The sequence below is a fragment of the Antennarius striatus genome, chromosome 8 (genome assembly GCF_040054535.1).
Source record: "Antennarius striatus isolate MH-2024 chromosome 8, ASM4005453v1, whole genome shotgun sequence".
NCBI lineage: Eukaryota > Metazoa > Chordata > Actinopteri > Lophiiformes > Antennariidae > Antennarius > Antennarius striatus.
The window spans coordinates 19937350-20007822 of NC_090783.1; the positions used below are offsets into that span (position 1 = coordinate 19937350).

Consider the following 70473-nt stretch of genomic DNA (forward strand, 5'->3'; position numbering starts at 1 on the left):
TATGTGACAGAGCTTAATTAGAGTGTTGCAGTCCCACCAGAACCACAGTGAGTTGCTATTTGCAGAGCCCCGTTGGTCAATGCAACTCTTGGCTAGATTCAGGCATGGCCACGGCTTACCAACATCAGCCAGTGGCCCAAGACTCTTCCTTGCTTGTTGTATTTCAGCATATAGTATAAAATCCAGCTAAATATAGATAAACCCCCATGTCTTGGATGCATGGCGTTGTGCATGTGGTTTTGGAAGCAGCTTTTTGTTTGTGCAAAAACAGTTTAAATGTGGCTTCAGCTGTGGTTTTAGTTTTAAAATACAGTATTTGGAGACATCAACCAGGTTGTAAGTTGAAAACTGGACATTTATCCAGACATATCAGCTCACATAAATATCTCTGAGGGCCCTGAACAGATTCATATAGCAAAAAAATTCGACGCACTGTAGAATGACCCTGGCTCTTTGTATTTCACTGTCTGGAGTTATTTCTGGTGTTTGGGTCTTGTCTTGGAAGATGTGCTATATAATTGTAATGTCTGCTCCCGCATTCACTGCTAAAGAAACAGATGGAGAAAGCAACAGAAATGTTCCTGAATGGGAAGGAAATATGTCTAGGGAAACTTGATCAGTTTTGATGTTTGTTGTTGCAGACTCTTTTTGGTTTCCAGTTGGTTTGACTTGACACGTCTGTCTGTGTAGCACAAACTGGAAGACTTTTAAGGAGGAGGAGGCCAGTTAAGGGTCACTTTGGATAATGAGTTCCATCAGCTGCACGGAACATTGCTGGGACAAAGGAATTTGTTCACTAGTAGGATGACCCTTCCTAAATACAGTAATGAGAGCCATAGGAAATATTTTCTGCCTGTGGCCATCAAACTGTACAAATCCTCACTCTGACAGTCATGCAGTGATGAAAAGGAATGAAGCGAACTCAAAAATCTGTTTATATGTATGTTAATATTTTTTTTATTTATTCCTTTATTTATTCTCAATTCTTTTAGTTCTTTATTCTAAATTCTAAATTGTGTTTAGTCTTATTCTCACTTTTTTGTGGCACTTTCTAGAGCTGTGCAAAACAAAAAAGCATTGATCCTTATCCTGATTTATTAGAATAAGAATGTTTTCATTGTGCAATAGCCTCAAACAAAAAATATTTCTGTAACACATTAAAATACATAAGAATCCATGGGTAAGTATGTGTATGCTTCAGTAAGTCTTGCATACATTACATTGAAGGAATGCTTGTACAGAACTTGAAGCTTAATTTCAGCTCTACTGATGTGCTTCTGGTGGGCTACTGCCGTATATACTGTAGTGAATAAAGTCATTGAAAGGTAATAAAACTGTAAAATGTGACAAATTCTTTGAATTCCTTCAGATGCCCATAGACTGATAGAACATGAAGCAGTAGCTATGACAGCACTCGAAGCATAAAGTATGGATGTTGATGCAAGGAAGCTCTAAAGAAATTCCAAAATGAAGGTACCCCGCTCACTCATACTTCATAATTAGAGTATGTATTCTTGATCTATGGCTCTTGCAATTAGGGAATTAACCATCATAATGAGGCCAGTCCATTCATGTATCAAAGGGGCCTTATGTCAGCATGTAATAAAAAAATGTGGATATACTGTAAAATGAAACTCCAATAAAAAGAACCACAGCATGAATGTGTCCTCATGTTTGGACAAAGCCTGCAGAATAGAGCTGCTGTGCTGTGTGAACTTAAAACGTTCCATATATAATGTATACAAAAATGACTTTGTGCTATAAAACTGCTGTTTAGTCAGTGCGTTGCACACCGATGGTACAGCAGGCACAAGCCAACCCACTCATTTTAATTCCCAGTTCTTACACCTAAAAAGGAACAGCATGGCAAACCACAGTGTTTCACATCTACTACACGGATCCACAGCAGAACTGCATGGTTTGCTTTTCAATCTGAAAACTTCAAAAAATAAACACATGAGAGAAAATAAAATGGTCACATCAAGCTGTTATAGAATATAGAATTTCTAGTCACATAAAATCCTTAGTGTTGGAATTTTTTCTGAAATACTTACTGAATAATATTTACAGTAAGTAAATTTAGAATCACTTTTTACATTTTTTTCCTCATAGGTTCTCAGAATTATAGGCCGGCCTTATTTTGGAAGTTGTTTAAGCTGTTTGTACTCACCCCTTCACTGCTCGCATTACCATCACATCAAGCTTAAAGCTATTCAGTCTTTGTAATTTTACAGACTTTGTCATTAAACATGAGCTGAAGGAAAACATGCGTATGTTGAAGTAATCAAAACATTATGTACAATGCTTCGTGATCAATTACGTTTTCAGTTAGAATGTTGATTCCTTTACATTCGATCATTACATTTCCGTGTCTCAGACCGAAGGTACACACAGTATATTTCCATCTGGTCTCTGACAGACACACCTGCCAGGCTTTCCCAATGCTGGCGGATCCCATCTGCTGAAGCGGTGTAGCACCACTATTTATACTGATCCCAAGCTGGGCTTAAATTCCTTTCTAGCTTGAGGAAATATATTTGGGGTAGACCCAAACTGTTTTGTGCTTGATATTTACAGACCATGTGTTATTTGAGAGCTTTATTTCCTTTATTGCTAAATGCCCTTTCTTAAATACATATTTTTAGCTCAATATATATATTTTTGTGGAACCCTTCGACTCCCAGGCCCTGCATTTTACTCTGTGTGATTGCTACATCAATTCATTTATGTGATTTTGTGTAGAGGATGTTTTTCACTTTATTTACAACACATGCGTATCCAGGGTGACTCATATGAGACTTTACTGCACCTCGATTGTCATTTCTTCTCTGTGGGATCTCTGTCACTCTCTCTGAGGTCGGTGTCTTGTGGTTATGGCAATAACTTTAGTGGACAGACTAACAAACTCTTGTAGCAATTTGTGGCCAGAGACCTGTGGTCTGCTAACCAGACCGCAGACGGGCTCACGTCGGAGTAAACAGACAAAACACAACACAGGACTGTAACGGACACATGAAAACTCTTCTGCATAAAGAAGAAACAGTTCAAGACGTGGCTAAACTGTTACGACAGACAAATTCACACAGGAGCTGTTGTTTTTCTCCCATTTTATTGAACATTTATTTATCATTTTATATTTCTATGAGTGCTACAGCTCTGTTTTGGCTTCTGCACCTGCCTGCTTCACTTCCTGAAAAAGATTTTTTTTTAAAAATGTGATGAGTGACATTCAGCAGACAATACAGCACAGTTGGAACAGCTGAAACTTCAATCAGGATTACCTCAAGATTATCAATGCAGTGGTTCACACGCACAGACATAAATTTTAGGATTGTACTGTAATTCCATAATATAAAAGTTCAAAATGGGTATTAAGTAACTTACATGTATGTCCTTATATAGCAATTTAAGACATTGTTTGATATTTGAGTTTGGCTTTGCTTCATTTCTAGTTTTATTTGGGAAACATTTTCAATCATTTTACCCTTAAAAGCAGAGAAATTCACACAGAAAGTTTAAGGAGTCACCAATAATTTGAGGGCCAGTGTTCCTTCAATGTTACACTTCTTTTCACAGAATGTCCATCTATGATAGAGTGCAGTGACTTATTTGTGCAATGATAACTGCTCACCTTCAGATCTCCTCGTAGGAAGGACTTGCAGAACTCTCGGACTTGTTCGGTAGAAATTTCTTGCTCAGGTAGGAGCCACTTCATGTCAGAGTCACCATCATAAATACCAACTCGTGGCAGGTCCTGAGACTTGAGTCCAAAGTAACCCAGTGACCGGGAGTTGGACTTCACCGCTCCATTAATCAGCACAAACAGGAACTGGAAAGCCGTTTTCACTTAAATTTAACCCATTGTAATGAACCACAAATGTAAACATGTAAATCACTTGGGTGCATTTCACTCCTCTTCTTTTCCTTTCAGCTTTTCCCTTCAGGGGTCACCACAGCAAATCGATTACCTCCATCTAACCCTGTCTTCTGCATCCTCTTCTCTCACACCAACTACCTTCATGTCCTCCTTCACTACATCCATAAACCTCCTCTTTGGTCTTCCTCTAGGCCTCCTGCCTGGCAGTTCAAAACTCAGCATCCTTCTACCAATATATTCACTATCTCTCCTCTGGACCTGTCCAAACCATCTCAGTCTGGCCTCTCTGACTTTATCTCCAAAACCTCTAACATGTGCTGTCCCTCTGATGTACTCATTCCTGATCCTATCAATCCTGGTCACTCCCAGAGAGAACCTCAGCATCTTCATCTCTGCTACCTCCAGCTCTGCCTCCTGTCTTTTCCTCAGTGACACTGTCTCTAGACCAAACAACATCGCTAAAATCTTTAAATCAAAATCGTTAAAATCCTCCACCTTCTTGATCTCTTCTCCCTCTAACCTCACTCTTCCACTTGGGTCTCTCTCATTCACACACATGTACTCTGTCTTACTGCGGCTAACCTTCATTCCTCTCCTTTCCAGGACAAACCTCCACCTTTCCACCTGTTCCCTGCTCTCACTACAGATCACAATGTCATCTGCAAACATCATAGTCCATGGAGATTCCTGTCTAACCTCGTCTGTCAGCCTGTCCATCACCATAGCAACAAGAAGGGGCTCGGAGCTGATCCCTGATGCAGTCCCACCTCCACCTTGAACTCCTCTGTCACACCTACAGCACACCTCACCACTGTCTTACAGTCCTCATACATGTCCTGCACCGTTCTAACATACTTCTCTGCCACTCCAGACTTCCTCATACAATACCACAGTTCCTCTCTGGGCACCCTGTCATAAGCTTTCTCCAGATCTACAAAAACACAATGCAGCTCCCTCTGGCCTTCTCTGTACTTCTCTATCAACATCCTCAAAGCAAATACTGCATCTGTAGTACTCTTTTTTGGAAACCATACTGCTGCTCACAAATGTTCACTTCTGCCCTTAGTCTAGCTTCCACTACTCTTTCCCATGACTTCATCGTATGACTCACAGCTATTCCTCTGTAGTTGCCACAACTTCTTGTTCTCACAACAGCACACTTCTTCAAATTATACTGCAATTTAGAATTAAAACCAATCATGGGTGAAGTCGTTTACTAAATTTGCTCACCTTGCCTATGAACTCGGGGGCCAGAGCTCCCAGTCGAGCCTTGAGCTCAGAATATTCTTCAGTGCCTTTGTTGACAAAGAGCAGGAGGTGTGACTTCACCTCCGAGTTGAACAGACCCACAGCTGTCTGAGAAGGAAGATCAAAACCAAAAGAAGAAAACAGCAAAAACCAAGAACAAGAGCACAGACGGGACACGCTACAATCCTACTGGTCACTCACAATGTCTTCGGTCAGAAGTCTCTCACTGCTTTCTAATCTATCCTCCTTTAAAATTTTGGAATTATTTTTTTTTTACTTTTTGTGCTTAAATTAATGTGTCTTCACACTTTTTGTCTATTGATACTTTACACAATTTTATCTGTTTTAAATTCATACTCTCAGAATTTTCTGAACATTTATTGTCCTCTGTTTAAATGGAATTAACAACATGATGACGAAATGACATAAAGCCAGAAAGCAAAAAAAATTCCAATAAAGTGCAAATCCAAAGTTAGAAATTTGTTCTTTTTATATTATTTTCTTATATTTATCAAAATTTATATTTGAATGGGATGCCATACAAATGGCATTTTGACAGACAGCTATAGTAAAACATTTAAATGATAGAATTGAAAACATGAGTTGAGCTCACCACTTGGTTGTATTCTGTGATATATCGGACCTCGTTGGTGGTGATGAAGTTTACAAGACCGTCAGCTTCTAGCTTCTTGAGCTTGGCAAGAACGAGGTCCTCTCGATGATCGTCAGCCTAAATGACATAAATACATAACATTTCACATTAAAAATTTAGTATTTGATTGTACACCGATGAAATAATGCGATCTCATGGTGTGTAGATTACCTTTCTGAAAAGGGAAATGGTGTCTGAGGAGAGGCCATAGTCGGCCCACACTTCTTTCACGGTGCAAATGGCTACAGGGACAGAGTCAACTCGCTTCGCTGCAGCAACAAGTTCCTGGTAGCCGCTGCTATCCTCTCCCTGAGACACAAAAGGAAGAGAATGACAGTGGGAGGTTGTTTGATCTATAAATTATCTGACTGTGTTCACACATTTTTTAAAAGTCTGTATTTCTGACACTTTTTACGCTATGAAATGTCTGTGATTTAATTGGAGGACAAGTATCAGTGATATGCATTGAGAAAGGTGAGAAGTGGAAGACCTCTAGGTAATTCAGATTTAATTTAAATTTGATGCTATGGCTACTCTATGCCACATTTCCGTATCACATCTCATAGCAGTTACATACATCTCAAAGCTTCAATTTGATGACAAAATTGGGATCTTATTTGTAAAATATAAAAAATCATAAACATCATGCATTGCTGTTTTTCAATAATTCTGTGTGCAGTAGTTTAGGACCTATGCTAAGAATATTATGAAACTAAATTGTTACCTGTAAAAAACATCACATTGTATTATACCTTATAAAATTATACCTTTTTTTTTTCAATTTACTCTTAACCTCTTCTTTTTCCTGTATTTTATTTTGGGCTTTACTTTATTTATTTTCTTTATTTACACAGCTTCATTTTGCAATGAATAAACGTTTGTTTTGTTCGACCTTATTTTCGCTTGACCGTGGAAGCAAAATTGCGCAAAAAAGATGACCCATATAAAACTTGGAATATTTATTTACTTTTCAAAATGATTTCTTCACTCTCCACCACTACCATCCACATCAGGGGCTGAACTGTCCTTTTACAATAATTTTTCCTTATGTTTTATAAAATAAGGTGAAGAGGGCAGAGAGAACCATAGAGTTCAGGAAGCAGAACTCAAGCCTGGCTCAAGAGAAAGTCTTTCATGTCTATTTGTGTCATAGCTTTGGCAATCGATTTGATTATTTTGAAGTCTGTAATATGTGTTCACCCCAGTGAGTCACAGCACCAATATTTTTGATCCCTTTCTCGGTTTAACAAAACAGTTCAACTAAACATTAACTTCATGTCTTTTCCTTTTCCAATTTTCCTCACTTGAACCTTCTCCTTGAATGAATTTGTTTACAGGAGGGTTGATGGAGCCAATCCCATAACTCTTCAGATACATGCATTTCCTGTCAGAAACCAGCATTCTTCCCCCTACACGAGTCTAGCCAAAAAGTTCGCCTTGGTGGCCCAGTCAGCCGCACTCTGTCCACACAGACAAGTACTGCCAAAGGTGTGGCCACAGGAAACACATTCCTCTGCAGAATCTGTTTGTGACAACATCACCAATGCCACGATGCAAGCAAATCTGTATTTTCTGAGGCTACGCAGTCTGACCCTCAGATCATTTGTCTGATCACGTCTGGTTCGCCGCATTTATGTGAGCAATGTGAACTGAGCCATAAAACAGGCCCTGTTTCCTTGTTTAAAAGATGTCTGCAGGCTTATTTGAGAAGATGGTTGAGAGTCTTTTTCTCTTTATGCTACGTGTTCTCGGACCTCCAGGAATCCAACGACCACCAGTTCAGCAGAGTCAATGAAGGCTTCGGCAGCTTTGGTGTCAATCAGCTTGAAAAGGCCAATGTCTACGAGAGAAAGACACAAGATGAACAAGTACACATGGTTTGCACTTTGCAGTCCTTTTATTGTGAATATTAATAGTTTAGGACCAGGCTATTTGTTCTGTTCCCCAATACAAAACTGAATGCTAATGTGAGCATGTCTGCATCCTCGCCGTGAAAGCAGTAACATCCTGCAAAGGAGTTTTCTTATGTCCATTGTCTTATTTGAGCACATTATCATGCTAACATTTGCTAGGAGATATCAGTTATCCAATGGCACTTTCAGCATTTCATTCATTTTGTTAGCATCACTTGAAATATTAGACCCCACCATGTCTAGACTCCACGATAAAATGTATCTTGCTGCTTCTCAGGGCAGATTATTATCAATCATCCAATCTCCCTGAAACGTGTAAGTACCAAAAGAACTTTATGCATGACTTAACTCAAAAATATCAGCTACTGCAATGAACAGTTGTCTTCTACTCGTGACTGAAATGCCAGCTAACTTTACAACTTTACATTCTCATGTCATGAGCACAAGTCTCTCATCCATCAACACATGAATGCTTCCATCTGTGCAGTTATGTGGGTGGTGGATGTAGTTGTAGGAAGAAAAAAAGTTAAAAATAAAACAGTTTACATCAAAGTCTATGGATTATTAAAAGAAACCAGGTTGTGATTTCTGGAGTCGTTTCAGATTTACTGTAGTGCTTTGGTACTTTGAGCATCATAAAACATGTACAACAATCTAAATGAATGTATAGCGTTGCAAAGAAGAGGAAAATGTATTTTTTCCAACGAACTAACAGCCTCTTGAGTAATACAATTATAAAACACTGTACACAATTTCATGGCAAGTGAAAATGGTGAAAGATGGACCAACTGACTAACAGAACAGACATGACTCAGGCTTCATTTTAGCAGAAGTGCGAGGCTTTGTTTAAATATTATTGCACAACCTATCATAGATTTTCCAAATTGGAAGCAAAGAGGAGAACAATGGAATTAAAGCACCATGACAAAATACTGAAATCAATTTACCTTCCTCTGTGGCAACGACTGAAAAAATCAGGATTGAGTAAAACACAGCGATCAGCATGTTTGAAAGAATTCAGTCGACACGCAGGGAGGTAAGAGAAACAAACTGGGAGAAGTCTGTATTTTGTAGCCGTCACCTTTGCTGTACCTTAGAGACCACAACGGTACAACATGGCAGATATCTGCCACATCTGCAACTTACTTGTATGTGATTGGAGGCTTCCTGGGAACCAGTCAGGTGCAATTGATAAGCAGGTTTGATGGGAGATTGAACTACGTGTCACTGCGCAACAGACATGTAGGAGTGTGTGTCTGAACTTCGGTGGCTGTCTGAGGCTGAATGTGAGCCCTCTGGTGTCGTAGCTCTGCACATCAGCAGCATTGTTGAAACACAACAAAATATCTGCTGTGTGTTACATATATTTGTAGTAGGTGGGAGACTGATAGTATTCGGAGTAATGCTCTAAGCAGGCTGTGAGTGCCCAATGAGAAGGCCTGTTCTGGTCTTTCTAACGATTAACTGGGCTGCATTTCTGTACATTCACCACAGGAGGGAAACAGCTTCCACCAAAATCATTTATGAATACACTTGTAAGTGTTGCCATCCAGAAGGCTTCCTTCAGTGTTTTTATGCATGTACGTACAGAAATATTCACAAATAGGATTAATTAAATTTCTAAGAATTTCAAAAGTGTGAGCCAAGAAAAGAAAAACAATCACAAGAAATACTTTCACAGACTTACAGCAGCTCCACCAACAACCACAGAAATGTATTTTTCAAGTTGTTGAAAGCACAGCTAAATTCTCCAGATTGATTTATATGAACTTGTACAGGCACCATAGCAAATATTACACTTTGTAAGAGGTTTGATGTTTTACTCAGTTAATATGAACATTTTTCCACTAAAACAAGGTCTCTTGAAAAAAAATGCAGGGAAGTCACATTATGGTCAGGCACATTGTGGTCAGCCACAGAACAGGAAAAAAAACATATGCAGGAGAATACAGTTTGAATCCTGTGAACATTTTTCATGCCTGAATGAACTCAAAAATCTTTCCTTTCTGTGTAGGAATGCGAGGGGATGAAGCATATTGGGTGAGAGGCCGGGTTCGCCCTGGACACGTCGTTAGTTTATTGCAGGGCCACACATAGATAAGAATACACTGAATCACACTCATATTCAAGTCTGTAGACAATGTTGGGTCGCATACCTTTTTGATTGCAAAAGGAAGCTGGAAAACCCACAGTTGACCAACACAAATGTGAGAACTTGCAAAGACCACAAGCAGCAATGTGGATTATTTTACAGGGCTCACTATTTACAATTGGCAGGTGTGTATTTCCAAAAAACAAAAAAAAACACAAAAAAAACAGGAAACAAATCTCTGCATAAAAACCTGTTTGGATGAAAAACAAATTATTAGAAATCTAGTCACAAAATCCATTTTGGATAAATGGTTGTGCGTCATGTGAATATCTCTTTTGTCTATGTCTCTATTAATGCATGACTTCTCCTCCCTTCTTTTCAGTCAATTCTCTCAAAACACTTTTTTCCTTATCAGGATCTGCTTACCAATTATTTCATCTTATCAAAATATATGGAAATAAATCCTTTACCTATTTCCTAAATTGGTTACTTGTGATTTCCTTGTGTGTGATTTTCAGATTTAACAATATTTTCTGCTCCCTAACTTGTCTCACATTCTGATATTCAAACTGCACACATTTTACAAACTCTTCCCACTACAAACTCCTTTAATCATCAGATAAGATTGTGCAGCACTGCTAAACACTAATCCACTATGCCAATCCAAGCTATTTTATGTAATTCTGAAAATATTAAATAGTTAAAAGTTTTTATACAATAAAACTATTTTGTTGCACCTTTATTCAGCCTCAGCTCCGCTTTTTGGTCCCCACCTCGAGCCTGATGACTACGTATGGTGTCACGTTGTGGTGACTTTTAATCTCTATTCAGGCTGAATTAAAATGGTATAGATTTTGTTGCAACTCTCCATCTCATCATGCTATGGAATACGTTGTTTGTCATATTCACCAGTGAGAGTTGGAGGATGTTATGTGATCCCTGAAGTTTATTTTATTTGTTTGTCCATAAATCTTGATAAAACCTTGTATACGGTTGGATTTGGTTGCAAGAAGGGTTATTTTTGGGGCTTATCTGGGTATGGATACAGCTTGTGGATCATGTTTTCCATCTTTTTTTTTAACATTATGAGAATAACTGGCAGAATAGTTATTCTGCCAATTTCTTGTGTCAGAAATATTTCTAATTGTTCAGGTTCGAGAGATATGTATGTACCGGTAGTTGGTTTTATTTTGGAACTTCAAAATTTTTTTTATTTACATCAAACATTAAATAGAAATGAAAGAACCTCATAAATTTAAATTTTGTCAAATTTCAGACAATTAGTGATAATCCTCATTCTATTGAGACAATGACTGTCATCTGTCCACTGTCTACTCTGAACCAGTTGAAAATGATTTCGGAGGTCACTTGGATAACAGAAGCATCCTGTACAGATGGTGTGTCTCATAGGATCACGTCAGCCTCATTCTGGACTTTTAAATAAATACAACAGAAATGTTTTATCACTCAATACACACATAGAATTATGTTAAAATTAAAATAAAAGAAATTGTTTTACCTGTTATGAGTAAAACTGACTGAACTTATTTACCAATTTCTTCTTGTGTTGTTTTAAAAATGTAATTTGACTTATCAGTTCAGGATTGTACCAGTCACTCACCTGAGTTCTACAGACACCGGTGATCCATCAATCACTTCTTGGTATCTTTTGAGCATGTACTAAACATGAAAAGAAAACGAATGGTGACTTTCAGTTTCACAAGGGACAAATGTACTGAACTGATGTCCTGAGAGGTTTTTAAAAAAAAAATTCTGCCAGATGTTAAATATATGTTATTTAATGGAAGAATACTATTGAGGACATTTTCTACTTGTCTGTTTTTGAGTTTGATAACATTAATAATACCAAGGGTTAGTTAAAGAAGGTTTTGTCTAACTTCACACGTTGAGAGAGAGAGTTTAGTTTATTCGTGAGAATAGCGATGTAACACGGGTAAACCCTAAGCTTATGGATTACTGGTGATGTGAACAGTTTAAAGCTGTCACATCAGTTACACAATGTTTAACCCTGTTAGGATTGGACAGACTGTGAAGGTCTCACATGTGATACAAATCCTCAAACCCTGAGCTAGTCCTGAAACTGCCAGCGGCCATTTCACAGAAGAAGAGAAGACGAGAAAAACAAACCAACAATCAAATTAGCCAGTGGTCACGCAAATGAATCCATATGATTAAAAAGTAAAGCAAATTATGTGTACACAGACTTCTTTTCCTTTTCCTCATTTATTTCACAGTGGACTATTTGTTCTGGTTTAATATTAGTACAGTATGATGACTTTATGACTAATATGATTAATGATGAACTAACGACAGAGCGAATCACAGCACAATAGGTAAAATGATAGGTTAGCAATGAATGTGTGTCACTGCGTGTCCAGGTGTGGATATCTGATATCTTAATAAACAGTCCCAGACAACGACGGCAGAACAGTTAAACTGAGAATGTGTGTGACTGGCAGGCGGTTATGACAATGAACGATGACCCAGGGTGAGCCTTCCCCTGGAGCTTTGTTGCTGAGTTGCATTATGAGTAAATGTAGGTGTCATGTGTCGACAGGTAAGAAAATGTGTGATTTGAAAAAGACTTGTCCGGTTGTACTGCATTGATTTAATTGTGTTAAACTTCTTGTTTTATCCATTATGACTCATAATGTAGGAAGAGTGCAATGCTAAATCTGTACAGCAATCTTTCGTTGACAAAAGAATAATGATATATCAGTTAAAATGATTTCCACGTACAGAGATTCGTTCACATGGTACATAAACAACACGTGGGAGCCAGCAAACTAGTCTGGGCTAATAAAACACACACAGTACTTACTGTATCTACCTACACTGACCTAGATGGACGGCTTACAGCCTGAAAGATGCTCACCTGTCAGTTCCCATGTGTACTGAAGTTCTACACTGAGCTTTCAATATATTCCTCACCCTCACATATTTTTTTGTTATTTCCTTTCAGCCTCGTGTTTGACGTTAGTGGGAATATTTGAAAAAAAATAATAATTCTGTAACATTAATCAATGATTGGTGACAAATCTGAAAAAACCCCCAAAACAAACTGTATGTCCCTGGAAGAAGTGACAATAACTGAAAGGAGTCATTATTTGTTTGATGTAAAAATTGACCAAGCTGCTGTTTTTTTGTTTTTATTTTTATTTTTTTTACGATAGTCCATTCAGTGTTCTCAACATGTGGCCTGCAAGTTGTTCAATTTTAAGTAAAGAGTACATGCATTGTTTACTGGTTTACTGGCACCGAAGCTGCTATAATTCTTTTTTTCTCATTTTCTCCAGATATTTGCTGCTCCATGTGAAGAAGCATGTCGGTTTACCATATGGCCATATTTCAAACATTTATTTTTTACAAATTGAGTGGATAATGCTATTTTTTTCTATGTACAATATATGTAAGTCTGTCGGCTACAGCAGCAGCAGCAGCAGCAGCAATTTTTTGTGTTCCTATGCATATTTTGCATTATATACTGTGTGTATTGTATGAGTCCAGGGGTTATAATTATTTTGCATTGAATATTAAATCATCAACATCAGTTGAACATTTGCGTAACATTTGGTGTTAATAACTGGAAAGACACAAAGATCTTACATGTAAAATAGTAGTCTTAGTTTATTGAATACTTTATCTCCGCTAACAAAAAAAAATAGAACTAAAGAAATGCATTCTCATAAAAATATATTTGAAATGTACACAAAGTGCATCTGTGGATGTATTGGTAGATTTGAGGAGAAGAGGAAGACAACCGAAATGTGTTGAGACAACCAGATATAACAGATATCAAAGCCTCCTTCACAGTAAAAAGTACTTCACACTTATTTCCTTTGTGGAAGTTGCAAGATCAGGCCCAGAGCTGCTGTTGCTTCTTCTCAACATGGACTGAGGAGAATCGATGAAAAGTCAGGGCCAAGTAAAGCGCACAACACAGGACCCTTAACCAGAATAAGCTGTCTCTTCTCACGTCTTCTTCTCTGATCATGAAATGTTTAGTGGGGAATTCAAGTACATGAGAGGAAATAGTGTCAATAGGGATAAATTGAGAGGAAAAGGAGTTAAACAATTCCATATTTTGCCAGGTCACTGAGCTCCATGTCACCGAAGGCTTCCCATGGGCAAATCACTGTGATGTCAGTGCCAAGACCTTCCATGCCAGGGATGTCGTCTCCAAATCTGAGTCCATAAGAAAATAAGAAAAAGAACTCATGAGTCCAAATTGAGACTTCCAGGGACATTTGTTTCAGGGACATGACTGCCTAAAATGGCAAATTAAATAAAAGACTTCTGTATGTCTCACCCCTTCTGGCCTGGCTTTGGCGCTTTGCTCTTGAATGTGCGGACGGTCCTCTGCTTGAATTTAGGAGGGACCTTCTTCTCAGCTGGAACTGCAACGGCTATGTCTGACATTTTTGAGTAGTAGCTGAAAGATAGAAGGAATTCAAATTTAATTTCTTTTTGCTACTTCTTTCTAGTAAATTCATTCACTTGTTGCTGTGTGCAACTTTATATTTACTTTTTTAACCTTTTGAAAACAAATTTATGTTTGTATTTTTATAATGTAATAGAATTACTGTACTGAAATGTTTATATTAATGCCTTTTAAAAATTCAATTTAAATTGCTTTAAATAGTTGGTCTATTGGAATTAACTGAAAACAAAAAGCATGCCGGATTACAAAATTCATTTAAAGAAGCGTACACATCTCTCTAAAAAATACTTGTAGTCCTCTTCAATAAAAATATGGATTTGTAAACCACTGATACAAAAAGTAAAACCATTGTTAAAGGCTTCACTCAAATTCTTTAAGTCAAAAGCCAGAGTTTGTGAGTTTTTTTTGAGTCTCGGATTTCATTTTTGGTCCATTCCGTAGGCACTGAAAGTAAAATTTTAATTCCCAAAGAAGTGGCGCACACTATCAAGACAGAATCATGCTGAGCTCCAGGTAACGGAGCTGAAATAATCACAGTTCAGTCTCACCTTTTGCTGTGTTTTTCCGATGCTGGTCTGATGAAACTTGGTTATTTTTCACATGTGGGGCTCCTTTGTCTGAGGGCTGTGCCCCTTTTAAAGTCCTCTGAGCTGATAATCCCTCCAAATGTTTATTCTCTCATTCTTTAATGTGCCAACTCTGCTCTGTCCAAATAGATAGGCTCAGACACAAATAGATATGAGATAGGATAAGGAGTTATATTTATACAATGCATATTTTAAGGTAGGTATTTCTCAACCTGGAAATTTGAAGTTACCTTTAATAATGTATTTTTTTGGTAGTAGTGAGTGACAGTAGTGACGTTCAGACCACAAAAAAAAATCGAAAGAAAAGATATCTTCTGTCTACCTACCCTCCACTTGCCTCAGTATTTAACTAACACATACTGCCCCCTTCTGCATCATGAGTTTCTTGATTTCATTTTTTTTTCAATCGAACTCTCTCTTTTAGTTTTGTTTTTTATCTGTTGTATCCCTTATCTACATTAAAATCAATATGACGAGTGGGACTGGTCGGGTTGGAACCCAGAATTGGGGCCTTTCTGTTCCGTTTGTTCTTCTGGTTTAAACATCGGTGCCCTCAGCCACCTTCTTCCATCCAGGGTGCAGACATAAACATCATAGTAAAATGATGACTCTAACTCACTTGTATGTCAGGTATGTTTGGTTTATGGTCCTGTGATGAGCAGGTGACGGTCCAGTATGTCTGTCACAGATCAACACGATTAGGTGCCGTTTGTATTAAAAATTTCAGATAGTCAGATTCTTAACTTTCAGTGCATATTCACTTTGTTTTTTCTTCTTCGTTTAATTTGTGTCAAAATAAATCAGTTCCTTTTATCTAAAAACTTGATTGGTAAAGATCCTGGTGTTTATCCTTTCGGTGAGAGACTGGAGGAGAGTCATTTGATAATGCGCTTTTAGCTTATTTGCAAGCAGACAATTCCTGACATATGTAGCAAGCATGAGGATCCGATGCACGTTGTTTAAGAACAGCAACACCCTGAGCCTCATGCAGGTGATCACTTACTGAGAAATAAGGAACGCTTAAGCATTCCAGCTTTTAATCCCTCACCTCACCACATGCATCCAGGGTGAAGAGGGAAAATACAGTGACAACAAGTGCTGCCTTAAATGAACAGCTCTTCATCTTCACTGTTGTTTGGGTTTTTTTTGGACTGAATTTTCACCCAGTTTTCACAGTCTATATTACATTATTTTATTAAGATGTAAGAGATAGAATATATTAAGATGTGGCTCAAAAACAATTAGTGGATACTTACTTTTATACCAAACTATCGTTTTCTTTAGCAAAAATAATTACAATCAACTGTTTGTTTTAGTCAAAGTCAACTTTATTGTCAAATGTACCATTTTTGCACGACATACAGCACAAATGAGATTGCAATCCTCTCAGACCCACGGTGCAAGGAAAAAGCATGCCGGATTACAAATTTCAATGGTCTAACATTTAAAGAATCTTACACATCTATCTTAAAAATTCTTTTAATCCTCTTCGATAAAAATATGGATTTGTAACCCACAGATACAAAAAGTAAAACCATTGTTAAAAAACTTAACTCAAATTCTTCATGTCAAATGCCAGAGTATGTGAGGTTTTTTTTTTGATAAAGCACAATTGTGACCTGATATTATTGTTAATATCATGATTATTGTTAAAATCATAATATAATATTTTACGATTATATTTAATGTTAAACAATCAAGACAATAATACTATATTAAAAATTCAAATACTATTTTAAAAAGGTTTAAAACCAATAAATGCATTTTAGGACATTCTAATTGTTTCTTTCACACAGATAAGTTGTTACGTAAGGCGGTAAACACCTTCACATGGCATGACACATTACTGGTGACTTTTGAGACCCCTACTTAATCTAATAGGTCTAGCTAGCCAATTGGAGGCAGGGGTGTAAAAATACAGGACTGAAAATTATGGATGAGCATGTCAAGGGATTAGTGAGGGGACTATATAAGAAGGAAGCAGGACCATGACAAGAAAGACACAAACTGACCAGAGAAATATCTGACTGAAGAAGCATCTGACTGCAAAAACCAGGTAAGATCTATCTCTTCACCTTGAGATGTGTTGAAAGAGTCCAGGTTAGAGTGTTTGTAGAGTAGAAATGAGATGATAGAACATGACTTCAGAGAGATGATGTGAGGTGAGGTGAGTTTGGACATAATGTTTAAATTTTAGAATCATAAAATATCTGTCCATTCATCCATTTTCCGTACTGCTTGTCTCCTTACGTGGGTCACGGGGGTTGCTGGAGTCTATCCCAGCGGACTTTAGGGCATTAGGTGGTGAGATGATCCGGACACATTGCCAGCGCATCATAGAAAGCCTAAAATATTTTAACAGAAAATACACTTTTGTTTATAACATTTTTATACCAATGTCAGAGTTCTCTCGAAAATCAATTACATGCATATTTTAGTAACTTTGACTTTCCTTTCAAATTCTAAATCTGATTTGTTTACTTGAATTTTATTCATTTTTATATTTTCCCCCAATCAGCAAAATACTTAATGAGACTGTTTTCAGTTCTTACAAGTGACATTTAGTCATTTTATTTTCTGTATTTTTACCTTATGAAGACAACAGGAGATAAAATCATTGATGAAGTTTGAAGTGGATGTATGTACTTTCAAAATGTCTACAACGTATTTTAACATGTTTTTTTAAGGAGACTGCTTTTCTTCATGATATTTTGCTGACATTATAGTTTTTCTTTAGTTTTCCTCAGGTTTTTTTTTTTTAAATCATATTTTCTAGATGTGAGCAAATTGCAGTAGTAATTATGGCCTAAGTGACTGCAATTAAGTAAATTAAATATTAATTTAAAAAACAAACAAACAACGCAACTAAAAAAGGAAAAAGGAGTCCAGGTTTATATTACTGCACCTTATTTTGACAGTCCATTTATAGTTTTGTTAATAATAAAACTCACTGACCATGTAAACCTTGTAAATTAGAATCACCTAGGTGCCATTTGTAGAATAAATTTATTTTCCTTATTTTCTTTGTGGATTTAACTCAATTTAATTCTGCAAGTTTGTTGCTTTATTTTCTGCTAGTAAATGCTCCCACACAAAACCTTTTAAAGATGTAGTTCTAGATAATCACCAAAATCTAATGGCTTATTCTTTGCTTTGTAACCTCCGTCTCCTTAAAACCTATAATCACCTCCTAATGTTATGGGTAACAAACAAAAACCCGAACTCCAGAAAAAAAAAAAAGAGGTAATAATTACTTAGACAATAGACTTTATCATACAATACATAAAATCCCATCGTTGATGTGCACTTTTTAAAATGTCATTAGTGAGGTCCAAGAATATTTTTGGTAAAATCCAGAGTTCTACTGGGCTTTCCAGTAAATAAGACCTTCAACAAAGGTCAGCTGAAAGATTGATTAAAGCGGATTGCAAATTAGTAATTCGGGGCAAAATCTCCTTAATCACTAAATGCAGTGCAGGTGTTAAACCAACTCCAGAATTAGGTGACTTAATGATATTCTGGTCTCACTGTGCACATTCTGTAACTTGGTCAAGAGTAATCTTTAAAGCCATGGTGTAAAAATAGGTAAAGCTGTTTGTGTAGCTGTGACATAAGGAGCTATAGAGCTCCTTAAGATGAGTTGACTTAACAGCAAGGAGGAGGAGGAGGAGGAAGGGTCTCAACTATGAAGATTCACTGAGTTTTATTTTCTCTTTCAGAAAATAAAAAATGGCAGACGCAGCTGTTGCAGTTCCCGCCGACAAGAAGGCACCCCCTAAATTCAAGCAGAGGACTGCTCGTACCTTCAAGAGCAAGGCCCCCAAACCAGGCCAGAAGGGGTAAGATGGTAGAAAAGAGCTCCACACAAGTTACACACATTAATACTCTATGTTGGAGTTTGTTTGTTTTTTCATTTTGTGCTAGTTTCAAATAATAATTTGATTTTCACTCAACATTAAAGGACATTTCATAATCTTTTAACATTATTTTGATATTATGGTCAGTTTTTATGGTTTTTATTGAAATAAGACATAAGAAGACACATGAAACGAAACAACCATTCCCTGAAAATTAAGACTTATTGTGATTTCTTTTCAGATTCGGAGACGACATCCCCGGCATGGAGGGTCTTGGCACTGACATCACAGTGGTTTGCCCATGGGAAGCCTTTGGTGACATGGAACTCAGTGACCTGGCAAAATACGGAATTGTCTAAAAGCCCTGCTGTGTCTTCTGTACAACTAATATACCTCCCTGCGTGGATTGTCCAGTGCCCAGTCCTCTTCCCTCTGCCTGTTCTCCTGCACCCACCACACCACCAACCAAATACCTGACATGATGTCTGCTGTCGTTAGGCCAATATGGGTCTTGGGAAAGGCACAGTGCACAAGAAATGATACCCCAAACTAATCCTAGTAATGGGAAAATGGCAAATGTAAATTTAATTTTACAACTGGAATTATATATTTATATAAAGCATGCTTTGCTGAGGTGTCCCTGCTTTCAGTAGTAACCTGATCTTTTGCACGTTGCTTCTGTATTTCTATGAAACAAAATCTGGATTAAATCCTTTTCTAAGCAGCTTCTGCTGCTCTTTTTACAGTTGGCTTCCAACCACTAATCCTCCAATCCTCTCTCCTGACTTTTCCTGTTCCGTGACCACCTCTTTTTCCTTATTATTGCACAGCTCTTTGAGATATTTTTATTTTTATGAACAATATATATGTAAATTTGTGCACGGTAGCCAAATGATTAGTGTTGAATAAATATTTTCCCCAAAGAAATGTCATCTCCTTTTTCCTCACGGCAGGTTCACGATGAAGATTAACTCTATTAACTAATACCAGTAGGCCACATCTGCATAAATAAAAAGGGAGCACCATAACCTTGTTAGAATTTTTTTGCATTTGATCACACTATAGAAAGTGACCATCACGGTTACTAAACATTGGGATAATTTTTATTTTAGCGAGCTAAAATTAACATGAAATTCTTAAATTATCCAAGTGTACCAAATTTGGCTGCCAGCATGACGGAAGTGTTCGATAAAGGTTTTAAAGTGTGGTTTTTAACCACAGCAGCTGTTAACATTAGTAACTACCAGCGAATAGAGTGAATAAAGGGCGCTTAGACGTTAAAGCAAATATATCTAGTTGAAGCTAATTTGTGAAAGAATTAAAAATTCATGGAAAAATGATGAGAAACTACAAAATAACATCCATTCATTTTACTATTTAAATAGAATACTATAAGAAAACAACATGAAAGCTTAATCACAACAAAACAATTTTATATAAAACAATTTATATGGACATTCAATAACAAAAAACAAACAAACAAACAAACATCATGGCAGTCAAGAGGAACATAGACATGATGGAGGGAAAAGCACTGGTCATTGAGAAACCATAGCAACTATGGAGAACGGCGAGAGTTAAATATAATACAGTGGAAAGAAAACCGTGACAGACGAACGAAGCTGCCACACGTTGTTTTGTGCAACAGCCTTTTTTGTTTGCCAGCAGGCCTCTTAACCAAACAGCACTGTGCTCTTGGTGTGTTCACCAGTTTCTCACTGAAAACTGCTTGATATTACACATAATTTAGTGGCAACAAAAAAAAAAAAAAAAAGCAACTGGGCTCGGCTGCTCGTGGGTCACATATTTAAGATAAGATTCATGCAAAACTTTTTTTTTTCTTTTTTTTTAAATTTCACAAGTATCACTCATGCTGGTTTTTAATCATATCTTCAGTAGCTCTGTTAAGTCCATTCTTGTGCCTATATATGTAGCACTTCTGAAATCGGGAGCCAGAACATGCTGGGACTCTTCGTTAGCGGCTTTGGCTCGGGTTTGTTATGACCCATTTTGTCCAGAGAACATTCTACAGTAAGCTATCATGGAGATATTTAAAAAGGAAATGTTAAATGCCAACAACAGTACATTAAATAAGAATGTGTGAAAATTGAATAAAACTGTTTGAAAGTAGACAACCAATATAAAAAATATATAATTGTCCCATTTGACACAGAACTTTTATCATATCCCACAATGACGTTTTATTTTTCACAATTTTGAAATATTTACCTGCTTGTGTACATGAGCTTTCAGAATTTTTTTTTTCTGGATTTCATCAAACAAAGCTGGAGTGACACTTACAGCCTGACTGATTTGTGATTTAGCCACTGAAATGCAATGATTATGCTTTGAAAATATACATATATATGTTCCAATGAACTCAAAAAAGAAGGAAAACAGTTGGTTTTAACCAAAGTGCTACAGACCTAAGTTCATTCATTCCAGAATACCTTATTAACCTGCAATATTTGGACAAAAAAATGCTGTTCCTGTATACTTCAAAATATTCTCAAATGTCTCGTTAACGGATCCTATGATGAAAACAATGAACAATAATATGAAAAGAAAAAACTAAAGAAAATATTTTTTTAAAATGTCATATGCATACTTTTATTATGTCACTAAGTAGGTGTGCTCTCAGCTGTGCTCTCAGCTCTTGCAATCTTTAAAGTAAAAAAAATAAAATAAAAAAAATCAATTAACTTGCACTTCAATGATGAGGGAGCAATAATGAAGGATATGCCAAAAGGACAAGTGGAAGATTAAAAGAAAATAAGAAATAGGATTATGATGACAACAACAGGCTAACAAAGATATATTTCCACATACGGCAGAAAATGTGCTTTCTACAAATCTTTGGAACAAAAACAAAAGTCAAAAAAGCCACATTTTGTAAATATAGAATACAGCAGTATAGAAATATGCACAATAGTAAGGTGTTTTGCATTTAAATATTTTCTTATTAACACAATGACAGAATCTCTCTCGTGTTCAGTCGTTGCTGATGGCAGCATCTTGAACACAATTACCAAGTTTGTTTCAGGAAGACTCAATTCAATGTTGGACTTTGCTCTATAAAAAGACGAAGCATGAGGGGAAAATCCAAATAATAATTCTCTACATTAGAAGATTAACAAATACTTGAACCCCAGAGTTGAGCTAAAACAATTTCAAGAGGCTAACAGTAAGTGTAGTGTTGAACTAATGTAGTGTTTAGTGGTGGTGAGTCCTGTGAGTGTGAAGGAAGATGTGTTACAAATCAAATGATGGAATATTCTCAATATAGATAATATTGGTGACCCTAAGGTTCTGTCTCATGACAACAGGGGCTGTTGAGGTAAACAGAAAATTATTTAATTAGAATAATAATGAAACTACTTACAATAATAATAATAATAATAATAATTTGGTAATTTTTCTCTAAACTACAGGTAATTTCTTTGCATATTATAATTTTAAGTTTTAAAGGTTCACCATTTCCACACACTAAGAAAACTTGAGGTAAGGAACGGCTCTAACAACCTTCCTTCCCTCGGCTTTCAGACAACATTTCTGTAGCATTATCACATCGTCTCTTCAAGCCATCATGTTCCTTGTATCAGAACAAATGCTCCCTCCTTAATATCTGTCCACATAATGGAGGAATTTCAAAAAAACCATCAGTGGGTGTTTTTTTTTTTGTTGTAATTATTATTTTATTTACTCATCATTCTGTTTCAAACTGTTTTTAGGTGCCCTTTTGAGGTACGTTCCAGCTTCCTAACATTCAATGTTGTTTTGGAAACTTCTGGTCGATTCCCTCGCTTCTTCCTTAAACAACGGGTGTGTGCGGGTCTCCCGGCACTCGACTCTTTCTCATACACAGTTGAAGGCTTTTTAAACATCAGTGATCATCATACAGCCTTTGGAAGAACATCAAGAACATCCATCCCAAGTCTTGTGCTGCTGAGTACCGAGGGAATAAGATGGGGGTGGGGTGGGCTTGTTACAGTTGTGCAACAAGGAAGGAGGCCGTTAAGTCTATTTTTTTCTTCTTCTTTTTTGTCAAGGCCATCCATCTGTCTTTAATACAGCATTCCTCTATTTCTGTAGTAGTGTATATAGGAAAATGTGGGACTGCTTGGGTGTGTGATCTGAAATATCTTGGGTGTGGTCTACTCCACACATTAAAACTGGGTGCAGTCCATCTCCACAACAATAGAGGGAGCTCATTTGGAGAAATTCAATGGAAGAGAGGAGCTCCTGGGAAATGTAGTGTTCTTAGTATGGGGCAAATCTACTGTAGCCTCCCCTGTACAGTGTGGCCTGTGGAACAACAAAACAGAAACATTTAATGAATTAAAGGAATTCTAAATGAGTTTATTTTAACTGAGCAGGCTGGACAACCACACACATGATACATATAAACTATACTTTCCTTATTGTCAATAACCCCCCCCCAAAAAAAACAACAACAACAACAAACAAAAAAACAAATGCATCAATAAGTTAAGTAGGTTTTTGAGCCAATCTGACATAAAGAAGCCAAATTAACCTGCTAGGACCCTGGTAAAAAAATCCAACCACCAGTTTTTCCCACAATATGTGTAAAACCAAGACTTCCAAATGACCCCACACAGTACCAATTTAATCAAAGCACATTAATTTAGTTGTATATGGACCCAATTAGAGTATTACAATAAATATACATAATGTCATAAAAATAAACAAATATACAATGAATTTACAACAAATTTATGATTGGCTAAAAGCCAACCCCAACCCAACCCGTTTCTGTGCCTTTAAAAAAAAATAAAAAATTATACATTTATTTAGTGAACCTGGAACTGAGAACAACAAACTTGGTGCAGTTGGATATTGATAACAGTAACAGAAAAATACAGACCCATCCTGTGGGTTAACCTTTGAATGCTTGACAATATACGACATTTAGAGGCTTACCATGGCTCCAACGCCGTATGCAGCTGGAGCGAGAGCAGCATGGTAGGGATCTGCAGTGTAAACTCGTCCATAGCTATCAGGTGGAAAAAAAAAATCTTTTAACTATCACATACCATGCTAAAGACAAAAGGACACTCACAGCTGGTTTGTAATCTTGCCTTAACGTGTGCAAAAAACATTTTTTGGTATTAATTCACTGGCTGCCAAGGTCATGTATACATGTAAATTATGATTTTCAACCGGGGACAGTCTGATGGAGGCTTTCAGTGAAATCAGACTTTCATTGATATAATTTAGCTTCATGACGACTGATCCAGTTACAGAACAGAGGATGGCGAATCAGAGGAAGACGGGGAAGTTTTGGCAGCTTACAATGCCACTAAATTTGCGTATGTTTGAGAGCACCCGCTAGCGAACACAGAGTTCCTCTGAAGGAAGCAACTTGTGATCGGTCATGAACAAAAAAGAAAACTCCGATGAATTTCCGGAGCGTGTCTGTCAAAGGAGATCAATTGCTACAAAAAGGCTGGCAGCCAATGAGTTAAACCTGCTATGACATCACAACAGTCATTTCAAGACACATCAGAGGAGGTTTAAAGAAGTGTTAAGCTGCGAGCTCACCTGTCACTGTAAGCCGCCGCTGCAGCCGCTGCTGCGGCGGGTGTCGCTACCGCAGTTGGCTGGGCGTAACGATACGCTGCATAGCCACCCTGTGATGTGGCGATGAAAAGGAGAGGAAAGATGGGGGACAGCAAGAATACAAGACAAAAGATGGAGGAGAAAGATACGACGGATGTGAGGGGGAGGGGGGGGTAAAACAAATAGGAATAAATTGTTGGTTGTATTTCATCTCCACAATAACGGACTACCAGTGACTCTAAAGGGTTACATTGTGAGAGAAACTGCTGAGAAGAGAGTGAAAGATTAACAAGCAGACAGTCAGCAAAACTGGCTAACGTGGTGCAGTACAGCATTCACAAGGATGTACAGTAGCTCAGGCTCTATGTGCGTCTCTCCCTCCATGACTAATGTGAAGAAAAAAAATAAATCTTTTTTAGTTTTCTAGTCATCTTCTTTTAGTGTTTGTGGATCTCAACATTTAAATGTGTTATCTTTCCCACTGGACATGGAGGCAGAGAGAGTTCATATCCATTAATGTGCCTTACCCCGGGTTCCCCTATCAAAAACACACAGTAAAAGAAAAGAGAAGGGGTGGGTGGCAAGATGATTGTGTCATTATTTGTTTAGATGAACAGCTGATGAACATAAAAAAAAAAAAAACTACACATGTAAGAAGACAGTCAGCCAGTTGGATTAAAGAAGGGCTCACACTCACAATCACTAGGTTCACACGGCGACCAATCGCTACGAGAGAGCATGCTTTTCCCAAATTCATAGCGTACAGATTAATAGACCAAACATCCCTGTATATATTAACGCACACCATTGCATTCTACCCTATAGGATCAGTCACAACCAAGTCCCTGCATTCAGGACCACACAGTTGCTGCTATGATAAGAAGGCTGGACTGGGTGGGAGGTGGGGAAAAAAGGGAGGAGGGCAAGGAGGGGTGACGGGATGAAGAGGAAAAGGAAGTAACATAGGAAATTAAGTGGAAGAATTCTTGGGAATGAAAATAAAGTAATAATAATAGAATAACAGCATCAGGCTCCATTCATGGCAACTTACTTTCTACATTAGAGCACTGCAACAGTCTTTTAATACTTGGACCCTAATAATGTGACTCCTAGACTAAGAAAACATACTGGAAATTTCAGTAGCTTTTGAAATATGACACATTAAATAAGCAGAATTTCAACTGTAATTTGATCATAGATCAAATAAGAACAGCTTCATTGTTATTAGTTACATTAAAGTGATTAATTAGATTTAAACGTTGTGGATCACTACATGCAAAAGATCACTGGGGTTGAGGTATTTGATTTAATGGGTGGTTAACTTTGTGGTGATGTCATTGTGCATCAAAGAGATTACTCATGAATTTAGAAGCAAAAATCTTGTAATTGTTCAAGTCCCACAAAGGAAATGAAAACACTTTAAAACAATTCAATGATCCAGATGTAATGGATTGATCCTTTGACCATACGCGACCTCCCCAAAAACAATTCATTAACTTATGTTCAGAAACTTTACATGATAAAAAGATAGTATAAGATAATGCAAGAACAGAAAAAAATGGTGTTTACAGGCGAAGACAAGGAGGGGAAGAAACACAGGGGGAGAGGGGAGGGAGCCAGCCTCTGTAAGTACGTCTGCATGCTGACACTGATTCAGTTAGCATGCCACAGGTGAAACAGATAGGAGATTCCTGGAAGGGGTCGGAATTAACTGCTGACAGAAACTGTCCTACATTCCTCAGATTACAGATGAGTCTCATGTTACGAAAGTCTCCATCATGTTTGGCTTGTAGATTTGCCGCGTGCTGACACATTATGTGTACGATAGAAGTTCATGTCCGATAAAGACAATATGGGGAAAGATCTAGGTATGAAAATGCATTTTCGCACCAATTATCTGATTTCTAATTTCGTTCACCTGTAAATAATTTTGGATATTTAAAAAGTGTGTGATGAAAATTTCAGAACAGAAAACAAAACCGAAATTTATTGCAGATTTTGTGGTGAATCGTTAGTTTCTTATTGGGACAGGAATAGTTCAAATGACTGCACGTGTTTTTAAAGAGGAGAAAAATAAGCTGGTTTACAATATATGGAAAGTTAGCTAGACCCATAATCGTGGAACAGAAGTGAAAGACGTAAAAAGTTTAGATTAAACACAAGTGCTAGGATACTGACCATCACTTTATCTAGCCTATAATGGACATCCATCTCTCCTGTAGGTACTTCGTGAATGAAAGATTTCTTCGTTAATTCAAATTTCATCTTCATGCTATTCTACCCCTTCCGCAACTCCACCCATGTCAGAATCCAGTGAGTTAGTAGAAGAAGACAGAGGAGGCATTTCAATCTCAGATGGTCAATAATGTCTAGCAGCACGCAGTCATTGGAGACGAGGAGGATGCACACTGGCTCTCACACAGAATGTGTAAACCCTACCTGGGGCAATCTGCCACTAATGTCCTGAAACACTAGTCTACAGAGAGAACAGAAACAGCTATTGTCAACCTGGTCACACACACACACACACACACACACACACACATACAAACACACACATATACACGCAGACACTCATTATCACATCAGTAAAAACTACCTCACCAATGAACAGAGACAAACCCTAGAGGAGTCTACCCATGAATGAACACTGTGATGAAAGTGTACGCATTGGGCTGCTGAGCGTTATCATTGGGATTGCATTTCTTACTAAAGGCACTTGTTAGGCATGATTGTACCTTGTGTGAATTAAGATATTATGATGAGTTTCCTTTATTTGTATTTTAAAAAGAAAATAAAAATCATTTAAGATAAATGTGGATAAAAATATACAGATGTACAGTACAGATAATACAGTACAGATGTACTGTACTCGACGCACCCAAGAGTACACCTCCCTATGGGTTTGGTCTTTGCCATTTCACACTTGAAAACCAACAGGCAAGAGGGAGAAAAATAGGTGAGAACTGAGACGGCAGAGGAGAGACGGCTATACTCACATAGAGATCCGCAGCACCGTAAAAGCCATCCTGATAGGCCATCACACTGAGGGAGGGGGAAGAGAGAGAGAGCGAGAGAGGGGGGGGGGAGAGTGCAGGACAGCCGCGGTGGAAAGCCAAAACCAACAAAAAAAAATAAAAATGGAGTGATGCGCCACCATGTGGGCATTGCAGAAAATAACAAGAGTGACAATTAAGGAAGATAGAGGCAAGAAAATGGTGCCAAAACAGATTGTGAAAGGGAGAAGAGAAAAGAGGGTGAAATTATTACACACCGTGCAACATGCAAGCAAAATACCACCTCTTTGTATAAAAATGCATTCATTTCAGTGTGATAGTAATGTTACCTCAACCACTGAAACAAACTGTGAAAATGAGAAACTGCTCAATTTGATCTTAAATGCACTGCAGTATAATATCAATCTCATTTTGATGTACAAGGAAATGGTATTTCAGTTATGCAAACTATCAATGTCAATATCTAAATCAAAGTAAATTCAAACATACAGCATGCACAATTATATAGTATTTTTTTTTCCCACTAAGTGAAGATGAAGATTTAAGAAGAGTAATACGCGTAACTGCTTTTATCATCAGTAGCAGATTACTGCTTATCTGTAATTGTTATTTATGAGTGTGTGTTTACCCGGGGTAAGTTGGGATGGCGGGCTGCGGCACAGCTGCCCGGACTGCACTGTACACGGGCCGGGCACGACCTCTGAGGTGAGCACCTCGAAAGGTGGCAGCAGTGGAGGCGGCGGCGGCGGCAGCTGCTGCTGGGTACGGAAACCCTGGTACTGAGAGAGCAAAGACAGAAGGAAAAGATTCTTTAGTACCATTAAAATAAAAAAAGTAATTGTGCTTTATGTCCTCAGAGGCCTGTAAGGCATCCTTGTTGTCATACCTGTGTAGAGTTCAGGACTGTACATTGCCCCAACCATAGGACTCAACTTCCATCCAGCTGTCAACAGAAAACAAGTAATATTTAAAGCTAAATTTGAAGGGAGATTTGAGTGTTTCTTCACGGTGATTCGATGCTGCTCTTATAGTTTCTAAACTGGACATTGAACACTTCTAGTACAGCACAACTCAATATTCTTTAGAAACGATGAATCACAGGATCACGACAAACAATTAGTTGTTAAATTAAAAATCTACTGCCAAAAAGTAATGATTTTAAGAAAAGTTTTTTTTTTAGCTTTTCTTTTGTAAAATATAATTTATAACAGTAACTAAAGAATGTGGCAATTTTTTTTTCCTGATACAGTTCTGCAAAAGAATTTTGTTAAATAAGGGAAAACAGACATTCATCTATTTGGTGTTAATAATCTTAGTAACAGTTTCCCAGCTCAAGTGACATAAATTAAATTACCATATGGCAAAGTTGTGAGAGCCTCTCCGTTAGCATAAGGAGTAGTCATCTTCTTGTTCGTCATTACTCTGGCTGTGGCGTTATTGACCTGGACACCGGAGACAGTGGTCAGCTGACACAGTTCAACGTGCTAACAAGTAGTGAGGAATTATCAAAGTGATGTTTCAGATTATCTTAAACTGATTGTGTTCTGTGACAAAGAAGGAAGGATGATCTTGCATACATAAAATAATTTTCATATTAAGCATTAATCATGAGGTTCCACTAGTAAAAAGTTTTATTTTTTAAATTTAGGACCGAGGTTAATCCTGTTGATGAACAGCGATGGTATTTGATGCATGCACTTCTTTTAAAAAGAGAAATACAATGAAAACAAGGGTCCTGGTGAGTAATCAGGCAGTTTTGCACACAAACAATGCAACCATTGGCACACAGAACAAAGAAAACAAGAAAATACTTCAGAACAAAGGCATTCAAAAAGAAATCCAAGACCATTATATTGATTGATATTAACCTTAAAAAAGGAGGGAAAAAAAGGTGAATTAAGCAGCAGATTCATCGGTTGAACACAATGCAAAAAACATCATTCGAAAGATTTCATACACAAATTACACAGAGCCAGTCAAGAGCGCATCACATCACCAGAGGTGAGCCAAACTAGCCAATCAGCAAGCATCAGATGCCGCAAGAGACCAATCAAAAAAGGCTGGCAGCCCTCTTTATAAAATACGCATACAGAGAAAGGAGGACGGGAAGGTGACAGAACAGACATGGCAGAAATACAGAGGGATGCAGGAAGAGGAGCCAGTCCACATGAAAAGACACAGAAAAACACGTACATGACGTGAAGAGAGAGGTGGAGAGAGTGAACAATCCATCCAAATGTGCAATTCCTCTAATGTACAAAAAGAAACAACAAGATGCGACACACATATACAAAATATATCTGACCATTTGCCTACATTGTATCTGACCGTACATGAGCAACAATGGAGAAATGGTGAATGAAGAATGAATACAGAGAGAAAGCTCTCGATACACAGGTAGAGGATGGGGGATGCAAATTTCATTCCTCGAAAATATAAACAAACAAATAAATGAATAAATAAATAAATCATAGTTGTGAAACAGTGCATTCTATATCAGTTTCGCACACCAGAGAGACCTCAAAAGCACACAATCACCAACACACGCCATCCAAACCCAAACTGATCAAAGACACATCTTTACAGAAACCAGGAAAAAGAAAAGCTGCCGTTACTTGGCACTATGGTTATTGATTAGCTTCGCCGGGATCTATAATTTAGAACATGACTCTTTTAGCTCCTAAAAAGGACAAAACTCTAAAATTGTATAATATTACAGAGTAGATTTATTTTCAAGTAGAAAATGTTTGCATCCTCTTTGGGGGTGCACTCCATTCGTCCACATACAGATATCTCTCACTTATAGCCATATGCCAAGTGGTACAGAATGTAATTATCCTGCATCACAGAAAACTATTATCCTGTCCTCCAGTACACTAACATAGCACTCATGCTTCAGCATGCTGCCCCACTAAGGTGCAAAAGTGCAGCTATCGGCTGACACATGACAAATAGAGATGGCATAGTGCTATATGATGTCATACGGATGATGAGAAAGAGTAAACCATGCAGGATACGGCTCTGAAAATAAATGCTGAATGCAGTTAGAGAGGTGATTGGAATGAATGCATGAGAAGTGGTAGTCATAGTTGTTGCACTTCCAGACAGATGCAGTACATTCACTTACATAAGTGGCCTTTAAAATGCCATGCGGTCAGTGGCTAATCTCATAATCCTTTCATTCACCACCTCCCCAATCGATCACAGGATTAGCCAATCGGGTTCTGTCAATCGATCAAGCTCCCTCCTTAAAGGAGTCATTCATTTGAGAGTTGGGTCTATTTTATTTCAACTTTTGACAGATGAGGTGGAGGGGGGGGGGAGGGGTCATTAAAAGATGATGCCATGTGTACACAACTTACCGTTGCCAGGGAAACGGCGTGAGGACACGCGAGCAGTTACCGTGGAGACTGACAACAACAACAACAACAACATACAAAAATCATCAGGGAAATAGAGAAAATATATGTAAGAAAGAAATGATGAACCAAAAAAAAACAAAAAAAACAAAAACAAAACACAAACAAAATAATGAAAAGCAACCCCCACCCTGTGGTAGAGAGGAAGTGATGTAACAGGTCACATGTCAACAGTCACCTACAAGTATCAGCCATTAGACAACAACCTAACCTCTGCTTGTTAAAACCCACAACAAATACAGATTATAAAAGCTGATAAAGAAGTCAATGGAAATAGAAAATGTCAGAAAGTAGCATCTGATTTGGGAGTTAGACTACGCTTCATTATTGCCAGGATGTAATTCAAGTATCTGACAAAAATAGTCCCTCAAAATCAAACTTAATCTGGTTCGATGCTGCCTGACTTCATCACAGGAGGAGAGGGAAACAGACAGAAATATGGGGGAGGGAAAGAGAGCAGAGATGCAGGTGTATATGGGGACACACAAACTGGGAGAGACAGACAGACAGACACAGACAGACAGACAGACTGGCCTGGTGAAAAAGAGTGGGAAATGATGGAAGAAAACCAGTAAAAAAAAAAAATGTAGAGGAGGGAGAACAGTTAATAATTCCATTCTCTTCAAATGTTCGTTCTCTCTCCGCCCTCCATATTTCTAATTTTGTACACCCACACACAGAGACAGAAGAGTGCAGGATATTTGATACCATGCAGAGGAGCTTTAGCAACCAGTAAAAACATTTTAAAAAAGAAAAGCATGATTTTAAAATCAAGAGCCAGAGCAAATGGCGAATGCAGGATGCATTTGATCTCCAAGGCCATTTGCAACTGAAATCGCAGATTCATGCTGACAAATTTACCAAGAAATCGAAATAAACAGATAAAAAAAATAAATAAAAAAACAAAAAACAAAGAGCACTTCCAGAGATCAGGTGTTTTTTTTGGGTTTTTTTTAAAAGAAGTGGTGGATGCTCATGTGTGTGAAAACAAAACATGGATTCAACCAACAGTTTTTTTCACGCCTGAAATTAAACAAGCATGATTTTTTTTGAAGCATTTGAAATGACAGTACACTCTGCATGGCAGTCTCATTCTCAGTACTGCCCCCCCTGAAAATACCCCCCATCATGCATCAGTCGCTTCACACATCAAACACAAAAAACAACCACCCAGAGGCACCCCAAAAAATTATTAAGGAAAGCGTAACAAACTCCCAAGACGAAATCCAATCATGACCCGTCCATGCAACAAACAGTAGCTTCTTGCAGAGACCAGCAAGCACTTACAACTGAGAGGCTATTAACTTCCCCTTCCATTCATAAACACAACCATAAACTAAAAAAATGGCCACTCATCATGATCATGGAAGACAAAGAATGGTTGTGATGGAAAAGGTGCAGGAAAACAGAAGAAACAAATCCTACATGCTGTGACAGAAGCAGTATCATCAGCAACCGTGTCAGAGTGACGATTCTCCAGCCATGCCAGTTGTGTAGCCACTTCATCCAGCATGCTTTACAAACCACACAGCCTTTAAGATCAAGGTGCACTGGACAGCCCACAACATCAACAAGTACAGCAATGACAGCATAAACACTGACAGGGTGTGCTGTCAAAAGAGATGTCTGTGTGCGGTGCCATTGCACCACACGAGAGTGAAGCCGGAAGGGTTAGAGTCGAACATTCAGCCATCCGGGAACCTCTGGGGCAGAAACAAACTCATTCTCAGAACTGGACATGGAGGGAAAACGTAGGAGAAAATGGTCACTGTTGCTAAATTAAAAACCCCCCAAAACAACAGATAAATAAAAAAAAGGGGGGTGGGGAGGCGGGTGAGTTACCTCAATTTTGCGTCCTTCCACCAGAGTACCATGAAGCTTCTCTCTGGCTCTCTCTGCATCTGCGCTTGACTCAAATGTAACAAAACCAAAGCCCTGCAAGCGGAGGAGGGGGTGGGTCGGGTCGGGTGGTGATGGGGGTGGGCAAGGAAAGAGATTGAGAGATGGTTGCAAAAAACCCCCCCCAGTTTTCTGAACTTTTTCTTCTCATGAGTCTAAAGTTTGTTTCAAACGTCGTACCTTGGATCCCCTTTCATTGAAAATGATCTCCACGTCAAGGATTTTGCCGAATTGCTGAGGGGAGAAAAAAGGAAACATGTAGAGGTTGTAGTTATGTGCTGCATCATGGCACAAGGTTTCAACACTTTTCCGTTATGATCTGGTGCTGAACTGTGTGTGTTAGATTTTCCTTCCAATGTATCTTCCTCAGCTCTCTGCTCTGCTTTATATACGGTAGAATTACAACCATCGGAGTACACGGCCTAATCGTTTTCACCTGACTTATTCTTACCAGTTAAAGCTAAACACGATAAGTGTAAGTTTGGTATTTTTTAGTCCAACAGCGTAAAAAAAAATAATGTTATTTACATTCTCAGTCATACAGATCATGGTAGATCTCTGTTCAATAAAGTCCACTGGACTAGTAGGAGATCCAGTTGATAATTTAACATTTAAAATCCCACTTGATGATCACATTTTTGACACTAATCCTGACTGTTACTGACTGCATGTGTTCATTGTATTTGATTGTGAACAATGGAAAAAGTGAACACTTTACGTACCCCAAACATCTGCCGTAGATCAGGGTCCCGGAAGCGGAAAGGGATGTTGGACACGTGGAGGCGTTTAGGGGTCCCCTTATCCTCTGAGTCGACCCCAGCAGTCCCTCCCCCACCTCCTCCCCCTGAGCCAACCCCTGACTGGACGTCAATCTGAGATGATCCATCTGACTGCTTGGGCAGAAAGGAAGGGGTTAGCAGAATGAAAAAACTGAGCTCCAAAGGCTTTCTATAGTATGACATGCCAAGCATTTTTTTATATTGTTGACGATGTGGTAACTGTATCCCTGCATTTGAAAAACCTGTTTTGACATGCTAAATCGGGTGCATTCAAACAAGTCGCTCATTAAAATGTGACATTGCAGCTTCCTGTTATCATGGAGGAAGGTTTTTGGATAGTTACTGTAATTTTCGGACTATAATCCGCTACTTTTTTCACACACTTTCCTTCTTTGAACCCTTTGGTTTAAACAACAATGCAGCAAATTTATAGACTTTTAAGGGCTAACAGCCTCAAGGGGGCGCTCTAGGAAGAGTAAGACAGAGAGAAGAGACGATGCAGCAAGGAAGACACTACTGTAGTTTGAATGTGGTTTGAGCAGACATTTTGCAAATCATGCACACCCATTATGATGGAAAATACGTGAAGAAAGCCACATGATGCAGCTTTTAAGTCAAAGGCAATCGATCTGACTGTCGAAGGAGGAAACAGAGCTGCTGCACGAAAGCTTGGTATCAGTTTATCGATGGTGAGACATTAGAGATGGCAGCATGAAGAACTGACTCAATCAAAATTTCTCATGTTACAACAACTGCACAGGTGCAGCTCCCAGACAGGTGCAGCCTATATATATATATATATACCTTATGTTTTTTAATCTTAAAATTATGTTCGTGTGACTTATATTCAGCTGCACCCAGTAATCTGGGAATTGTGGTGATCTAAGAAAAAGCAAAAAAGGACATAATCATGTGAATTTGGCATCTGCAGACTCATTCTGGGGTGCACCTTTTGAAAAGAGCTGCAGGCTGCTGCATCCTGAGACATATTATTATTATTTTTTTTTATCTCTAACACATATTCCTCCACACGGCTGCTCTTGGCGCCCTTTCAAGACAAAGACCTGATGTGGGCCGTACACAGAGGAAGACACTGGCACTCACTTGAGCACCGAGGCTGTTGGCAGCGTTTGTGGAGCTGTTCGCTGCGCCGCCGGCTTCCACGGGGCCCTGGACAGCCCCCGCTGCATACAGGCTGCCCGCGTAATCCAGGGCCATGCCGTTCTGGGGGGGCGGTGGTGGAGGTGGAGGGAATGTGGAGAAAGGTGGTGGTACGAGTCCCTCCTGACCGCCAACAACATCTTGAGAGCCCTGCTGGGAGAAACAGGGCAAAGCTGTGAGAAGAGAGTGAAAGATAAAGAAACCGACTGGCAGAAGTCCACCGGATCTTTTACGGACAGCATCACCTGACCACACACAGACCACTGCCTCCAGACCTTCACTCATACATACGGGTATTATATTCCCAGTTCTGCATGTGCATATGCATGCATGCACCTAAACCCTCCATTAAAAATTCACTGCAGCCACATCTATTATTAAGGGTCAGATGGCTCCATGCTCAGAGCCTTGTACAATGGTGAGTGTCTTAACGCCTGCACACACACTCACAAACGCCTCTGCTCACGAACCACCTTTGACATGCAAACACCCACACACCTAAGTGCTCACACAAGGATCAGCTGTTAGTAAGGAAGCCTGCCCAGGCATTTATGCACATTTAGTATGTCTTGAAAATGACGGGATGTTCCTGACATAAGAGTGTGTGGGACAATACAAGTAGTCAACATGTTGAAAACAAACAACACAAGTGCTAACGGACACGCATAAACACACAGACACACACAGACACACACACACACACACACACACGAAGAGAGAGGGAGAGAGAAATGCCTTGCTATTGCACATGGTGCATGGATACCTTAAATGGTAATAGATAGATGGTGGTAGGAGGCTGCAGGGACAGGATGGGACAAAAGGAGGCTGGGCAGGGGGGGCAATCTGATCTATAACTTCAAGGAGTACACCATCAGCTTCTCTTAAAAAATGTAATAACTGCATAGACTGACAAATTCAAGACTGACAGAGAAAACGTTTTGTGACATTTACATGACATCCATACATCCACAAGAGGGCAGTGAAGAGTCAAACCTTTTAAACAACAACCAACATGATGTTAGGTGGTATAATGATGCACAAACTAAATACACAGCTCAAATAATGTCTTGCTTGATGGAAGTCTGTGAGGAAATTACATACTTGAGACATGAAAACTTTTTTTGACCTTTCTTTTGCGCATATATATTTGTTGTAGCTTGTTTGGATTGTTGTTACACTACACCAGACCACTTATTATTGTATTGTCCAATTTTTTTTTGTCCATTAAATCCCATGCCTGTTTCCACCTTTAATGCTGACCATATGAAGTAATGAGGCAATTAATAAGCCTTAGGAAGTAATGCTTTGGCTTATCATGACTACAACAGGAAGTCAACATCTGATTTCAGGATAGAGTAGAAAGTCAACATGGAAGACTTTCCTAGAATCCTCATCTGTCTCTGCTGCTTTCCCACAAGATGACGATACTCCACACAGCCAGAAAAAGAACAACACTCTCCATCTTTAGTGCCTCGGACTCAGAACTGATGCCAGATTACAGAGCAGTCCAACTTTACCTTCATTAACATTTTCAAACAGCAGCTGTATCTTCCAATTCTGTCTGGCAATAGTCAAATTTTGATTTTTGGAAAGTGATAACGCTCACAGCATTACGATTCTAAATTGTATTATACAGCAGCACTTTACTAGTCCTTTAACTTGGTTTTATCAAAATGCTCAATGCTCATTATGTTATGTTAAACTCATTACCATATAGCCTGACATATTTTCATAGTATAATAATACATAAATGCATAACTATTGAGGTATGCAAAATCAAAGTAAATTTGATTTTTTTCTGGTCCTGCAGCCGTCAGAATAGTTTAAGTATATAAAGTTTCAATAACCTTGTTTTTCACGTGTTTTCTGCTAATAGTAACTCGGTGCTCTAATTAATCGACAAAAGCTTTTTAATAGACTTTTGCCTGTAGGAGGCAATAAACTAAATGATACACTACAACTTGCATCAGTCGCTCTTGACAAATGGCTAGTGTGCAAAAAATGGTGCTGGGTGAAGCATATCTTTCTGGGTCAAAAAGGAGGGAACTAACCTGGAAGACAAATTCAGTAGAAATAGAGAAACTAGATCTGGTTCTATGTTCACTGTGGATGTATAGCAGGGCCAAGTACTGCCACTTGCATTTGCATCCTAGAGGAGACCAAATTTCTGCCCTTAGTCTGAAACCAATGTGTTAATATGAGGCACTTGTTGTAATAGTAACCGTCTCCTTTGGAACAATAATTCTATGACTGGACCAGCAGGCAAAAACTAAGGAAGAACAAATCAGCTTCAGTCAAATTTGTCAGGAAATCTTCCCCCTACTCTGCATTTCAAAGCTTAGTCCCAAAACTGATGAGTCATGACAGATGAGTCAGTCTCAGACTCAAATTCTGCAAAACAGAATTGTGGTGTAAGCAAGATTGCATTAACTCTAAAGAGATGAGATTCTGATTTTTTTGGCAGTGACATGCAGCCATAATACTTACACAGTCCATACTACTGATGAGGCTAATTCTCTATCACTCGTATCTGTTGTTGGTCATGCATAGAAACAGTCTGGCAGGAGTATGAGCAAGCCTGACTGTTTCTGCTCCTTCTGCCAGACCAAAACAGAAGCGAGAGTACAAGCCAAAACCAACCTTGTGTTTGTGTTCAAAGACTGGCCTTTTCAGGGGAGATCCGTTTTGGCCACATCTCACAGCCTTCTCTCTACCTGATATCCTGGCATCTTCCAACATAGGAAGTTCCTACGTCTTGCTTTCCCCCCCCATTTCTTTTTCAAACTGTCAAGTTATGGGCATTTCGTTCACTGCAAGTGGCTTTTGTGTTTCACATCGTGAGAAAAGTACCCACTGAAAATCACAAATAGAATATGAATGGGAACGCTAAGACAATGCAGGTAGGTCACTCCTGGTCAATCTGATGAGAAATACTGCCCCGTGGAGTAAATCTAAGATGCACATTTGTGCAAGCACCCGGGTTTGGTTCTTTTTGTTTGTCTTCATCTCATGTGTGCGTATTTGTGTATGTGTTAAGGTGTTAAGCTTGATGGTTTGTGTAAGTGTATGCACTGGCCAGGCAAAGGCAGTGACTCAGAGCAGTAGCTATCGCTGGCTTACTTTCGGGTCAGTTAGCAGCAGCAAGTGTGTCTGAGGAGGCATGTTATAAAATGAAGCAGTCTGCTAGTTTAAGTAGGAGAGAGGAAGAGAGAGGAGAGGAGAGGAGAGGAGAGGAGAGGAGAGGAGAGGAGAGGAGAGGAGAGAGGAGGAGAGAGGAGAGGAGAGAACTAGGGCATCCCTGGGTCATTTGACATGAATAATGACATTTCAGTATCTTTCTTTCCCGAGCCTCTAGCCATTAGCCTAATTCAGCAAACTTGATGATAGAGAACATGATTCATCCCGTTAGCAGCTCACATTTTGGCTCAATAATTTCATTTACTGGGGTGGTGCGTCATGAGGACAAGTAAGGAGAACCTCCTGTTAAATTATTTCATCCTTTTGTCAACTCCTCTTCCTCCATTTCTCTTCCTCCTCCCCCCTCTTTCCCTTCATCTCTGCTCCTCTAACTGCTACTCTCCCTTTCCTCCCACTCTCCCTGCTGTGTGCTTTGCTTCTTTACGCTTCACAAAATCCAGACGGGACCCTCGCATACGTCCCACCCCCATCTATGTCAACCAAGCCTATTTGCTTCGTAGCAACAAGATAGCAGCAATGCCAGCAACCCCCCCCCCCATCTCCTTATAGGGTAACGTGTCTGCTTGTCAAACAAATTCCTCCCATTACCCCACCCCATTTACTTCCCAGTAGGGTCTCCTCGCAGTATTTCCCTACCTTAATGCCATTTCCCCTTCAACATGCATGACTGCAGGGACACAAGCACGATCACTGACTTTCCCTGTCATCTCCCCACTAGCTGTGTCAATGCTCCTTTCAGCTCCACTGCAGCATTTTATGAAAAGTAAACAATGCAAAATATAAAGACATTGACATTATTTGTCCACATATATTCCAAACACACACACACACACACACCAACCTGGTCAAACAAATGTGCAGGTGAACACACAAACTTGCAGATAGACATGTATTTACCCAACATCTACACGCCTCTTCTAATACATTAGATATGACCACGGAACAAGTTAGTCTTGTTCAGAGCTCAGACAATTACACAAAACTCATTTGGCTGTCCAGTGTTTTCTCTTAAATATAAGTAAGACACCCGTAGGAAGGTATTATGATTTTAAAAGAGTCAATAAGGGTTAAGCGTAATCCATTTTCCAAGACAGGTTCTTCTGTCAAAAAAAAAAAAAAAAAAACAAGCCTCAGTCGGGTGTTCTGGAAAAATTAGAAATTTAAATAGTTGCTTCAATGCCAAGACAAAGTCTGAGCAAAACCATCTTTCTATTTTATTAAGAAGAACAATGCAGAAGCTATTTACCTCACATGGCTCTCCCAAAGACACCCTCCTTGCACGTCCAAACATCTAACAAACACGGAATGAATGAGTCGCGCAGCTCATTTTGGACCATTAACCGACCTTCACTGTTTTCACACTTCAGGGGATAAATAAGATCTGCAGAAGGTAAGAGGTGGAAGAGTTGAACCTTCTTGGCCACTTTTCAGCTTGTGCTAGCTTTGGCTTTGTTTTTGAGTGAGTATGTGTGTGTGTGTGTGTGTGTGTGTGTGTGTGTGTGTGTGTGTGTGTGTGTGTTAGTTTAAAGCAGGTAGGCGTCTCTCCCTCACCTCAGGGCACACACACTTAGGTGGGGCTTGAGAAACTATTTCAGTATTTTGTATGCAATCCACCTCTTGAGCAAAAACTTCTCGCAGATATATTCGCATACACACACACATATTATAAAAACAGTTCATAAATGATGCCATCGTAAGGCGATTCTGAACAACTTACGCGCGTCAACTGCAAACTCAGCTCTCCAGTCTGAAATTGCATCACTGAGTCGACAGCTGACCTACAAAACCATCAAATGTCTTTGTTGCTATCCATTTCTTTCATTTTTTTTCGGCCCCACAGTAACGTCAGCTCCCATCCGAGGGGCTTCCCTGGGAACTGTCGGAGCATGTGCCGTCACCTTAAAGTAATTTTATCAATTCCTCTCACTTTTTTTTTTATTCTCTCCCTCTTTTTCAACCCATCCCCCCCTCTTCCAGAGGCTCTTGGAGGAAAACATTGAGATAACATCTGCCAGGGCCCCAGGGAGAAAGAGCAGGGAGAAAAGAGGTCAAACAGTAAAGAGAGCAAGAATCAAAAGGTACAGCTAAAAAAGAAGCGCGTGCACAAAAAACAGATAAGTAACATAGAGGGAATGACACAGAGAGCCTGAGTCAGTCCTAATGACATAACAGGAACGTGACACTTGATGCAACAACTTTGCAGCCCATTGGGTGCTTGAGCGTCTGTGTGTTTGTGAAATTGTGACAAAGAAATTACATTACGGAGTTGTGTTTGACTGATTAGAAGAGACACAGAGGGTAGACTGCAAGAAAAAAAAATAAAAATAAAAAACCAAGGACCAAGGAGACAACTGTTCCGGGGACACCTGTCCCTTTCACTCACAAGCTTTAGCAACGCACCGAAACAGCTGCAGGGGCAATAAAGAAGGAGTTCTTCACGTACCTTCTCCTCCCCCTTTTTTCTTCACCGTTCCTGCTCGTCAGAAATGTGACGAGACTTTAGCTGGAAACTAACACAGCGTACAGTACATTCACATGGTTTGTTCTGAGCATACATAATAAATAGCGAGCAGTTGCTGGCGGCAGCGGCTCTTCTGATGTTCAGAATGCGTGTGCTTCTAGAGCTCGGGGCAGGAGAACAGATGCCACAACAACAACGAGTAATACATGGTTGCCCCTGCGTTTCACTGCAGCGAGTCCTAATTGTTACGATTCACTCTTCTGCCTGGATCTTGCAGTCACACTGCGCATTTACGTTAGCGTCAGTGTTTATATCCCCCCTCACAGCAACGGGGCTGACGAGTCCTAACAAGAGGCTGAAACATCCTGACTGGACCGCTCTAGTAAAAGGGGTCAAGTAGAGTCCTCATCTGTTAGTAGTTAATTAACATTTCATGCTCGGTGACAGCGCTCCAATGTTTCAGGTACAGCGGAGAGACGCGCGATGGGGATGGAGCAGACGTGCAAGCAGGAGGATGTGAAGAGATGTGAGGAGAAAAACACTCACCGACAACACAGAAGGATAGTACAGTCCCATCATCGTATTCTGTGCAACAACTCAGCCCGTCGTCGCTCCTCTCTCCTCCGTCTCCACTCCCAGCTACCTCGCTTTGCGCTCCCTCTGTCTGAGCCCGCGCCACCTCAAAGTCAGTCTTCCTACTCTGTCTCACAGATTCAAAATCTCCCTCTCGCTACCCCTGCTCGCTCTCTCTGCCATGCCAGTATCCTCCCTCCCTCCCACCCCCTTCCCCGTCCTCCTCCTCCTCCTCCTCCTGATGCTGCTGGCCTCTGTCCCCGTCACTCTCCCACCTCGCTTGCTTTACTTGCTTTCTCTTTTCTTTTTTCTGCTCTCTCTTTCCCTGTCTCCCACTCACTCTTTTTTTTTTCTCCCTCTCCCACTCGCTCCTTCCGCTCCCTTTACCCCCAGCCTTCTGCGCTGCTGTTGTGCCCTTGCCTGCTCATCTCCTCTGTCTCCTCTCCAGTCTTCCTCCTCCACCTCCTCCCTCGCCCAGATAGCCTGACACCTCCTTCCGTTTACTTCACTGTCTCTATCACACCTGCACACTTTCCCCTCCCCTCTCCTTCCCTCTCATGTTGCAGTTCTCTCTCTCTCTCCTTCCCCACCCTCCCTCCCCCACCCATGCAGGTGAGTTAACTGGGCCTGCTGGCACCACTGGGAAAGGAAGTGAAGATATTTTCCCCTCTTTAGCCAATTTCAATGACACGCATTCTGTTACATAAATGTGAAAGTCACAACTTCACACAAATGAAGTAACATCCCTCCTGCACCACCGACTCCATAACGAGAGGGTTACCTCTTTTGACAAGAGGCAGATATTTGTCACCCTATTCTACGATTCCCCTCATTTTTATGGAGTATTTCTGCATCGTTCACAGCTCTGCTTTGGCTTTGCAGCTCGCAACTTCAGTGTTTTGGCTCCCTCCTCATCATTCTTCCTATCGGCCTCATTTGGAGCAGAAGACAGATGTTTCCAGCAACAACAAAGAAAAAAAAAATCACTTGATGCCACCTGCCCAGAACCAAACCACAGACAAGTTAACAACAAGATGGTGAACATAGAGGAGCATTTAGCCAGAATTATTTTGGCAGATGGTTTAAATTACTTGCATGGTCCACTGTGGAGAGGAAAACAAGCCTTGGGCAGTTGCTTTTTTTTTTTTCAGATATGCAAGAGATAAATGACTTTTAAATCTCGTCACAACAAAACCAAACAAACACTGGGCTGAGAGTATTCATTATACCATTTTGAAAGAAGACTAAATAAACACCATGGATATAGTATTTCAACATAGAAATATCGAGTTCATTCACCACTGTTTGTCGAAGGCAGCCCATGTAATAGGAGCATACATTGCTTCCTGTGAATCCCTTGTGTGCAACAAATGACATCTTCCACAGAAATAGCCGACGCCACCAATAACTCTAAAACTGCTAAAGCAGTAATTACACAATGGAAATAATCAAATACTAACGTGAAAATATTGCCTATAAAGGGTTTGATGCAAGATTTAAATGTGTTCAGACATTAATTATTGTTCCTCAAACACAAAAATGAAATAGCTTTGACAAACCACAAAATACTGATGATGTGTTCCAGTTGTTGAGAAGACAAGATTACTCTAAAATAACTGATTTTCACCTTCGTTATTCCAAATGGGGTCCAAAGAAAGGTACAGGTTTACCTCGCCCTAACGTAAATTACCATTCCTCTTCTGCACTTTATTTATGCATTCATTTTCAATAATATCCCAGCTGAATACGAAATAATATATGTTTCAATTCTTATTTATTGTACAGTAACATGATATTACATGCTTTTAATGGTTTTCTAGTGATTTTACAATTCCAATATCTGTGGCAGATAGACATACTCGAGTATAATGATGCAAACTTTCTATTTTACTGTGTATGCTTTTTTGGAAATCGACTTATAATTGAGGACGACTGAACTTGAAATGACGTAAGCCGAGGTAAACAAAATGTCTTGGGCTCTCCAAGAATTCAACATTCAACAAACCGCTCCCAACATGCATTAGAGTTGTCTCATTAGGTGCTGTCATACCAGTAGAAACATGCTGCAGAATCTTATATTTTATACACAAAGCTTTTCCCTCAACAATATAATCTGCACTAGATTAAGAAACACATTCGTGTGAGAAGTTACTGGTGCAGTGGAATCTTTACCTCTAATTCTCAAGGTGACAAATATTGAGCCTCATTGATATTTTCTGATCAGTCTTGACACGTTTGAATAAAACTGTAATAATGTGATTCTATAAAAAGTTCCCCCTCCCCACCCTAAAAAAAAACAAAAATCACCAATACTCTAATAGATGAAAAAAGGCATCAGTTTCATACTGTATGTCAGAGGGAGCTGCTCACTCTCTCTTCACACATCAGGCCTGCGTGGCTCTCCAGGCTCTTCCTTTCAGGAGCCTCTGATCACAGTATTCTCACACTGCTGTTGACAGTTTAGCACCTCGGCGTTGTGGGAGCCTCTGCTGCCTGTCATTGTTTTCTTCGTCTCTGCCTTTTTTTTTCCCTGGTCAGAGGCCAAATCACAAGTAAGCCCTGTTTTACGTCGCAACAATTTTTGCTAATTGAGGGTTTTTTTGCATTTAAAAAAAAAATGTTTTTTTCATCAACATGGCTCCACATTAATGGTTAAGGTGCATGTAAGTATGCAAGGTAGGGCAGTAGTTAGCAGTGTACCCTTTCAGAATCAACAACACTGGAGGAGCTTCAATAAACTCAACCCAACCCCCCCAAAAACCACAAACAAAACCAGTGTGATGGGTTTGTTTTTTTTTTGATTAAAAAAAAAATTGGTTTGTCCTAAATGTTATGTTTATGTGTGAAAATATGACTGGAATTGCACTGGGCACGTGTGAAGTGGACATACATCATCACGGTTTTCAAAGAAGTAGTGTTTCCACAGGTTGCACAGCGCTGGCCTTTTCAAAACAGTACACTCACGGACCCGTATCAGCCTGTTCAGGCCTCAAAGACACCATCTTTAAATGGTCATAACTCGGTAAGATCTCTCATTTTATGGGTAAAACAGTCTTGCAAATGAATAAAGGAGAGTAAAATGAATGAACCAGCTGCAGCTTTAAACCAAACACTGCAGGAAAACGACACATACAGTAACATATGCTATGTAAAGCGTGTGCCTTTAAAATGTTTCACACATGTAGCGTGTAAACAAATTACTAAACTCCACTGTCAAAAGATGGTTGATCTCAACCTCTTCTCAGGCTAACAAGCTGCCAGACCTTGCATACGATCTCGGTTGAAATTTTTGTAGATTTTGTTCCCCTCTGAATGAGTACTAATTGGCTAAAAGCTGTTATTTAAATCTTAACAAAGCTCACCAACAGCTTTCTCATTCAACATAAACGTTAATGCGGATTCAGCGTTGCTATCTCTGCTGCCGGCTCATGATCGGAACGACGATAAGCAGACCCACTGTGGTAACGATGACACACAATTAAGGTGCAAGAGTCCCGCCTTGAACAGGCTGACAGAGGCTCTTGACTGACTTCTTCACATCCTTGCAAGACTTTTCTGAAACAAGCAAACACTTTTGACTTTTATGATTATTTATCAGATGTTGTCAATGCTAAAGAAACAGCTTAAAGATGTATTGTTTTACAATGAAATGACAACGTGCTATTTGGCTTCTCCGTTATCTGCTGAAAATTGCCACAGATGCGCAGGCAACAAAACAATTCCCATTCTGAAGTAATTAGTGTATACGACTGAATGCCTCTGACAGATCGAGTGCGGATAAGCAACCAGAGGTTGTTGGGCGTCACAGAAAATAAGGGATGAGGGGATTATGGGTAGAGCATGAGAGGGTGTGTGGATGAACACAGGATAATCTAAGGATTACCCACATCAACTGAGCAGCCTAATAACACAATCACCAGGCTAATACAAACAGCAGTAAACTTATTGTAGCTTTGCGTAAACAGTCACACAGGAAATATCCAATATACATTTGAAGGCGGTTCAATCTGATTATCTGCATGTTTTGCAGCGCAGGAGGAAGAAGAGAGCATGTTGCATTTACATTCTCAGAAGTCATTCCTGAGAATAAAGAAAAGCAGTGGGAAGATAAGGCTTATAATTCAAAGGACTAGATGACTGTATTTATAATCTGCACCCCGTACCTTGTGGTCTTGAGTAATATGACTGCAATAAGAAAACTGAATTCAGATGGGACAGAAATACTTTGAGACGTTTTTATAGGTTTGAGGAGATACTGAATCCTTACCTGACTGTGAGGCGGGTAGCCGTGGTAAAGGGTCAAAGGGTCATTGTTCTGCAAGAGAGAGCAGATTTTTGTATAAATTTTCAGTTGATTTACAAAAAGCATCAAGACAAAAAATGTGGAATGCAGCTAAATTTATTCATTCTTGTAACGACTTAAGATCTCTGTCGTGTTGCTGACTGCGGTTGAAATCAGTGCTGACACCACTGTTGTCTTCTACCCACTAGATCGTTTGTCCTCTTTCATGACAGTGGGATCATAGGGATGAGTGAGATCATGTGTGCAGGTGATGACAGATGGACAACAAACACCCCAGGTTTTAAATCATATACGGATCACAAGTGTCAGCCAACATGAACCCCTGTGGTGTGAAATGGCATTACTGTTTGAGCCCCGCTGAAAACTCCACACACATTCCTCTCAGTCGCCCTTTTAACACAGAAACCGTGTTAATACCGGCACGCCGAAGTCTGCACCACCTCTGTTTGAGTACACACTGAGCAGCATAAACAACAGTGACAAAACAGTCCCTCCCATTGGCATCACAAGACCCATTTATCTTTAGCACCCCCCCCCACAAACACACACACACACACACACACACACACACACAGTCTAAATTCTAATTTGGGTTTTACAAAGCTCCAGAATTTGACCTTGGATCCATTTAAATCAATAATCTGAATTGGAGCCAAGCAACAGTCATCATAGCAAAATTAACATTCAACGTTATCATGCATGCTCCTGATTGGACCAAATAATGCATATTAGTCAATTCTTCAAAGTAAAACACATCTTCAGAAGTTAAAATTTGCTACTTTGGATTAATGCTCTTGCTCACTGTGGTCCGGCCAGTTAGTCCAAACGTGAGGTCACATAAAATGCAACAAAATCAGCAGTTTCCAAATCAACCCTGTCATTAAAACTGTATACCACTGACGATTTGAAAAGGAGCAAAATCCACATTGTTAAAAAAAAAAAGATACTATCCAAAATGTCCATGAGGGTTGTAATGTGAACTTGTTTTTGACACGTTTGCTCAAGAAGATCAACGTAGAAATGGACTGAATTGGTTTGAGTATACACCATCTTGAATTTATATTGAAATCTTCCTCTATTTCTATTGTTGCCTGCTTATTATTACTACACATCAGTGGACAGCTATGACCGAAGCAGAGATATTTCATTCTCTCCATTGTTTTTATCTCCATGATCAGATGTGTCTGTTTCATCAGCACTGATGTATGGCAGCAGCAGTAACGATGGGCTTAGCAAAAGTAGCTGCGATCGCATGTTCCAAGAAAGGATTACTTCAGTAATGGCAGCGTGTGCCCTACGTTGATGTCCAGCGACACCCCCTAGAGAGAGATTTTACATACTATAATAACTTTGCACAACTAAAGAGGTGTGATGATAACTCAACAAATTATAGTTGTTTTCTTAATACATGACTCTGGATGGCTTAAACGCGCCATTAAAATGCCACACCTTTGTTCTGTCCTGATTCGCCGGTTCGCTGTCAATGCAGACAAGAACTCAGCGCTGTCACTACCTCCACTGCCAGCTGAGTGGGGCAACAACAATGTTGTGAAGGTTTTTATATAAAGCTGGTGTGCAATAATGCCTCAGCAGGCTGTGTTATGCAAAGACGGACGCATCGAATTTCTGGTGAGTTAATACAGTTACACAAGATAGACTATAAAGCACCAATTTTTTTTTTTTGGAGCCAGATATTAAAAGAAAACATGTCCCCTACTCCTTAAAAAAGTTTGGAACTCACTTTTTTTTTTTCCTCCAGAAAACTGTGTTCCCACTTGTACGGAAATGCAGTCCAATAAAAAAAACTGGTGCTTTTTACAGTAATTAGAAGTCGCTTTGAAGGGAAAAAACTGATTTGCCATTCTCTGGCTTCATATCTCTAGACTGGAAGACAAATGCCCCCCCCCCACAGTCTTTCCACTGATCTTCCTTTCTTCTTAAACCGTTGCGCCGTCCCCAAGGGGAACAATTTTCTCTGCGCATTTCACAGCTTGAGTTTGCCTGATTAATACTGTAGCCAACTAAACCTGGACTTCATGTGGCCATTTTCATGAAAACGAAAGCACAACGTTTTCCCAACGCCAAGACGCTTGGGTGGAGACGAGAAGGAACGCAGAGGAAATGTCTCCCGTGATAGAAAACTGCAGTTGGTGTGAGTCCATCTCAGAGCCAAAAATGTACTTAGTGAAGTGGCTTTGGGAGGCAGAGGCTCTAAATAATGAATCACCTCTTAGAGGATTGAATAACATGAATAAAGTATAAACCCTATTTTATGGTGAGGGCAAACTCTGGACTGAAGACACTGATGTTACAAAACTAAAAGAACCAAAGAATGCAGAGGGAAAAAAAATAAAGTATAGAGCAATAAACTGTATGAAGTTAATTAGTGGTGGTGTTAACCAGAAACATGTGAAATTCATATTTGCAAGAAACTAAAATCAAGAACCAGGGCTGAAAATACAATGAATAATGGTCAGAAATGAGGGGGGGGGGGGAAAGAGCGATGGAGACCGCAAAGACAATGACTCATACACGCGTGGAGTCATGTGCTTAATTTCCTTAAGGAACTACCAGGAATGAGAGAGGGAGGACTCTGCAAGGCACAGCTCGACTCTCAACACAGCAGCACACATAAAAAGAGTTTGCACTGAACACGGAGGCAGCTCAGAGTTTGACCTTTTTGTTGCGAACATATGAAGCACAGCTGAGTCTGTGGAAGTGGAGATTGTGGAGGTTTTGGTAGGTGGGGAGACTAAAACAACAGAGGATACAGCAGGCAGACATGATATTGTGGGCAACCAGGAGAGAGTATCAAAATGAGTAGAAGTAAACAGATGGTGAAGAGGTGCAGGGAGGGGGCTGCAATAATAATAATCTAAAAAAAAAAACAAGAAAAGGATGGAAAAGCTTCAAGCCGTCCTTGGTGACATGTTACCAGCAAACGCTGAACCCTGCTATTCTCTCCACCCTGCAGGATATGAAAGGTGCGCCTGTGCCTCAGATTGTTTAATAAATGTGCGTGTGCCATCTAATTTGGTCAAAAGACTTGTGTCTATTCCTGTCGTGCCATGGGACTGCTACTCTTTTGAGGAGGAACTACATTTCACTGCTCAGAGTCACCCCACCTAACTGCAAAGCAGGGCAGCCCTCACACTCAGGAGGATGTGAATCCATTTAATCCACAGAGCACTTACATGCTAAGCCTCAGAACAGTCGGCCGTCTGATGTGAAGTTTAGTTTCCTCGGCGAACTTCACATCCCTCCAACTTCTTACAGTACACCTCCACATGCTTTTTCAAAGTGAAGTTGGCCACAGTCAATACGGATAATGGGGGTTGCCTAGACATTCTTGTACTAATTTATTATTATCAGTATTATTTATAATAATATAATAATGATTGATAATGATGATTATAATAATAATATAATCTTCATTGCAGTTGTTATATAGCAATATTGGGAAGCAAAATGGCATGGAGCATAGTCACACCGATGTCCAATACGCTGATTGGCATCAAGATAAAACTGTAATTTTGATCCCTCAATTACTTTTACATCTGATTGCAGATTAGAATAAGCATGCAATTACTTCCAACACAAACATAATTGCCCATCATGACTTCTCACTATCATTAATTCCACATCACCGCACTGACACCAGAGATGGTAACTGGACTTTTCTGCTCAATGTTGATGTCCATTTTTGGCAGACGTTTCTGGCAGGCTGTTCAGTTTTGACATTGCAGCGCAGAAACAGGACTGATTATGAAAGAGCGGTTTAGAATCTATGTGAATTATGCCTGCTGCTGCTACTATTTATCTTCCATGATCAATCTGCACATTATTTTCATGTCTAATCAATTGTTGAACTATCCCAGAGAATTGATTCTTGCACAGTTTGATTAATAATCCGATTTTGTTTCAGTAATTATGCCGTTAATCAATTACTAATGACTAAGATTTAAGTTTCTGATTCTCATTATCTCATCACTTCAATTCTAATGTTATCCAAATATTTTTTGTATATTTAATATTTTTTATCAGAACTTCTATAGGCCTGACAGTATACTGCATACAGTACATGATGCATTAGCCAGTAATATAACCATCTAAATTCTTTTCAAATGTACACCCAGTACAAATGATGTTCTTAATGTCAGCAAATATAGATCTATAGACAAAACAATCTACGTCAGAGTTACCAATCTGTAATCAATGTGAGGACGACCACATTCTAAGGACATAACATCTCAGAGCAGAGTATCAGACGTGCAGGTTTCTGGATTGAGACAACAGAGCTCCGCTGGCAATTTATCACAAAAAACAAGATGCAAAAATTAAACAAACATTCCCAACACACAGCAAAAACACATTTTCTTGCTGACATTTTCCTTCTATTTTAGTGGCGAGTCTGAGGAGAGAAAAAAAAAAAGAGGGGTGATCCACCCAGATCCACTTCTGAGTCATTTGTCCTCAGCGCTGCTACCCGAGGTAAAACCTTATAAGGTTAGAGAGCAACCCCATTCCTTCACAGCGACAGCAAAACATGAGCCGCTCAGCATCATCAGTCGACAAGCTCCCCTCAACATTTGCCAAAACCTGGGCTTGGGGTGTTACCCAATTCTCATTCCCCAGTAAAGAACAGCAAAATAAACTATAAAATCTGCTAAAATTAGCTTTTTTGGGCCAAATAAACTGTTCCAATCCATATTTAATATGTGATAAACTCCAGGAGTTCAGCAGAAAACATTTGAACTTGTCAAACACATAAATTTTATTCACTCCATTAGCTGAACATTTGGTCATCTACCACTGCATGCTGCATTAACTGCTGCAGACTTGACTTAACAGAGCATTCCCACCCCTGCATTGAGATGACATCATGGCCTAATGAGAAAAACAGCAGCGTCAACGGTGAAATGGGAAAGATCTCATTATTTGGCTGGAGGGGCACAAATGGATTGCTCCTTACGCCAACCACACCCCATTGTTTGGTTGAGTTACGGGTCAGAGTTCACCTCCTGCCATGATGCTGCCAATAAAACTAAATCAAGGTTGGAAAAGCAGGAGACAAGGTGCCTTATGGGACCCAGGATGCTGTTTGCTTTATTATTTTCCTCCCCCCCCCCCCCTTTACTCTCATTATCTTAAGATTGGCTTATAGAAAAGTCACTCAGCCCAATTTTGCTTCGAGAAAATGAGTACTGTTCCCAAGTATGAGAAATAAAACTATGTTTGTGGGTGCGTGTTTTACCCACAAAGTTGGATCTACAGGAAAATTTTTGTTAAGAGTTTGAAATATGAATCAAAGTGGAAAAATACTGTATGCAGTGGAATAAAGCTTTGCTGAAGCTTTAGAGGCCACAAAGACAGCTTTTAATTAATCTGCTGTGAATGTTCTTGATTACGCTTTAAATGTAATGAATGGTCACTATGGCTTCTTGGACCATAGTGACCATAATCAAATATTTATTTAATTCGGCCAACAGACCATAAGTGAAATATATTCAACATGTAATGACAAAAATAGAAGAAATCCCCCAAACAGCAAACAAATGATTAGTCACTGGTTCAAATTTATGCAGATGATTTTACTGGTGGTGAATCTGCATCATACTGTGTGTGTGTGTGTGGGTGTGTGTGTGTATATATGTGCATGTGATCCTATAAATCCTCAGCGTTAGATAAGGATCTCAGGATCAGTGTAGCTATAATGCCCCCTCCAGTATGAGACGTGATCCCATTAGCTGGAAACAAAGCCTCTTTACTGCCAGTGATAGGGCAAATCTGTTCCTATACCAATGGGGTGTGGGGGTGGGGTGGGGCAACTCTCCCACTCTCATTTCCGGACTGTCCAAGCCAGCTCACGTCCAATACATTTTAGGGGCTGAAACTATTGATCTGCAATTACACCCACACCCACACCCACACACACACCCACCCACACACACACACACACACACACACACACAAAATCACAGCTGCTTCTGAGTGCATTACATCCCTAAGCCTGTCAATCAGCACTTTTGGACAGCAAGACGATTTAAAAGCAGCCATTTAGTTTTACCTACATGAGCAAACAAAACACTTTACTTCATAACTGGCACTTCCAGCAGGGGGGAAATGAGCTTTTTGTCTTTCACCAGAGAATCCCTCCTTATATAATACACCATTATATTCAGAGCACCCGGCTGTCCTCATGTGATGCCTTAATAACCAATACTAGACTGATTTGTTGGTAAAATGTTCAATTGGTTTTACTGACCAAGAAAATATGACAAAAGATCCTACTGCATCTGATCATCCAATAATAGAATGACTGGCTAAAAAAATGCAGAAGATGAAAGCAGGGAATGGAGAATCTGAGCCTTTGGCAGCGGTGGGGGTTTGCCCCTCCACCCCCATATAACTGGAGGTCTTTGTTTACCTCAATAGATCCTCCAGGCTCTCCATTCATAACCTTCACACTGACATCAGTTTTCATTGCGACGCATACGTTGTTGACATCATTAAACCACATGGCAGAGGGCTTTTTAACGCACTAAAGGTTAAGTCTGTCTACACCATCACTGCTGGGACTTTACTTGGGCGTTACACAGATTCGGAAAACAGAAAATATACACTGTCTGGTTTTTTTTTTTTCAAGCAACAATACAGCCATGTTACACACAAGTGGTTTGACTTATCCAAATGAGACTACTGCATTCTAATTCTTTCTTACACTTCAAGTAAATACCTGCAGTGTTGTTTTAATGTATACAGTCAAGTGAAATGCACTTTCACTATTGCCGTCTCCTTTTAAAGTCTATTAAAATGCATGCATGGTCATTTTACATTTGTGAAATATTCCTACAGGAATACTAACATACTAGGAAGACGTGGGACATTTGGGGCTCTTATGCTGTAAAACTGATGTATCAGCAACTGAGGCTAAATCCAAACTTCAGTGCAGTCACACAATTATGATTTCATTTCAGATATGATGTCTTTGCGTTGACTGCTCACATTCATCTTCACATAGAACCTTGCATCGTGCATCACTGAGAACAGATCTGTACCAGGCCTCCATATATACACCAGAAAATATCACTGGAATGTCAGCTCATGATCAAAATGATTTAAAAAAAAAGTGATCCATGCAGTGATTTCCTGCATAATTTAAAGTCTGTTTGTTTAGTAGTCTGGGGCCCCCAAATCTAAAACAGGATGTCATTGGGGAACATTCCCAATCCCCAATTAAATCTGCATCATGTCATCGAGCGATCCTCCACATTTAAATCCACCACTGCTGACAAAACAATACCGTGAGAATGAATGCTCAGTGGGAGGAAATCCACATGAATTCTGATCTGAATACTAACAATCCTGCAATATTAGTATGAAGATACACATCTGACTTGGAAATAAAAAAATAAAAAAACACATGAAAGATCCCCCAAATCAGAACTGAAAGGATTCCAGATTTCCACATCATCTACTGCATGCTGTTTACATCTGAACATAATATGCATTAATAATAGTCTGCTGTGAGCCGCTTCAGCCTCTGTTACGACTTCATCACCTGAAAACATTGCAAATGGAACCACATTACAGCCAGGCGGGTATTTCAAGTATATGTGTACTTATAAAAAATGTCACCATGCACCAAAACAGCAAGGGAACCTTGCACCACCCTTGTGTTGTGATCGAGTCTGCAGTACTGTATTAGGACAAAAGACACCCCCCCCCAACACACACACACACACCCATCCGACCAACCTCGCCGATCCCTCCTGAACCGTCGATGCGGGGACGCTTGCACTCCGCCCCGGCCGAGTCCACCAGAGCCGCCGCTGTCTGGCCGTCGGGCTCCGGGTCCCCACGCTTCATGCCCCGGACAACAGCAGGCGCGCCGCCTGCGATGGGGTGCACCCCGGCCATGGCGTCCAGCTCTCTCTCCCGGTCCATGAGACCCCGGGACACGGGCAGCATGATGGATGCGACGTCGGTCGACATTAACATTTAAAAGTCTTCTTTTTGTCCCCCCGATTCAGATAAACTGGGGTCGAAATAAGACGACGGGGGCTCCTGCGGGGCTCCTGCGGGGCACGTCGGTGCTTGAAGCCCGTCCGGATGCTTTCAATACGATCTTAACACGCCTCGGTGTATTTTCTGCAGGAATCCATGAAGAGTTGGTGTATCTTGAAATGTTTTTTGATTAGGAAATTGAACACTTGGTTTGACGCCGATTACAAAATACGGCGATCAAGATACGGAAAAGTCCATTAAAATAAAAGCAAAGGTTTAGCGGATTAATCGCAGTTCCCTGTCCGCTGAGCGCGTCTTTATTTACTGCGGGGCTTCAGAAGAGGCCTAGGTTATATCCGATCATAACAAGCCAATTAAATACACAAGAATGGCTCCAGAGGAGAGAAACCTACCACCCTGCTTCCGTTCACCATCGGGTTTTTCGTCTGTGATTTTGTTTTTTTTTTGTTTGTTTGGGAGCAACACATCAACACCCTACCGCAAACCTCAAGACGAAACCCCCTCCAACATGTCCTCCCTTCCCCTTCTCCTGTCTATTCGCCACAGACGCGCACCACAGAGCGGAGCTTTCACTCAAAGTCAATCCCCGTCAGCAGCTCTCCTGTCGGCCCCATGTTCGTCCTCAAGTCGATTTCACCCCCCCCCCAAAAAAAAAAAAAAAAAAAAGAACGGACGGACGGAGGTGGGGGGTGGCAGTATTCCTCTCTGCCGCTTATTATTTTCTTTCCTCGCTCAGTTTACCCGGTGTGGTATTTCAGCGTGCGTTACAGAAAGGAAATCATCCCTCCTCCTCCTCCTCCTCCTCCTCCTGCTCCTCCTCCTCCTCCTACTCTCTTGGAGGAGTCATTCCCCTCCTCCTATCTTCCGCTCTCCGTTTGAACGCAGAGCCAGGCAGCCTTGCAAACACACGCAGTATGCCGCAGTGCCTCCATACATTTCACTGGGGGAGGTGTGTGTGTGTGTGTGTGTGTGTGTGTGTGTGTGTGTGTGTGTGGTACTACTCCCGCTTAATACTCACACCTTTTAAACCCAGAGCTCCTTAACACCTCACTGTGCTCCATTTCTTTTCTTTTTTTTAAAATAATATGCCAGTTTATAGCGCGTCCTCTGCGGTTCAATGGTAGCACAATAACAGAAGGTGGGCTTAATCATTAAAATCCAGCACCGAGAAGATTTCATTCCTAACTCATTACACAACCACACACACAGGCCAAGGTCTTCACACAAGCCCAGCTGTGAGTCATGCAGCATGGAGTACTTTATGCTCCTCTGGTGCTTTGGTATTTTTATTGCATGCATGACACCCAGTGGTAAAAGGCTACCATTAGAGGCAAAGACTTAAAAGATCATTTCATGTGGCAAATTACAATACACACCCAGGCTTGGATTCCCATTGGTTTGACTGATTTAAAGTTTGACATAATCACGTTGAAAGATTCACTGCAGAACAGGTCAGATATTTAAGATGTGGCTCAGGCCTTAGCTCCTACTTGCTCATTCATTTAAAAAAAAGGCCTCTTTGTGAAATCAGTAAAGATCCTCACATCTTTTGGTTCTTATTAGCCGTTTCTGCATAGGGAAACATCTGGTAATGCTTTCAGCGATTATGTTCCAACCAGCTGCAAGTCTTCCCTTAGATCTGGAAGAAACAGAACGCTCAAAATCTTAACTAAAAACTGTCCATTCAGCTGGAATGTTTTATCCTTTCTGAACACTGAACCCATTGGGTCCAATTTCTTTTATCACGAGACAGCACCATTTTTCACCATTTTCATAGAATACAAGCAAACCAAACAAATTTTAATGGTATGAGTAGGTGATTTGGGCATGATACGTTTAACTATCCTCATTTTATCCACAAAAGGAGCTTCTTCCAGGATCAGGCCCCTGCACACCTGAGGTTTACCCAGAGACGAGATGAAGGGTCTTTCCTTCAGCTGGCATTTAAGAAACGCGCCTCACTTCTGCTGCCATCATCTAGACATCTATCCCACAAACTCTTATTAAACATACTGCAGAACAGCCCCTTTAATGCATACTTGAACAACCACACTCATCGCTTACGTTATCTGGGTTCTCGGAAGATTGCTAGGATAAAAGTGATTTGGATAAGAAATCACAAGGATTTCATTTCAATACAGATGAACATACATCCGAGTCAATGTCCACATATTCACTTTAATATTAACTTCTGGAACTTTAGGCTGCGGTTACGGAATGTGTGATCAGAAATCATGTTTAATTTTGAAAAATTCATCAAATTGTTAATCTTGAAAATGAATTAAAATCATACCAGTAAAATCAATTCAGGAGCTGCACCCATGAATGAGAACTTGGAGCCAGAGTAAGAATATTTGGAAAAGTGATGAAATAGACATAGTGTTGTCCAAAACAATCAGCGTCTCTTCTTCCAATATTATCTTTAGTCGCAGAGGTGAGTTTGATATTTTTCAGAGTTGTTCAGATCACAACAGCTGGGATGGATCAGTCAGTAGCAGACCAAATTGTTTGCTGTTGGACTCTCCTCCTTCAAGGCTCTTCTGTCGCCAACCGTTTATGTCAACCCTAAAGGTTTTAACTCAGCTTTCTTGACTGGTCAAGGAAATTATGACATCTAGTTGACACTTTAGCACAACTGATGCTGGATGACCAACCCGTTGAAGATGCAAACTGAATAAAACTCCCAATAACAACGAACCTTTCTGGTCAGTCTTGCTTAATTAACCCACTCATGAGCTTTTATCTAGAAGATTCTAATAAACATCAGATTGTGTTCTTGCACAATTTACCTGAAAGTCGGCGCTTAATCAAATTGTTGCACAGGAAAATGAGAATGTAACATTCCAAAAAATGAATACTACACACATCATACTGTGGGGGATTAATTAGGGCATAACGTTCTTTTTAAAATATTACATGTCCATTCAAATCCACATGACGATGTATGGTGATTTCCTGTGCTTGTACAACACTGGTTTTATATATAAATCCTCCTCAACATCTACTTTGTTATTGCTACAAACCATAGAAGTCAGTCTGAATTTCTTTCATGTCGGTCCTCAAGGGCCAACTGTTCCTGTAAACAATACTGCCTCCCACCTTTTGATAGAGCACCACTTCCTGCTATAAAAAACAGCTGCAAACTTGGGGACACACATACTGTGTTCTTTAAGAACTTTTATTTGTGGTTTAATGACATCTGAGGAATGAAAAAAAGGAGATGTGGTCAGTACAAAAACATAAATCACACATATTACTGCAACTAAAAGTACAATTAGCTGAATATGCGAGTCTGCTTACAGATAATCTCGCCAACTTGAAGAGTCTTCCATGTCGTAACTGAAAAACAGGAAATGGATCGGTCTTAATAAATAATTCAAAACTCATTACTAAATCATTGTCCCGCTGTCCTGCTGAACATTAGCTGCTATTAGCTCTGAAGCGGCTTTCAGTCATGAGAAGTGAAATAAGGCCCATTCATGTGTGTTTTCATGCAAGCTTTCCCAGCACATAAGGGTGTGGTGGGTGACTTCAGGACAGAGGGCTCGTTTTCCTTACAGTCACTCGCCAAAGCATCCCTCGATACAGGGTCCATCACGTGGTGAGCAGATTTCAGTTGAACACATGAAGTAGATCTGAGGAGGCAAAAACAACATTTGATGCGTGTCTTCAGAGTATGCAATGAACCAGAACAGACAGCTGCTGTTAATTGAGATTTGGACAGAATTTGTAGTTTAGACAATGGCCTCAGAACATCTTGAAGCATGATTTTAAAAAAGTTGGAAGTCAGGTAGCAATATCCTCCCCATTTCTGATTTAATGCAGAACTTAATAAGCTGTATGGATCAATAATGTAACTGAAAAGGAGACATATGAGGAAAATTTTCCAAACTTTTTGGAGAGACAACTATGTTAATGCCCCAGAGGAAAATATTCCAGTGCCAAAGCAGGAACACCACGGACAAAATATTTCCATAAAATTATTTAAATGACAATGTCTGAAAATCATGAAAATACCACACTTATCCAATGAGATGTCTGCCGATACCAATCCACCTTTACATATAAAGCTAAAGCATCTACCTATCCTTACCTCCTCCTCCGGGTCCTTAAAGTCACCATCAGGAAGGAATTGGAAAGTTCTGATGGTAAATCGGCGGGTCTGACTCTGAGGAGGTGGTGGCTGAGGATCGGAGATCACAGCTTGTTGTAGTGCTGGGTCCAACGGATTGGGACATCTAGGGAGCAACATTTAATTACTGAAGTCAGCCAGATAGAACTGACAATGGGTATCAAAACCTTTACTCTCTTTCTGTACCACCACCAATGAGCTTATGTGATGTCTGATTTATTACCAATACCAAGTATAAATTGATGAGCAGATTTGATTTAATATCCCACCAATGTGGCATTAAAATGATTCATTTAAATTGTGAAAACATTGTGGGGCACTTTCATTTCAAATGTTACACTCTCAATGGAGGTTTGGGCTTTTCAAATGATCGTGTTTTTTAGTTTTGTGCTCGGTGTGAAAAATATGACATCTGTTGTATGTGCAGCGAATCTTAAGTAATGGTCTCTAAAAACAGGAAATGTTTCAAAAGGTACCCATTGTAAAGCAGCAGCCACACAGCTGTCCCAGAGCGGGGGTAGGCCACACAGAAGTGCACCAGCAGCACCAGACTGGGATCTGGGGTGTTGAGCAGTCGCACCTCCAGGTAGAGTGGTTTACCCAGCAGTATCTGTAGGGGCTGGTGGTACTGAGGGTAGTAGCTGCTGTACTGAGGGTCTAATGACATGTGATGGAAAAAAATTACTTCTTAAACCACTTTTCAAAACACTGAATGCTGTTTTCCTACAGGTGAAGTAGAATTTGAACTACTTTCACTTTATTATTATTATTAGTGGATATGATTACATATTCCTTGTTCATTCTCAGTGTGAATACAACTTCAGTTATGCAATATGCTTGAAAATTATGAAGAACATCTACCTCTGGCAATCCTGAGCTGGACTCCAAACACCCCCTGGGTGTGGACAGCAGGTCCCAAAGATGGAGTTTTAACCATGTAGCTTACACTAAGAACAGTACTTGGCAGATACCTGCATTCCACCAGCAATCTGACAAGGAGGGGACATGTATTGGATATTTATCTTATTTATAATGCATTTTGAGCAGGGCTGCCTTGATTTGATTGCATTTTAAAGATAGCCCCAAAACAAATGGAAAAGTGATCATTCATTTACACAGTTACAATCAAACCAGGCACATTGAAATCACATAATTATATTGATACTTGACCATTTAATCCATCCAGCATAATGCACAAATTTGGAATTGAAAATGTCCAATATCCAGCAAGGACAATATTGAACATGTTAAAGATCAAAATGAATGACATAAAATGACTGAATTCATCCACTGAGTTTTATAATGAGAAAGAAAACATCATTCTTGGCCTATTGTGTCAAATTAAAAAACCTAATTTCCCCATTACCTTAATAGGTGTTTGACTTGTTTTGCTGAACTGGTGCTAAACAGCACTAATCAATGTGTCTACTCTGTACGCATTAAGCTTGTCAGGAGGGATCTCTCAACATGACAAATCTGTAGCATTGTCACCTGAATCTGTATTTCCCATCAGTTTTGCAGCCCTTCATAGCCAATGTCAGCTCTTTTAGTTCCATTTTTTTTCCTTCTCGTCTTTGTTGCTGCATCATTTTTGGCAACAGAAAGCAGTTTAGTTTCAGGGAAACTAAATTGACCTCTTTAGATTACATGCTCAGTACCACATGTCAGAAAGCAACTAGCTGGTTACCATTGTAATACTTTTATGAGATAAAAGACATGTTTTGTTCAGGGTTGGTAAAAATAAAATGTTGCTCCATTACTGCCTAACGTGTAAATAAGCAAATATGTGCCAAATGTTCACCATGTACATGCCTCAAGGGGTAAGTAAATAAAAATGAACTTGAAATTAAACCCTTATTTTGTGTTTAATGAATCAAAATTCCACATGTATTCAATAAAAAGCAGACTGAAAAGCCAACCTGACAGGAGAATCCCTTGTTATTGTGCCATAGTTGAGGCTGATTGCTTGAATCTCATTTATTATTTCCACCATGTAAATCATCGTTTTCCCAACCATCTGTAAAAGAGAAGACATGCAATTTAGTCTATGAACACATTTAAATAGTCCAAGACCTGTGTGTGTGCTGCAGTTAGACTCCACGTTAGAAACACGCAACGCTTTGTTAATTCCTTTTATTGGATTTGTTGACAATAAAAGAAAAAAAACCCCCATTGAAACATGATTGTTGCTCAACATCTTACTCATTTATTCAATATTTTCGGCAAATTTTTCATTTATTATTACGGCTTACCACTCTGTGTGTCCCACAACCATCCATTGGGATCTTGAATAGCGCGTAGTCAGAGGTCACTCTCTCAGGCTTGCAGGTGGAGTTACCAGCAGACACAAGCAGTGCAGGTGAAAGAGGAGGCTCAGTGAGGGAGGCAGGCACGGTGAAGACAAAGTGCCGGTCAATAGTGCACTCTGGAGGATGACACAAACAAACACATACACCTAATGATACACAAGCGCATTTATGTAAAAGGTCAGATGAACAAAAGTTCAGAATTCTCAGGAGGCAATTGATATTGAGACCAAAGGTAATTTGTACCCTTTTCATAGTCCATGTCATTGCCCGATTGAATCAGGCCTTGAATGTGCTTCCTCATGCATCCAGCAGCTGCTGCACTTCACATTTCCACACCAAAAATAGCTCAATTGTACTCAACTAGTTGTGGGACAAATATTGGTAAGAAAGAAACTGCAGCTCACCATCCATGGGGTAGTAACAGGCAGGGGGTTGCTTGCTGAAGCAACAGCCCATGGACAGGCATCGTGACTGGGATATGGAGCTGGGTCCGCAAGGGAGACGCTGTTCACTGGGAAGACTGCACTCTGAGGAACAACGCGACAAAACATCAGCCACAGTTCTGAATGGCCAAGACAAAGTGTTATTTGTTAAGAATTTTAGGTGCAAACATTAAATCCATCTACCTTTTTCAGACCCTGAGATGAGAACTGGACAGGAAAACAGAGACTCCTGTCTCCCATTGACTGTCGTGTAGACAACAGTAATGATGAACATGTTATCCTTTGAGAGAAAAATGTTTACGTAAGAGTTAATGGGTTACGGAAATGGCCAATTATACAAAAGGTCAAATCCTCAGTGTGAAACTTGAGTCAATACATGCCTGCAGACTCATGTGGCAGCCTGTCTGTAACCGGAGACGTAAATGGATTTTGCCATCTTTGAGTTTTCTTGCAGTGTACCCACAATGCTTTTCGGCATCCTGGAGGTTCATCTCACTTCCTTCGATATCTGAAAAACGTGTAAGTGGAAACAACTTTTTTGTTCAAAGTCTAACTCATAACAATTTTAATGAGTCCTCGTGCAGCCCAGAGAAAAAGTCCTCTTTCAACTGCTGAGTAGAACGCCCCTCCCCCCAGAGAAAAACACGGTAAAATTTGACTCATGCACTGTTGATAACAGCCACATGCACCTGGAACATATAATCACTACATACACAAGCATACCTTTAAAAACAATCCCTGAGATGGGACCTTGAGGGAGCTCCATAGTCATCTGATGTGAGGAGCAGAAGACTTTAACCTCTGGAACAACCGTCGGACTGACCTTGGCCTTGGTTGTGCTGGGTGGTAGCATTGTTGTGGTTGTTGGTACTGGAGTTTCAGGGGTAGTTTCAAATGAACATTGCAAGTCCAAAGTCCTATATTGCCCCATGGGGAGATCCCAATACCTTACAAGTAAGGAAAGGGTTGTGGTAGGCTAAAGAGAAAAATTAATAGTGATTACAAAAGGTGAAACGTAAAACGTAAAACTCCAACCATTATAGATTTACACAAAAACTAAGGTATAAATTTTAAAAAAATTAACATCTGGACTTGTGTGTCATATTCTAATACACCATTAGAATGTCATCCTGTGTATCTTATTTAGATTTCATCGGGTTCAGGAAATGGTGAGCACGCTGATGAGGCATTAACAGAGGATCTTACCTGTTGCTCACTGTGGCAGGCTGGCAGAGGAGAGTGAAGCATTACCCCCATGTCCCCAGCCATCTGTACAGTGTACCCACAGAGTGTAGACACATTGGAGAGGGACAGCCATGTCTTCAATTGGTCTAATGTTATAAATAATGATAGTTAAATCTCTGGCACACATCCAGCTTCTTGAAGACAAGTCGATTACAATCGTCTCGTCTACAGCCACCTACTTCCCTTACGGGTCACAGGTTATGCTGGAGCCTATCCCAGCATGCTACGGGCGAGAGGTGGGGTAAACCACAGATGTGTTGCCAGCCCATTGCAGGGCCACACATAGACAGTCAACCACTCACACGTATACATAATTTGGAGTGATCCTTTCACCGTAGTTACATGTTTTTGAAGGTGTGAGGAAGCCAGAGAACCCATGCAGACAGAGATCATGCAAACTCCACATAGAAAGGAATCAAACCTGGAACCTTCTTGCTGTGAGGCTACATCACTACCAACTACATCACTGTGCTGCCAAATCTTTGATATTTGACACAAAATTATTTAACAAAAATGTGTAGAGACAGTGATAGTTATATCTGCTGTATTGTGAACACTCCACCAAAAATAAGAGCTGTTATGCATGGACAAACACTGACCTCTGACCTGGATGGAATCTGGGTCAGCAAAAGGCAGGAATGCAACCATCTTCCCCTTCAGGCACTGAAGATGGGGGACATGTGGATTGAGCTCAGTTGGTGAAGATGTTGTAGAACTTGTAGTACTAGGACTTGTAGTTGTTGAAGTGGCAGTAAGGGTGATGGTGGTTAAGGGCTGTTTAGGGGTTTCTGGTAGTTGAGACTGTGGATACTGGGGTACTTGATAAAATGGTGATTGATGATATGGTGGGTAAAAAGGGTAAAAGTAGGGATAATAGAGGTACGGATAGTAGGCAGCAAGGTAGCGAGTGTAAGGGAGACAGGGGATTTGTTGAGTCTCTGTTTTGGGAGGTTCCTGAAGATGAGTTTGTGGTTTCTCTTCGGTATGTGGAGGAGGTGTGGGTGGATAAAAATACATGGTTTTTTGAGGATAAAAGTGGTCCAAGTAGTTGCTTAGTCTGTCAGGTTGTTTGGGAGGCACGGTTCTGGTCATAGTTGTGGTGGTAAGAAGTGGCGGTGCTGCAGTAGGATGTGAAGTGAATGCAGGCTGCACCCCAGCAGCAGGTTTTACATGTGGAAACTGTCCATAATGAGAGTAATAGTCATATAAAGAAGGTAGATAAAACGGACTGAGTGAGAAGTGTGGAACCTGAGGCTGTTTCAGCTGAGCTGGAAGAGAATGCGGGGGTTTGGGTAGCTGGGTAGGTGGAGGAGTAGTAGTGGTTTTCTTAACTGCAGAAGTTGGAGCAGGTGTCACTGCGTGGTTGTACAATACATAGGAGTAATACACATCAGGTGAATACTGAGGAGGGCCAACAGGCAATTCATGACCTGCATGAGAAGAACTGTCCTGCACTGGGTTAGGATTTGGTGAAGATGGAGCTTGTGTAGGAGGCTGGGAAGGAGTGGGAGGGTATTTTAATTCATCTTCAGGAGTGTAGGGCAGCTGCCCAAGCCACATGGGGTAGAGGGACTGTAGTTGCTGAGGCCCTGGAGGACTTCCATGGGTGGGTTGTGGGGGTCGAGCAGGTTGTGGGCCAGGAGGGTAGATCTGGGGAAGCTGGGGGTATTGATATACAGGGTAGTGGTTGTGAGGATATTCAGTAAGCTGAGCAATCTGCTCAGTGGTAGGTGGTTGAGAGGGAAGGGTGGTGGGCACAGTGGATGCAGAAGAGGAGGATGGGGGGACAGTGGGAAGCTGAGAACTGGCTTTGGCTGGACAGGAGAGGATATATTCCTGTTCATCTGCAACTAGGTGGAGATGATAACCACCCTGAAAGACAGTATCGCATTCAAATATTATATGTGAAAGCCCAGAGAACGTCACAATAATTTACTAACACCAACTAACTTACCCCACTACTGATACAAGGAGCCCCATATGGGATAAGGAATGACAGCTCCCCAGGGTTTGAGTCCAGGACATTTGCACACTCTTCAGACACAAATGGAGCCCAACCTCCATTCACTGCAGAACACGTCACATGTTGTAACCAACATCAATCAATCAATAAAGTTCAGATCATATTTCTGCCAATGTTTTTGTCAAAGATTGTAATAATCTCATCCCTACATTTAAATCCCACAGACTTCCAAGCAAAATACATTCTTTAAGGTAAAGGAAATGTTTTGTAACAAAACAGTTTGAAGCATTCATTTTACAGTCAATGCATTTTACAGATCGCTTCACCATAGTTGCATGTTTTTGAAGGTGGGAGGAAGCCAGAGAACCCGGACAGAACCCATGTAAACACTACAAGATAAAAAAGTCACACAAACAGCACTCCCACTGCGCTGCCCCTATTACGTTAATAACTTGCATACTTACAGGCCCCTAGTGTGTGTGTTTGTTTCAGGGGCCAGTACACAATATTTATTTATACTGTATAATATACTGTGTATGCATGTTTAACACACATGTATATGTATCGTATGGTCATGAGTCTAAAGGTAATTTCCCCGTTTGGGGACAATAAAGTGGAGTTTCTTTCTTTATTCTTAATAAATGTTAAACATGCCAAACATTTGGAATGTACCAGGCTTTAGTTGTTTATTCTGAAATTGCAATTAACCCATCTCCAATCAAAGAGAAGTGTCTCAGACAGTCCTCCTGTTTAACACGCAAATCTTATAAGATTGAGTCGTGTATTTCTTCGCAGGAAATTTCCAAAATGTATATGGGGTCATGTTTAATCTGTAAATTGCTGCCATTTTATTTTTCAAAACGATTTATTCTTCTACAGTACATGCCACAACAATATTGTTATTGTGAATTATTAAATTTCCGTAAGAACTAATCATTCATTTCCACAGCAAGCCAACATACCCACGACTCCCAGCATCAATAGATGTGACTCTTGCCCATCTATCTGCACTGCCATGCTGTAGGGGGAACAGAAGACCAGGGGAGAGCCAGGAGGGGCAACAGTGGCCATCTGCACTGGGCAGGAGAGCTTGAGAGAGCTGTCCAACCACAACATGGGCAGTACATAACTACCATTCTGACAGAAACAGAAACAAGGGGATGATTAGCACAGGAACTGTTGGCAAGACATAATATGTGGGTGCCGTTTGTACCTCCTTTGTCACGTAACATGCATTATAAGGCACCACCATTTTAAGGTCACTCCACGACATCCTCACTGAATAACCACAGTATGAAGGTAACTGGGACAGGGAAATGGGAGAAGCTCCCTCTGAGGAGTGAAAAAGTACAAAAGTTGAATTTGGTACTGAAAATGAACAAATACATCCACCGATTAATGGATAGAGCATTTATTAAACCTAAAAGGTAAATTCATTAGCACGTCTTCACTAGTTTGTCAGATGTAAAAGACGATTTGATTTAAAAAAAAAAAAATCCATTAAAAAACAGCCAAGTCCCGAGACTTTGATCTTGTTTGCTTGGAAATATTGGCATTATTCCAAAAATTACATTTCACATTTTAAAACAAAAATAAAAACAGTCATTTGGAACCAATAAAGGATTTATGGAAACTGTATTCTTGTAGTACACTGATTTGCAACAAAGATTGCAAGTATACTGTAGTTTTTCCACCAAAAAATGTAGTTTCATATCAAATGTTAATAATCCATCTATAAAATTCCCTGCTGCGGTAGCAGAAAACATTCATTTCACCATTTAATCATACTTATCATTTATGTAGCGCCCTAGACGTTACAGAAAGCTAGGACAAATTTCTGGATTCATTCCAGCAGTTATAACTAAATAGACGAGGGAAAAACCGCAGTCCGATGGGTGGAAATGACCTAACAATGTGTTCATAGGCTGGAAGTAGAACACAAAATCAGAAACAACTATTAAAACAAATAAATCTGTTAACTCTATGATTGGCTTGCTCCTATTTAATGTTACTTATAGTTCAGCTCTTTATTTTGGGTCCCTCAGTTCCTTATTTTAAATATTTATTCTAGTTTTTTAATTAACTTGTGTTCTTAGTCTTTCTTCTATTCGATCTATTTATGTCCACACATGCCATGTCTGAACCAACATCAATGTTAACTCAGTAACTAGCAAGTAGCATTAACAAGTGATGGTGGACTAACACTTGTTAGTGCTAAAACATTACAAATAGGTCATTCCAACCACATTTACATTCTCAACTGCAGCTAAATAATGTGACGATCGTGCATTGGTCTTCATCTTGGGCATCAGCAGCAAATGAGACTTCAGACTTCAATGTAAGGCGCCATCATGTGAACAGTGATCTTGATAATTGCACACACCAGGGCTCTCAGTTAAAAACCCTCATGCCACTCTGAAAACTTGAACACATCACTAAAGCATCACTTTTAAATTTGAACATCAAACAGGATCTTGAGCCCTTGCGCTCCACAATCAGAAGGAACAATCCTTTACAAGATGAGATGACTGATTCATGCCAGCAGTTACCATTCAAGTGACAGTCAGGGTTTTGTATTTGTATTGACTGATGTGTGGGTCTAAAATGCCCATACTTGCTAGGAAAAAATGTTTAAGGTTTGGATTTCAATTTAACAAATTAATTTTTTTATAGTTTATATTATGGTTACTGTGCTGAGCCTGTTTTACTTCCACTTTAACTGTAATAGTGAACCTTCAGGAGATCTCTTACCTCTGTCTACTAACAGGTGCATGAACCCTTCTCCAGAGGCAGTGAACTTCATGACGTCATAATCACACTGCACCAGCGGCCTCATGGATTGCCAGTAGGAGAAATGTGGACTGGAGTGAAGTGATGGGGCCAAAATCTTCCCCTGCACTCCATTGAAATCTAAACAAGAAAATGTAATTAAATAAAAAACATTTGGTACGTCCACTCTCTACTGCTCCATCTCCAGTCATAAAAAAAAAAGAGAAGCAGTGCAGGAAAATAGAAATTTTGACTGCATGTATTAGTTTGAAAAACAGCTTTAACCTGTAAAATCGGCTTGATATCCATCTTGATGTCCTGAAGCCAAAGACCTCATCCTGATGTCACCTGCAGCCCAAGACAAGCTGTTTAACGCGGGTTCACCAAACGTCTGTTCACGCACACCAGGACGGATGTTAGAATCGGCGCGCAGTTCCTTCAGATCCCGACGTTTGGATGTGCGCACATGTGGGATGTTATGATGAGCCGAGCGCAAAATGTCCCGCGGAGCGTCGTGGTTGTGTTTAACCCCTGCATTCCTGGACCCTCGAAATTGGACCTTTCCGCCCCCCCGCTTCCCTAAACGCACCGGATGACACATGTGAACCGTGCAACTATAAACGATTACCACCAATAAAAGCCAAGATTTTTCTCGTCTCTGTTTGCCAGACATTGCGGGAGATGCGGTTTGCTCACAAGTGAACGGCGTCAACACCTGGAGAGGGCGATCAATTAAGAGTGGAAGGAAATGGACCAATTAAAACGCAGCAATGGTCTCACTGGGGGGGGGGGGTAACCCATCAACCTGCAGCTGAGGGGTGTCCACATTTTATACCGAATTTTACTGTTTTTAATCAAATATACAGCAACTACTTCCGCTTGCTGCCTTTTTAAAAATAATTTTTTTAATTTTTAATTTTATTGTATTTTTTTTTTCCACACAGATGAATGGATGAGAAAATCACAAGTGACTAGTAGTGACACGTGGGGGAAAGAGTCCTGCTGGGCACCCATTATCCATTCACTGTGGGTATCTGACAAAGCATCAGGGATCAGATATAATCATTTCAATCTTTTATTTGGTCTAACAGCCAGGAGAAAATGCTTCCCCTGCTCCATCGCTACACCTTCAGGCAATCATACAGCTCTCAAATGCTTTTCATCTCAGGAGTATTTATCACAGAATCTTCTCACTTATTGCTCTATCAGCTCAATTAATTGCACAAAGTCATGGAATTTTGAGGAATTTATTCAATTGATCTGATTACACCCCAGTCTGGCCTTCCCCAATTGCTTTATGCTTTATGTAGTCAATGGCACCAAATTTTTACAACTGTAACCGTTGAATGAATGCCCCTGTACTTTAGCAGCAATTTTAAGGATCTTTCTTTCTTTTCTTTTTTTTTAATTTTAGAAGAAACTCCTTCCTTACTGTTCATATTAAATGAACCTTAAACACACAATGTGATACATTTTACCTCATTACACTGAACACTTACTTCTAATTAGGTCACAAAGTCAAATTGCACAACCAAACATATAAGAGTTTGCATAATATAATATTTCGTTGCAGATGAAACAATCCAGCAGAAGCTGAAATGTCAGTGATAATGACAATGACTAATGAGGTTCTTCTGAAATCTGAACTAGGTTACTGGTATAGATGGGGTTTTTTTCTACTTCGCTGACTTTTTGAGGTTTGGCAATTTATACAATGCATACAGGTGACAAAATACAGTCGTAGAAAAGGACTGTGAACATAGAAACACAACACTCTGGATATGATATACTGGAAAACCTCAACTTCTAATGAGAGAGATTTGCTAGCAATACTTTGTTATTAATCATGAAGGATATACAAATAACGCATTTTATAAATTATACTCAATTAAAATAACTTTCTCATGAAAAGGCCAAATGTCGAATTGATTTTTAATGTAAAAAGATTCTTGCTTCAAACTGAGGCTGATGATGAATTTGCTACATTTCATGCATTTATTTGTAATTCTTTCAATTATCATATTTCATTTGGTTTTTATTGGTCATCTAATTGTTGGGTAAAACACAATACGTTAAAAGCAAAATATGTCATTATCAGTTATATTAGTTATATTAGTGTACTGTATACTTAAATTCAAATATTTAATATACCTTATATGCATTTTCACACAAAATGAAGTGTGAATATTTTAAATTCTTACTTCCTGTATCAGGTTATGCTTTAGAAACTGAAAAAAAAAAGTCAATATCTTTTATGCTGATCAGTTTGTCGCTGATGCATCATTATCAGCCAACAGAAATGAGAGCTTACACCAAACTGCAATTCTTCTCCTGCATTTTTATTAATCATAGCAGCCCAACAATTTGGACCCTTCTTGTCTGTAGTGAGCCATAAACTGGACGAGTCATTCTTGTCTTATATTTCTGTATTGTATCAGCCCCTAATGACCCGAGTGGGTGGAAAAGTGACAGACATGCTTGCAAGCTAGCCTGAGTGAGCAAATTAGGGTGTGGCTGGTAACAGGGCAAGAGAGATGTTTTTAGATGTCTTCATATCCTCATCTGATCTCCAGGAGGATAAAGCAACCATTGTACTCTGACAGTGTGGTCTTCACGGAAGAACCACAGTATGGTGGGAGATAAGAAAGACGCTTTGCTGGGACGACGATGATGATCTATCTTATTCTATTTTTAGAAAGCCTCAGTAGATATTAGAAGGCATATAACTACTCAAGCTTTCTCTCATCTGAGACAGGTGATAAAAGGCTTTACTAAATACTGACTGTCTGCCAAGTAATGACATGGTCTCATTTCAACAGCGAATAACAATACCCATCTGACAGGATCTGTTTAAATTGTGGCAGTTTGTGCTGTAAATATGACCATTTTAAATATGCTCTTTTTCAGAAGACTCACATACTCATGTTTCTTGTGGCCACCATTGCGGGTTAAGTGGATTTCTATGTTCTTTTTGTAAGATATGAGTTATAGTGAAGAAACACTTAATGACAGAGTAGATTTGCAATAAACAAAAACTCACATGATACAAACACTGTGGACCGGAATCTTCCTGACATTTGGTCATGTGAAACCCGATTTTTACATTCAATTCAAAATATTTGCTTTAAAAAACACGGGACTGGGCTGAAGTATGTATGAGGTTTATTACTATGGCTCAAAGTGGCTTTTGTTTCCAAAGGGCACATCCACATTAGTTTAGTCATATGTGTATATGCACATTTTATTAACATTTCAGCACTTCATCCAGGCTAAAAAGAGAGGAAAGGGAGTTGTTCCAAAATGTGTCCTCGCCCATATCCTTTTGTAGCACTTTTATTATCACCGAACTGGACATTGAGAATCACACCAACAATTCTAATGCTTCTGCACAGTTCTTGTCCAACATTTTACTCTGGAGAGATCAAAATCGTTGTAGTCTACTGACAGATGCATCGATTTCGATTGAAAGTTTATAGATTTAAATAAAATTTAATTTAGCCTTTTTGCATATATATTTAATCTCTTTAAAAATATCATTTAATCCGTGTCTAACTTCTATGAGCATAATGTGTCTAAAAGCACAATCCAGAGGTGCTGTCCAATCTATTCTTGATGCATTTGTCCAAAGTTGTAGTTCATAATTAAAGAGGAGCGCATTATAGGGACAGAAATTGTGGCCAGTTTAAAAGACAAGCCTCTCAAATGAGAAAAAAGAAGTAGACTAATATGTTGCAGCCTGTGGAGACGTCTTCAATTACTAAAATCAGCAGAAACACTAATCCAAGTTAGCGAAATGCGTTAAAAACATCCATGTGACCGTTTGCTTTTTACGCACCGTTTGGTGTTGAAGGGGCAACCTGAAACGTCGTCTAGATGTCTCACCGAGGGGGGAAAATTATACTTTATGGGTGGGGCTTTGTGAAAGGAAAAAGAGGGACTAGAGAGGGAAAACAGTGTAGTGTGTGTGTGTGTGTGTGTGTGTGTGTGTGTGTGTGTGTGTGTGTGTGTGTGTGTGTGTGTGTGTGTGTGTGCGTGTGTGCGCTGTGAATTCAAAACTGGGTGGGTCTACGGTCTTTCACATTCCCAAATATCTTCGTGGCCGTGCGTTATAGCGCTCTCAGGTAACGTTTATTCAGGTTTAAAAGTTATTCAAAAGTTATTTCTTACAGACTTAACACGATGAGATGCATGATTTTAGTTTTTTTGGGTTTGTTTTTTTTTTGTGTGTGTGAGAAGTGTAGAAATATAAACTTTGTACACATTTCTTCCAAGCGATCTGATGAACTCTCTGGATGTGAAGCGTTGAGCAAAGTCTGAGGAGGACGCGCGTCTCCAACTCCATGGAGTTCATCAGTTTTTAATGTGGAAGTTTTAAGTTTGAGTTTTGTTATTTTCTGTCGGTGATTTCTCGCGCTCTTTTCAAAGTACAGGCCTAGTGTGTGTGTGTGTGTGTGTGTGTGTGTGTGTGTGTGTGTGTGTGCGTGTGTGTGTGTGAGACGGAGCAGC

General features: G+C 39.8%; 6 protein-coding genes across 13 annotated transcripts in view; 2 read left to right on the forward strand and 4 right to left on the reverse strand.

Annotated features, from left to right (window-relative positions):
• Window positions 1–3099: 3099 nt before the first annotated feature.
• On the reverse strand, window positions 3100–8777 carry LOC137600713 (endoplasmic reticulum resident protein 27). The gene is made up of 7 exons (XM_068322477.1): window positions 8638–8777; window positions 7532–7617; window positions 5949–6086; window positions 5739–5855; window positions 5108–5233; window positions 3632–3829; window positions 3100–3190 (listed from the first exon to the last, which is right to left on the reverse strand). The coding sequence occupies exons 1-7, from the start codon at window positions 8693–8695 to the stop codon at window positions 3149–3151; spliced, it is 765 nt and encodes a 254-aa protein (XP_068178578.1). The 5' UTR covers window positions 8696–8777; the 3' UTR covers window positions 3100–3148.
• A 4204-nt stretch (window positions 8778–12981) lies between these two features.
• LOC137600508 (retinal cone rhodopsin-sensitive cGMP 3',5'-cyclic phosphodiesterase subunit gamma-like) lies at window positions 12982–14857 on the reverse strand. The gene is made up of 3 exons (XM_068322176.1): window positions 14793–14857; window positions 14113–14235; window positions 12982–13988 (listed from the first exon to the last, which is right to left on the reverse strand). The coding sequence occupies exons 2-3, from the start codon at window positions 14220–14222 to the stop codon at window positions 13871–13873; spliced, it is 228 nt and encodes a 75-aa protein (XP_068178277.1). The 5' UTR covers window positions 14223–14235; window positions 14793–14857; the 3' UTR covers window positions 12982–13870.
• Window positions 14858–16715: 1858 nt separating this feature from the next.
• Window positions 16716–19822, forward strand: LOC137600547 (retinal cone rhodopsin-sensitive cGMP 3',5'-cyclic phosphodiesterase subunit gamma-like). Its single transcript, XM_068322240.1, has 3 exons — window positions 16716–16887; window positions 18551–18670; window positions 18930–19822. Exons 2-3 carry the CDS (start codon window positions 18561–18563, stop codon window positions 19045–19047), a joined length of 228 nt encoding a protein of 75 aa, XP_068178341.1. The 5' UTR covers window positions 16716–16887; window positions 18551–18560; the 3' UTR covers window positions 19048–19822.
• Window positions 19823–20099: 277 nt separating this feature from the next.
• LOC137599752 (RNA binding protein fox-1 homolog 2-like) lies at window positions 20100–53834 on the reverse strand. 7 transcript variants are annotated; one of them, XM_068320851.1, is made up of 13 exons: window positions 52837–53834; window positions 45043–45090; window positions 34487–34696; window positions 33326–33493; window positions 32784–32837; window positions 32547–32639; window positions 28640–28727; window positions 28172–28228; window positions 27914–28064; window positions 26708–26744; window positions 24251–24339; window positions 23630–23702; window positions 20100–22993 (listed from the first exon to the last, which is right to left on the reverse strand). In XM_068320851.1, the coding sequence occupies exons 1-13, from the start codon at window positions 53077–53079 to the stop codon at window positions 22949–22951; spliced, it is 1356 nt and encodes a 451-aa protein (XP_068176952.1). In that variant the 5' UTR covers window positions 53080–53834; the 3' UTR covers window positions 20100–22948. The 7 variants fall into 7 exon arrangements, 5 of the variants coding, with proteins under 5 accessions (XP_068176952.1, XP_068176950.1, XP_068176951.1 ...); XM_068320849.1 differs by lacking the exon at window positions 26708–26744 and adding an exon at window positions 27268–27313; XM_068320850.1 differs by lacking the exon at window positions 26708–26744 and adding an exon at window positions 27268–27313 and having other exon boundaries at window positions 34487–34693; window positions 52837–53833.
• A 2444-nt stretch (window positions 53835–56278) lies between these two features.
• On the reverse strand, window positions 56279–64245 carry LOC137600584 (uncharacterized). 2 transcript variants are annotated; one of them, XM_068322301.1, is made up of 16 exons: window positions 64161–64245; window positions 63190–63302; window positions 61835–63107; window positions 61197–61321; window positions 60714–60966; window positions 60371–60498; window positions 60174–60270; window positions 59952–60074; window positions 59491–59663; window positions 59158–59255; window positions 58100–58227; window positions 57715–57895; window positions 57200–57344; window positions 56665–56741; window positions 56407–56445; window positions 56279–56305 (listed from the first exon to the last, which is right to left on the reverse strand). In XM_068322301.1, exons 1-14 carry the CDS (start codon window positions 64213–64215, stop codon window positions 56667–56669), a joined length of 2967 nt encoding a protein of 988 aa, XP_068178402.1. In that variant the 5' UTR covers window positions 64216–64245; the 3' UTR covers window positions 56279–56305; window positions 56407–56445; window positions 56665–56666. The 2 variants fall into 2 exon arrangements, with proteins under 2 accessions (XP_068178402.1, XP_068178403.1); XM_068322302.1 differs by lacking the exons at window positions 56279–56305; window positions 56407–56445 and having other exon boundaries at window positions 56557–56741.
• Window positions 64246–69967: 5722 nt separating this feature from the next.
• emp1 (epithelial membrane protein 1) overlaps window positions 69968–70473 on the forward strand; it is a 4689-nt gene continuing 4183 nt past the window's right edge. Inside the window, exon 1 of the mRNA XM_068322400.1 lies at window positions 69968–70088. The gene's annotated coding sequence lies outside the window, so the exon portion shown is untranslated. The remainder of the gene's footprint in view (window positions 70089–70473) is intronic.

What these genes read in the sequence shown, in the direction of transcription:
- LOC137600713 (XM_068322477.1), bottom strand. Translation starts at nt 8,695, where the DNA reads ATGCTGATCGCTGTGTTTTACTCAATCCTGATTTTTTCAGTCGTTGCC. An exon ending in CCATTTCCCTTTTCAGAAAG is followed by an intron (nt 5,856 to 5,948) that starts GTAATCTACACA and finishes TATGTCATTTAG; the next exon opens with GCTGACGATCATCGAGAGGA. An exon ending in TCACAGAATACAACCAAGTG is followed by an intron (nt 5,234 to 5,738) that starts GTGAGCTCAACT and finishes CTTCCTTCTCAG; the next exon opens with ACAGCTGTGGGTCTGTTCAA.
- LOC137600508 (XM_068322176.1), bottom strand. Translation starts at nt 14,222, where the DNA reads ATGTCAGACATAGCCGTTGCAGTTCCAGCTGAGAAGAAGGTCCCTCCT. An exon ending in CCAAAGCCAGGCCAGAAGGG is followed by an intron (nt 13,989 to 14,112) that starts GTGAGACATACA and finishes TTATGGACTCAG; the next exon opens with ATTTGGAGACGACATCCCTG.
- LOC137600547 (XM_068322240.1), top strand. Translation starts at nt 18,561, where the DNA reads ATGGCAGACGCAGCTGTTGCAGTTCCCGCCGACAAGAAGGCACCCCCT. An exon ending in CCCAAACCAGGCCAGAAGGG is followed by an intron (nt 18,671 to 18,929) that starts GTAAGATGGTAG and finishes ATTTCTTTTCAG; the next exon opens with ATTCGGAGACGACATCCCCG.
- LOC137599752 (XM_068320849.1), bottom strand. Translation starts at nt 53,079, where the DNA reads ATGTTAATGTCGACCGACGTCGCATCCATCATGCTGCCCGTGTCCCGG. An exon ending in TGGAAGGACGCAAAATTGAG is followed by an intron (nt 28,728 to 32,546) that starts GTAACTCACCCG and finishes TCCGGTGTCCAG; the next exon opens with GTCAATAACGCCACAGCCAG. An exon ending in GCGGCGGCTTACAGTGACAG is followed by an intron (nt 23,703 to 24,250) that starts GTGAGCTCGCAG and finishes TCCACCTGATAG; the next exon opens with CTATGGACGAGTTTACACTG.
- LOC137600584 (XM_068322301.1), bottom strand. Translation starts at nt 64,215, where the DNA reads ATGGCAGTGCAGATAGATGGGCAAGAGTCACATCTATTGATGCTGGGA. An exon ending in CCAGCTCAGGATTGCCAGAG is followed by an intron (nt 57,896 to 58,099) that starts GTAGATGTTCTT and finishes ACATGTCATTAG; the next exon opens with ACCCTCAGTACAGCAGCTAC. An exon ending in TTAAGGACCCGGAGGAGGAG is followed by an intron (nt 56,742 to 57,199) that starts GTAAGGATAGGT and finishes TTGCCTCCTCAG; the next exon opens with ATCTACTTCATGTGTTCAAC.